Raw genomic sequence first — 72,089 nt, 5'->3', positions numbered from 1 at the left:
TTCATCTCCCTGCAGAGAGAGAAAATCTCTCTGAACCCCTGCATGTTGCCCCTAGTTTGTCCACAAGGGGGCGCCATTGCATCACAAATGAACCAGCTCGGTTTACACAGCTCCGCTGCGGCTCGGGTAGGAACACTCGCGAGTCACGGATTGGCTTGGCAAACTGTTTCGGCTCCCGAGTGGGTGATGCGTACAATAATGCAGGGCTACAGACTGCAGTTTGCAATAAAAGTGACTGCAATCCTCAGTGGGACCTCTCTATGGTGCTGGAGGCTCTGTCTCAAAATCCTTTTGAGCCTCTGGGAAGTATTTCCCTAAAGCTGCTATCTTTCAAGACAGCTTTGCTCTTGGCCTTGGCATCAGCCAAATGTGTCAGTGAGCTCCATGCACTCTCGGTTCATCCCTTGTGCACTAAATTCTCTCTTTGGAGATAAGGTTTCCCTTTAGCCTAATCCGGCCTTCATGCCGAAATGCTTCCCTGTGTTCACTTCAGAGGTGTTGGAGCTGTCCGCTTTTCACTCTTCACCTTTTTCCTCTGCGGAGGATCAGAGGCTAAATCCTCTGTGTCCTGTCTGTGCTTTACAGACATATATGACAAGGACCGGTGCTTTTCGGAAGAGCGACCAGCTCTTTATTTCATGGGCTCCTCCTCACAGAGGGAGTCCAATATCTAAGCAACGCCTCTCACATTGGCTTGTGAATGCTATAGCTTTGGCATATGAATCAAAGGGAGTGCAGCCCCCAGGGGACATCAGAGCGCATTCCACGAGGGGCATAGCCACCTCTTGGGCTTTGTTTAGGGGAGTGTCACTGCAGGACATCTGCTCCGCTGCCAGTTGGGCTTCTCATCATACCTTTGTGCGTTGCCGGCTGGATGTCACCAGAATCTCGGTAGCACATTCGGTTTTAGGGGTGGGGTCTTCTTAGCCCTTCCCTGCAGCCGCATTGGAAGTAAAGTATAAGGAGTGAATGGGCCGGCAGGTCATGCACATTCCTGTCACCAAGCTTGCATTTCCATTCCTTCCTGGGTGTATATATGCACATGTGTGTTGCTGGGGTTATTATCGTGTGTGTGCCACATACATGTTTCATGTCCTGCATGTGCACAGCAGTTTGTGTGTGCATCAGGATTCCAGGTTCATAATTATGGGATGTGTCAGGCACCGTCTCCCTGGGGCGACCATCCTTCTCTGGCTTTCAGGACCTCACTGTGAGTGTATTGGGCAATCGGGGAGCTGTCCATGTCTCTCCCATAGGTGGATCTCGAACACGAGATGATGAAAGAGAACAATAGGTTACTATCATAACCCCGGCTCTCTGAAACATAGAGTGGAGAGATCCACCAGCTTTGCCCAGCTTGCTGCACGAGAAGGGAATATACTTACTGGAGAATAGCAGCGCTTGCAGGCATTATATGCCCTCAGGTAAGGGGGTGGGGCCTTACCTGGCATTGGCTACGCGCTTCTGTCTGTCTAGCCAGACTTGGTGCAATTGGATGCTTCTGCAGAGGTCAGGTACAGATGCCCTTCCCATAGGTGGATCTCTCCACTCGATGTTTCAGAGAACCGGGGTTACGATAGTAACCTATTGTCATTTCAGCAGCGTAAATCTTCAGCCACACAACATCTCCATTAATTTGTGCGTACAGTAATTTAATATTTATATATTTTAAAGCACTGAATTGCAAAATCAACGATTCACGCTTCAAAAATTACATTTCAAGATCAATGCATACGCATCGTCAGGATTTGTAATCGATGCATCAAGAAATTGATGCATCAAGAGTGAATGGTTACACCCCAACATTGCATAATCACCTCTTTATCTCATATGGTTCAATAAAGGATTCAGTCTCTCTAAACCCCTTCTCTCTGAGAGCCTCCTCTGCTCTGATTGGTCAGATGGCCCAGTCTGTTGTGATTTGTCTACTCTGCTCTTATTGGTCAGATGACCCAGTCTGTTGTGATTGGTCTACTCTGCTCTGATTGGTCAGATGACCCAGTCTGTTGTGATTGGTCTACTCTGCTCTGATTGGTCAGATGACCCAGTCTGTTGTGATTGGTCTACTCTGCTCTGATTGGTCAGATGTCTCAGTCTGTTGTGATTGGTCTACTCTGCTATGATTGGTCAGATGGCCCAGTCTGTTGTGATTGGTCTACTCTGCTCTGATTGGTTAGATGGCCCAGTCTGTTGTGATTGTTTTATTCTGCTCTGATTGATCCTATCTTAGTGTATCAGGCTGACGGCAGGGAAACATCAAGGACAGTCCATATAAGTATTAAATAAATAAAAAATGAGAATGGAGTTCATGATTTGAAAGTGCAGAGAATATTGCATTATCTGCAACATGATTGCGTAACTATATAGGCTTATGTTATAAGCTTCAACATTTCTCAGCATTGTCAACATTCCCATTCATCATTAAAATGAATGAAAAGTATTGATTGTAGTATTCTTTTTTTTTTTGTCTGCTTACATTGCATCAAAGATTTCTTTTTGTGAAGTTAAGCATTATGACCAATCATACACATTTCTGTTGAGTGCATGAATGCAATGGCCAAACAGAGGCATTTAGATTAGTCACCAATGATAAAGAAATCCACTGAAAAAGCCTGATTTTGTTCAGAGCACTGAATTCAGCAAATTCTCTCATTATAAACAACAATGTACAGCAATTTCAGACTATTGACAACTGTGACCAGGTTGGGAGACCAGTCACCAGCAAACCATATTAGACTGGTTAAAGCAATTAAGACATTATTGCACAAAAAGGAATACTGTTATTATGCTTGTAATCATAGTAAATTGTAAAGTATACTGAGTAAATGTTGTGTCCAACTATAAAAGCACATGTGTGCTATTGCGCAAGAAGGGTGGTGTATGCTCACAGGCTTGAATCATTTGGACTGTGCAAAGAAAAACCTTGAAAACCTCCCAGAATGTCAAATAAGAAAAGTAACAATATCTCATCTGTGACTGTAAGAGCTAACAAAGAGCCTATCAGGAGACTGCCTGCCACCTGTTGCTGTTTGAAAGTGTTCAAACCATAATTGACTAGCTTTCATAATATTCAGAGTAAAGAAATGGTGCAAGGCATTTGTGTTGTTCTAAGTTGTTCAAGGAAGCATCTGTTAGAAACATTGACATCCCAACAGAGAGCTTAGATTTCCCCACTTTTCTGAATTTCTAACTGTTCCGTTTCGTGAGTGGAATCATAAAAAATGTTGATTTGTTCATCAATTGCATATTGACAATTTTCTCATTAATGTTTGTCTACATTTTCAATTGAACTTTCTCTATGAATAAATTAACAGATTATCATAAGGCCTCCATATTCTTTTTACCATACACATACACTTCAAGTCCATCTTCATCCGTCTTCCTCAACATCCCATAAGATAATATGACTACCTTATGTGGGTAATAATTTTTAACTGGAAACATTTTATCTGACTACTTACTGACATTGTAATAGTTGAACATAGGTAGCAAGGTGTCATTGATTCAATGTTGAAATTCCATCAGAACCATCATTTTTGTTGAGGTTGAAAATTCAGTGCTTAAATAATATTGGATCAATGTTGATAGTTCAATGCTTTTCAGTGTTGAAAAGACAAACATTGAATCAGCGTTGATTTTTGGTCAACTTCATTTCTCCACTGGTGGGGCTTAGACTAGGTTAAACAAGTTCATTTGGGCATTCAGTCATGTTATGTTCAACAAACAACATTAATATTAATCATATTAAATATCTTTAATATTAAATATCACAAATTTTAGTTGACGTGGTATGATAAATTTGAACATGGATTGTATTCTTATTTTACATGTATACATACTTTCATGGAAAATTAGGTAATGAATATTAGTAGTTATTATGATGTTACGGCATGTGTCAAAATGATTGATGACCCTATGATTGATGGTGACCTCTTGACCTCTTTTTGCCACGGACCACCCAAGTCATGCCCTGGTGATGACCTTGACCCCTCCATGCCAGTGTCATCTTTGACCTTGGGTATAATTGGAATAATTGCAATGTCTATGACCTCTTGAGTATTGTCACGTTTTGGGTTTGTTCATGTCATGTTTCCATGTCTGTCATGTGATTCCCTGTTAGTCATGTGATCCTGCCATGTGTTCCCTTGTCTGTGTCATGTTGTCATTGGTTCATTGTTTCATTGTTCACAGGTGTCCCTTGTCTTGTCATTAGTCTGTGTATTTAAGCCCTCATGTTTGCCATGCGTCTTTGTCAAGTATTGTTTCCTGTAGACCACTGCTGGGTTTGTTCATGTTCATGTCTTGATTTTTTAGTTTTCATGCCACGCCATGTTTTTGTTTCATGTTTGGTTTTGTTTATAATAAACTGCACTTGGGTTCTCATTTACACTTGCCTCCAGTGGATCCTTTACAAGTATAAAATATCCATTGATTAATTTTTGAACTTTGACATATTATAGTCAATCTTCATTAATATAGCGCTTTTAACAATGTAGATTGTTCCAAAGCGGCTTTACATTGATAATAGGAAATTAAAGTAACAGAGATTGATTTGGCTTTATAGCAGCTCTAGAATAAAGTTATTGTCCAGCTAAAGATAGTTTTGATTGATTCACTTCCGTCACAACGATCATTAGTTTAGGGGCAGTTTAGGGGCAGCTAACACAACACCGTTTTAGCACAAAACTTTTAAGTTCTTTCTGTGCAAACTTCAAAAACGCAAACCTGTGAGAATGCTGATGGTGTGTACATGTGTATTATGAGTTCAGTCTATAGGTATGCGCGTTTGAATTATTTTTGACCTATGACATGCAGCTCCCTCCGCATTCCAGCACAGGGGTATTTTATGGTGCTCCTCCGCAGCTCTATGTAGAAGTGAGAAAAATAGTTTTTTTTTAATAGTGAATTGAAGGAAACATTTTAACAGAACATAATTATGAGTCACACACACACACACACACACACACACACACACACACACACGTATATTTCACAACAGTTCACAGTAACTAAAGTTGAAAACCATTCTATTCTTTTAAAAGAATATAAATAAAATGATTATATCGCTCAATATAAAAATAAACACCTTTTCTAAATTTACTGATCCAATTATTTTAGTTTTAGATAAACAAAAATAAATTAAATCATCTAACATTTTCAGAGAGTTGAAGAAGTGCCTCTCACAGGAACATTTGACAGTCCCTGAGAGAGGAGAGGGTGTGTATAATTTACATGCGAGAGAGAGAGAGAGAGAGAGAGAGAGAGAGAGAGAGAGAGAGAGAGAGAGAGAGAGATGCAACAATGAAGACATTTACAGAAACTGTGATGCCTCAGACCAGGTGACGGATCTAGAAAAATATTTATGGGGTGGCGAGAGGGGGGCAGGAATTTTTGAGGGGTGGCAACATATGGCAGACGTATATATACTGAATTTAATCACAGTTATCACAGTTTGATGATAAATAGTACGTTTTAATAGTATGTAAAACTTACCCATGAAGATCTATGGACTGAGCTGTGCTAAAGTGAGCATAAATACAGAGTGGAAAATAAATAGGTCACGGCACTCAAACGGACATCGCTTTTATTATTTACTCAGTAATATACTTAGTAGTATATTGTTTACTGTATATACAAGAGAAGAAACATAAAACAACAACAATAACAACACTGCTTCATGTTCAGCAGGATTTACATCATTTACACCAGTGTCACATTTTAAACTTTGTTTCTCACATTTTGGTTATATAAAGGTTCTCAGTTGCCAAAACAAAGATTTAAAGTACAGATTCTGCTGAGGACATCATTTTAACAGCTTTGTAAATGAAGTTGTCATGCCTATAACAGCTGAATGCGGCGATTTCCATGTTGCTCAGCAAAACGCTTCACAAATGTATCTAGATCTAATGCCCTTGTGCGTTTTGATTCAATGCTGAGTACAGCCAAACTCGATAGTCTCTTTTCTGTCATAGTTGACCGCAAAAAAGTCTTTATGAGCCTGAGAGATTAAAAACTTTGTTCACAGGATGCACTGCTCACAGGTAAAACAACCTCTATTTTACACAACCTGAACAACTCATGGGTCCAAAAACTGAGTGAACTCCATTAGAGTGGTAGGACTCTCCCTTTCCCCCTATTGTCTGTCTAGTACTCTCCTCGTCTGATGTAACTCGTTTTTGAGATCCTCAATATTTGAATCATAACCTTCAGCCAATAACAGAACAGCCTCCTCCCTCAAAAAAGTTGGGCTTGACGGGTTTAGTGCCTGGACACCCTGCATAATGTTACAGTTTGTGTTAGAAAATCTTCTTCCTATTTCTCCAATCATGTTATCCAGAACTGGATAGTACACAAAGACACAAAAAGTGTGCTTGCTATCTGGAACTACATGCTGTCCCAAGGTGCAGAGGATGACAGTATCCTGAAGCATCTTCTGTCTTGGCCTCTTTGGTTTTCGCTGAGTTGTATCAATGTTACTTCGTTGACATAAATCAAGTGTTTCACTCCACATTTTGTCACGATCCACACAAGAACAGAAGAGAGGTAGATCCAATTTGCAGTATGTGGTTTTTAATGTAGGGTAATCCAATCTCATAACAGTCCAGGCAGGGGTCAAAACCAAGGTAGCAATCCAACAAACACAGGAACAAACAAACAGGACTAGGGAAGTGACAGTTCATCTGGCGGCCAGGGCGGAGACGACAGTTCATCGGGCGGCCAGGGCAGAGCAGACAGTCCATCGGGCGGCCAGGGCAGAGACTTTCCCTCGGGCGGCCAGGGCGGAGACTTTCCCTCGGGCGGCCAGGGTGGAGACTTTCCCTCGGGCGGCCACGGCGGAGACTTTCCCTCGGGCGGCCAGGGCGGAGACTTTCCCTCGGGCGGCCAGGGCGGAGACTCTCCCTCGGGTGGCCAGGGCGGAGACCTTCCTTCGGGCGGCCAAGGCACAGGAACAGGCACCACCGGCTCACAGACACCACCGACTCAGGAACTGGAACAGACACCACCGACTCAGGAACTGGAACAGACACCACCGGCTCAGGAACTGGAACAGACACAACCGGCTCAGGAACAGGAACAGACACCACCGGCTCAGGAACAGACACCACTGGCTCAGGAACTGGAACAGACACCACCGGCTCAGGAACAGACACCACCGACTCAGGAGCAGACACCACCGGCTCAGGAGCAGACACCACCAGCTCAGGAGCAGACACCACCAGCTCAGGAGCAGACACCACCAGCTCAGGAGCAGACACCACCAGCTCAGGAGCAGATACGGACACCTGTTCAGGAACAGAAACAAACACCGGCTTCAGCACAGTGTCCGGGGTTCCAACCGGACTGGAGGCTGCCATCTTGGTAGTGTGTGCAGCCCAGGCACGCCAGACAGCAACCAAATAAAAAGTGAAGACAGCCCTCTGGGCCGTGGCAGGGCTGACGGGTACAGCCTCCGGCACAGGAACAGTCTCTGCATCAACAGATGTGACGTGAACAGTTTCTTGATCGGCAGACGTGACGTGAACAGTCTCTGGATCGGCAGACGTGACGTGAACAGTCTCTGGATCGGCAGACGTGACGTGAACAGTCTCTGGATCGGCAGACGTGACTTGAACAGTCTCTGGATCGGCAGACGGGACTTGAACGGTCTCTGGATTGGCAGACTTGCTGTGTCTCTTCCACGCATGCAATACCGCCACTGCGTAAAAGAGAAAGACAGCCCTCCTGGCCGTGGCAGGACTGATGGTGGGCAGCTCCAAGACAGTCCTCTTGTCCGAAGACACAGGCTCTGCGGCGGCCATCTTGTCCGAAGACACAGGCTCGGCAGACATGACGTGAACAGGCTCGGCGGCAACCATCTTGTCCGCAGACACTGGATCCGGCTCGGCAGCGGCCATCTTGTCCGAAGACACAGGCTCGACGGCGGCCATCCTGTCCGAAGACACAGGCTCGGCAGACGTGCGTCTCTTACCCCTTCTCCGTCTGCGACGGTGAGACGGTGGCTCCAATTCGTCCCTCACCATCCCAGAGTCGAAGGGGGGCCATGGTGGAGAGTGGTGTTGGACTCCCTCTCGACCCACCACTCCTCTGCGACCTCCCCGGGTCCCACGAAAAATGACTAGATGGGTTCCCTCAAAACCCTCTCTCCTCTCCCGCTCGATGGCTGGGGAAAAGACATTAAAAAACATACCGCTGGATCCTTGTTGACGGAGTCCTGCTGTCACGATCCACACAAGAACAGAAGAGAGGTAGATCCAATTTGCAGTATGTGGCTTTTAATGTAGGGTAATCCAATCTCATAACAGTCCAGGCAGGGGTCAAAACCAAGGTAGCAATCCAACAAACACAAGAACAAACAAACAGGTCTAACGACAGTACTCAGAAGTGGCATGAAATACAAGGACTCCATGACACATACTAAAACAGACAGGGTTATATACACAGGGAAATGACAATGCTAATGGGGAACAGGCTGAGTGCAATGATCAGTGATAAGGGACAGCTGAGTGCAATGAAAAGACAAGGATCATGAGGGATGTAGTTCAAGAGTGTGATGGACACTGTGGGGAAGGAGGACATCTAGTGGTGACCCAAGGAACATAAACCAGACACTGTGACACATTTCCTCAAAAGAGGCTTACGGTACTGGACCAGTGTCTCTTTAAGTGCTTCAATAAGTTCAACAGCCTTAGCATAGTCTGTTTTAGACTGGAACATGTCTGATAAAAACTTGGAGTCACTCAGGACCTTTCTGAACAGAACAAGAGATCCAGCTAAATTCAGATCAATTTGAGCCAATATCCCTCTTGCTTCTACAGGTCTTTGTGGATGGTTCTCAGATGCGATCTCTTCAAGCACCTGTACTATTGCAGGCAAACTTTCCATAACATTGCGACATGCTATGTGCCAACAGGCCCAACGTGTATCACTTAGCCGTTGGAGTTGGTGCACCATCAAACAGCCTGCTGTACTTCCAGCCATTTGTTATGTACATAAGACCCAGACATGAATACATACAGTCGTTCCAATGATGAGAAGAAGTTTCCTGCATCTGCCACACTTTTTACAGCGTCTACTTTAACTAAGTTCAAGCAGTGTGCACTACAGTGAACATAGAAGGCATGTTTGGCTACTTCTTTTATTTCTGCTTGAACACCCGCATCACTGCTGCGCCATCGTAGCCCTGGCCTACAAGGTTTTTCTTGTACTCCAGCCCATGCTTATCAAGGAAGAATATAATCTTGTCACTTAAGGCGGCAGCATCCAGGCGTTCTGCCACTTCAAACTCCAGAAAGCTTTCATGAACCACACTGTTGTAAAAATATCTCAGAACAAATGACATTTGCTCTTCTTTCTGAACATCTTTAGTTTCATCAACAATAACTGAAAACTGCTTGCTCATTTTAACTTCCTGGATGATTTCTTCTTTGACCATTGCAGCCAAGCACAAGTGTATTTTGCATTTTTAGCTTGTTGTTCAAGTCTTTTTTTAATGATGGGGTTATGGTTACCCAGCAGGTCTAACATAAACAGAGTCGAGAGACTTCCTGTGACCCCGCTGTGCTATGTTTTCTGTGGCTGTTAGAACTGAAATTTCAGCTAATGTTTTAATGCAGTATTGATTTTCAGCCACCTGCTTCTATTTTGCTCATCTATTAGTCCAAACATTGAGGTTCTCTGTCCAGGCGAACATTTTACATGGCCTTCAGATCTGGCATGAGAACAGAAACCACTGTCTTTTATTGTAGCCTTTTTCCAGTTACAATAACCCTCGAATGAGGTGAAAACAGTCCTTGGAGAATCGGGGAGGGAAAAATGGCTACAAGCAAAACAGTAAGCTGCATCTTTCGATTGCGAGTATTCTAACCAGGAATGATATTTGTACCAGTCGCTGCGGAAGCTTCTCCTGGCTCCTCCCTGGAGGCTCTTAGGGAAACTCTCGCGCATTGGCTGCACTGGCACCTCACACCTGGACTTGGATACGTCTAGAAGATGGAGGGGAGGAAAGATTCATACTGAATTACATCTAAACTAATTATACAATATTACAACTAGTAAAAACATAATCAATTAGGAACTGTCATTGATTAGTTATAACCATCAAACTATGTTCACACACACTAACATTTTAGCCTGGGAGAGTATTTTTAGGTTCAATTGTTAATGTTTTTTATTTAATCTGAGCAATAGATCTAAAATACATTCTACACAAAATATAAAAACTCACCTCCCCATCTCATCACACTTTCACACTGACAACTTTCCCTAATTATTCATATTTAAGCAAACATGAATTTTTATATTTATTTGAAGTCTAAGCAATGTCTTAAATATTATAGCAAAATGTCCGTCTTTGTCATTTGTTATTCTTATTCATATATAACTTAGTATACAACAGCAACAATTTCCATACCATGTGGACCAGCTCGACTGGAGATCGTTGGTGATGGCTCAGGCTCTCTCCTTTCCGTTTCACTGTCTGAGCCCTGCACATTATCTTGTCTCTCGCTTTCTCCCTCCTCATCTTGGTGATGCTCTCCCTCCATATCTTCACAGCTGTGGTGTTCTCCCACCTCTTCCTGTCCCTGGTCGCCTTGGCCTTGTATTCTATCTGTGTCATGTTTCTGTTGCCCTTTTCTCTCCACCTCGTCTTCATCTTCTCTCTCTCCTTCCACCTCTTTTCTCTCTGCTTCCACCTCATCTTATCCGTCTACCTTGCTCAGTTCTTCATTTTCTATTTCTCTCGTCTTTCTCTTTGGTGAGAAAAAAACTACATATGCTACCTTTCCTCTTCATTTCTGTAAGATTCAAAGTAACTTTACAATGTTCTCCTTGACAGACGTTGAATCAATATTGGCTTTTGTAGCCTACTTTACACAGAACAAACGTCAGACCTAACTATAGGCCTATGTATAGTTAGCGAAATAACGTTCTTCAACCTGATTTTTATCATTTCAAAATCAGCATCGCAACTATGCTAGCACTGTGCTTTCATTATAATTTCATATCTTGATAGACAGTTAATCCGTTTTTACCTCTTTCCTCCTGTGTCTCCTTTCCTCGCGACTCCTGGCTCTCTCGCTTTGCGCCACTCTGTTTTCCAAACAAATCAGTCTCTTGCATAGACTGTAAAAAAAGATGGACAACGCCCCTTTGCTCTCTTCCATTGGTGAGAACTGAAGCCGCCAGTGTCCCGATATGGCGCTGACATCTTGGGACTTGAGTCTGCGCAGTAATGACCAAGAAGCAAAGCCGCTAAATCAACGACCCGCCCTCGCAGAATGCACTCTCCCTGCACTTTTTTAAGTGGCCTATGTCTGCTCCATTCCTCCGTTCTGCTCCAATTTGTATGTCTGTTGATTGCAGTACGACAAGAGGCTTCTTAAAATAAAGTAAATACAATCTCCTCAGTCTTCAACGATCCCGAAAAAAAGTCTGTTGGTGCTTCAGTGACTACTTCGCTCAGAGAACCTGTCAATCACAGCTGTCAATCATGACATTACACCACCGTTTTTATAGCATCGCGTAACTAACTAAAAACAAGCTTATTTTAAAAACAGACACTTGAACTTACATCAATCAGCGTGATAAAATCTACAGTAAATGACAGAAACCACCTTTGGAAAAAAGATATTTGAAGTGTAATTTAATTGTTTAGTTGGTCTCATGTCACGTTGAATAACACGTGGAGGCGGGGCTTATGACCTATACTAGGACCAGTCACTGGGGGGCGATCGAGACATTTTGGCTTCACTTTTCAGGGCTTGTGCGGCACGCTTGGTCTCCGCTCTGGCGTCATCTCGTGCTGGCTGTGCCACCCCGGTAGATCCGCCCTTACGAAAATTAAGTAAATAGTAAAACCATAGTTAATTTTCGTAAGGGCGGATCTACCGGGGTGGTATAGGGTGGCATTTGCCACCCTAAAAGAAAGCCTTGCCACCCCTGCTGCCACCCCACTTGGCAGCAACGAATTAAAAGTTATAGCCAATTTGACAATTTACGAGCGCGAATCTCCAATATCCGACAGCAGTGAATGCAGCCAGCTTGAGATGACGCCAGAGCAGCCCCTGCCTCAGGCTGTCCCCGTTGATGGGGTGCTTATAATGTCTTTCTGATCACCAACATGTCTTCGGAGAAAGAAGTTCCTTGACAATCATTACTGTTAGTTTCATGATATAGGGTGACAGACAAGATTTGCCTCTATGCATTATGTCCTAAAATGACTGTGTCTCCCCTGAATTTGCCTTTGTTTAGCATCTGCACTGCCTACAGGTGCAAAGCCTTTCTCACAAGGGATCAGTCATCATGCGTAAAAAATACTGATGCTTTAATGAAATTACTCCTGAGAAATTTCAGCAGTTTAAAATTACCCAATAGGTCTCTGTGCAGCTCTGTGAATCACATTGTAAAACGACTTCAGTGATTGTAACCTTGAATGCCCTTCATTTAGAAGATTACCATAATGATTTTGTTTAACGTTGACCTTAAGTATAATTTTTATTAAACAAATAAAATTTCAACATTGATTCAATGATAATTTGGTTGATGCTTGTTTCAGTGTTGGTCTGCGCCAAGTCAGAGTTTAATTTCAAATTCTCATAATATTCCATATTATTAATAACAACAATGGATGGATGGGTGGATGGACACACATGATCAATTATTGAATGATTTTAAATAAAATTATTTGTTAAAAATCACACACAAAAAAATGTAAGCTTCCACCACGGTATAAAAAGATTAAAAAAAAAAATATTTGTGGCTTTTTATCTCAAAATTCTGATTATTATTTAAACAATTGCGAACTTATATCTCATAAATCTCACTTTCTTCTCAGAATTGCGAGACAAAATTGAAGATACTGTATAACTTCAGCGAGAAAGAAAGTCAGAAATATGAAAGTATATAGTTCTTCAACTACAGGCACTTTTGGCCTTGTGAACTTGAGGGGAAAAAAGTGTTCAAATCAAAATTGTCACAGTCTAACAGTTAAATATAGTTTAATGATCCATAAGAGAACGCACTTACATTATATATACATATTTTCCGATCCGCACTGAACAAATGTAATTTCCATCACATGTAAATATTTGATTATTATTTAAAATTATTATGATATACATAATTTCTTAACAGTGTAAGACCACTTTCACACATAGTTTTACCAATTTATACCTATATTGCAATTATCGTAGATTTTTTGGATTAAGTAAATTAATTGTCATGAGGCCCAAACACAAAGCTTCACCACAACCTGAAATATAATATTGCATTGGTTAGATACATTTCAGAAAAATAACTACTTGTGTTATTACATTAAGTGGAACATTATCCCATAAACTATGCAGAAATTTTTAATGAGTGATTAGAATTTTGTACATATTTTTAAAAAAGTTATGAGGTGGTGGAAATGACTGGGTGTTGTGGAAATGACAATGAATGGACGTCCATGTAGAAAAACAGAAAACATTTATTTGAAACCCATTTAACAAATCATTAGTCATTAGTTGGTTTGGTTCCATAACTAGATGAACAGTTACAGTCTTACTGTAAACAACTTTAACCACAAATAGTCACATGAAAAATGTAAGTTACGCATAAATTGTAATTGTAAAATTTTAACATTCTAATTGGTTAGATGAACACTGTTCTGAAGAGAACATTTAAAAGACACCTTAAACTATACCATATCAATTATCATATAACATGAACTGTAAAGCACCTAGGTCATGAGGGCTGTGCGTGTATGAGAGAGAGAGAGAGAGAGAGAGAGAGAGAGAGAGAGAGAGAGAGAGTAAACATTGAGGTTAGTCCAGAGGGCAATTATGGTGACCAGACGGTGTGTGTGTGAGAGGTGAGAGATAATGTGCATGAAAGTGAAGTAGTGTGTGTGTGTGTGTGTGTGTGTGTGTGTGTGTGTGTGTGTGTGAGAGAGACAGTTTATGAGAGAGGGAGTGAGTGTGTGTGTGTGTGTGTGTGTGTGTGTGTGTGTGTGTGTGTGGTAATCATCACGTTGTGGGGACAAAATGTCATCAAGAAATGTCATCACGAAATCCTTGTTTGTGTGGGGACATTTTTTGGTCCCCATGAGGAAAACGGCTTATAAATAAAAAAAAGTGATGTTTTTTCGAAAATGTGAAATTGCAGAAAGTTTTCTGTGATGGGTAGGTTTAGGGGTAGGGTTAGTGTAAGGGAATAGAATATACAGTTTGTACAGTATAAAAATCATTATGTCTATGGAAAGTCCCCATAAAACATGAAAACACTACATGTGTGTGTGTGTGAGAGAGAGAGAGAGAGAGAGAGAGAGAGAGAGAGAGAGAGAGAGAGAGAGAGAGAGAGAGAGAGAGAGAGAGAGAGAGAGAGAGAGAGAGAGAGAGAGAGAGAGAGAGAATGTGATTCAAGGCCAAATCTTGCAGATTTCTTTCCAAACTTCCATCTTAATCTCCTTGTGCCGTTTTGTCACTGGTACGGGCTCAGGGATGGATGAGGCCTATTATATCCATGGGTTGGTACCAGATGACAATGACATCATCTCTCAGTGGCCAATAAAAGCGATTGATCCCAATACCGGTCATTGTTTTTACTTGAGCACCACTGTATAACTCAACATCCTGAATAATAAATACATTATCGTAGTACATTTCAGTAAATAAAATATTCATATGTAGCCACTCAATCTATGAATTGCACCTTGTAAGCATAAATGTCATTTCCACCTCGCCTTTGTCATTTCCACCCAAGAAGGTAATGTGGTGGAAATGACAGTGGTGGAAATGACAATCCTACAGTATTTTGTAAAAAAATCCAAGTATTACAGATTAGCTATTAATTGGTAACTAGCTAGCATTGCATGCATGCAAAATACATGTATTTGTGTTAAAAAAAAATCAATTTATTTACAAACTCATTTGATGTTACGCCATGTTTGGAAATGACATACAATAAAAATATTTTCATTTCAAGCAATATTTACCTTGAGTTTTCTTTTTGCTGAAGTTGCTGAAGAAATTTAAAATCTCTTCCATGTCAGACATGTGCTGTGATGTCATTGTTCATCTCCATAGAAACTACCCAAACAATCTTTCAAAAAAACTTTTTAAAGGGACGTTGTGGTGGAAATGACGGCAATACTGTGGGACATATACATTTTGTATATAAAATCACATTAATAGTTGTCTGACCTTAAATACCTCAATTATGTTTTGATTAATTCTTTTACTGATACTTTATTCAGTCATATATATATATATATATATATATATATATATATATATATATATATATATATATATATATATATATATACATATATATATATAGATAAATCATTTTTTTACACTTCTTTTTCATTATCGAAGATCAGAAGTCTGGGTGTGGACAAGCACAAAACAGCAATATCTGCATGTATAATGATGTTTAAAAAGGTGAAAAAAAATCATCGTAGACTACCGGTAAAAAGTCCCTAAAGTACTTTTTATTGTAAATTTAACTATGAAAGTGTGAATTTTTCAAAATTAAATGTTTTTTATAAAACATGATCAAAGGAGTCAGGACATGAAAGTGCCCATAGTCTAAGAATTGCCCATAGACGCAATTACCTTTTTTTTTTTTTTTTTTTTACAGGCAGAAAACCTACTGTAGTAAACGACTAAATTAACTGGGTCATTATTTTGAGAAGAAAAGAGTTGACTTCATCTCTGGTCAAACTGAATTCTGGCACATTCTGGCTCGTGAATGTGTGTTCAGCGGAAGGGGAAATAGTTCCTATCCTGCACAACTACTCGCCGACATAGTTCATTATTTTTATTTTACCACTTGTGATATGCACTCATTTCATGCTAAACAATTATTACAATCACCACTTTGAAATAAACATTTAGTATCGTTACCATTAAATGAGGGTATTTGTAACTATCCTCGAGTATTTACGTCAGTATCTGTATTATTATTTGAAGATCCATCCGCCAACCCCAGTTGAAAACACACACACACACACACACACACACAAAATCAGATACTCAAACGCGTCAGCTGCTGTCCGAATGAACGTGAGCCTGTCTTAAACTTAAAATCAATCTGCTAATTCTTTGGTGAGGATCAAACAAGACTTTACTCTGGAAAATCCTCGATAGTTGTTCGCGTGGTGACTGAAAATGATGGCTAGGCTTCATTCTGGCGCTGACTCGCGCCCTCAAAGTTGCTCAAACAGCGATGAGGACGGAACAAATCAATGTATCGTTGTCAAGCTGGAAAATGAAGATCCAGAAACTGAGATGGATCTGAGTATATTCGCTCCTGTCGAGTCCGATAACTCAGAAGATGATGATGATGATGATGAACTCTCGTGCTCATCCAGAGCTTCTACCTGGAGCAGAAGAAACATCCGAGAGCGAGGTTTGGCTTGTTTGAACTACATCTGAATATTTAAAATCTTTTATCTCTCTGTCTGCCTATCTATCAAATTTAAAGACATTATAATACTAAGTTTTAAAGAAAACAATTGCATTATACTTATATATCTTAACTTTTCTGAGCCATTTTGCAGTAGTGTTCTGTTGATTTGTTTAGTAACATAACGTTAGATGTATGAAGTGTAGTTCATAACATTAACTATGTCAAACATTATTTTTTAACAACCACAAAGTGACACTTACTATTCAACACTATATTGTTTTATCACTTAGAACCCAGCACATTTCTTTTAAATGTTTTGCTCAAACTTTGCTTTATATAGCCTAAATGTAATTTGGTTTATTTTTTGTATCTAATGCAGAGTAACATTAAGTGTCTGTATCCAACTTTGGGTCAGTTATATATTTTCCTCACTTTCTGTCTCAGAAAACCAGGAGGATTCTGCACCCCCTGAAAAACAGTCTTGCAGGAGGAGTTTAAATGGACAGCATGAGAGCCGACAAACCTTTCTGGATGAGCAGAGCCCAAAAAAGAGTCCTGACTGTAGTGCCGCACACGGGGTATTGTCCCACACCCCTCCTTCTCTCTATCGTGAAAAGTTTAGCAGTTAATAAATGAAAAATAACTAAGCCAGATGCTCATTACTTTCTTAGGGATAGTTATGAAATTGTTTTCATAATTTTTGGGTAATTCAGATCCTATGGAATCACATGGTGATTGAAAAAAAAAATAGGAGATTATTAAATTATATAATTAAAAATTATATTTAATGCCTTTGCATTCACTCCCAAAATGTCTTTTTGGGACTTTGCTTTCCCAAAAACAGCAGTCTTTTTCTGTTGTTTTAAAGTGATAGTTCACCCAAAAATGAACATTCTGTCATTAATTACTCACCCTCATGTCGTTCCAACCCCGTAAGATCCTCGTTCATCTCCGGAACACAAATGAAGTTCTTTTTGATGAAATCCGAGAGGTTTAAGAACCAGCCATGGGCAGAAACGTCATTGCAACTTTCAAGGCCCAGAAAGGTAGTGAAGACATCGTCAAAATAGTCCATGTGACTCCAGTGGTTCAACCTTAATGTTATGAAGCGATTATCTTTTGTGTGCAAAATAACTTCATTTGTGTTCCTAAGATGAATAAAGGTCTTATGTGTTTGGAACGACATGAGGGTGAGTTATTAATGACAGAAACTTTATTTTTGGGAGAACCTTTAATATAAGAACCTAAAGGAGAAAATAAAAACAATAAAATTTGGAATTGTTGATATTACTTGATGATAGTATTTCCATGTCAACTAGCAGCAGCAGGATCATTTAATCGACTAGTCTCGCACGTCCCTAGTAGAGAGAGCGAGTGCACATGGTTGTCAGATTGCTTTTTATTCAACAGAAAACAGAGAATTTGGTAAAGTTTGTTATTTTTTACAAAACTACATTTTAGTGTCATCTTTTTTAATCAATGATATTCCACGTTGATATAGTCAGTTATTGTTCAATGATATTGGTGTCGTCTCATCATCATCTCGTCTTAGTTATGGAAAAGAAAGGTCATCGACGCACTTTTTTTTTTGTCATAGATTTCATTAATTTAATTTCATGAAAGAAATTTGAATGGGTTTGGAACAACATGAGGATGAGTAAACATACTTTAACTTGGAGTATCAGATACATTTTTATTGCTCATGCCAGTGATGATCATTCTCTTCCAAAGGACATGAACGTAGGACTCCCTTCTGAGGAGAACACATTTTACCAAGCTGTGCCTCCGTGTGATTCGGCCAGAGGTCCTGTAGAGATGTCTGGACTGAACATGGCAATCAGCCCTTTAGCTGCCATGGAGCCTCCAGTATTTCCAAATGCACCAGAACAGGTTTGTTGTGTCTCATAACTGTTCATGTTGACACTACTTACTTAAGTTCATACAAGTACCCATTCTATGCATTAATTATCCAATTCACCAATAAATGGTTACTCCGATCAAGGTCAGTTTCCTTTTTCATTAACGTCCGAATTGTTTTCTAAACCAGAGCAAATCTGCTGTCGGGGAGGACCAGCAGAATATACTGCTTGAGGTCCTGAACTATTGTAGGGTAAGAACTTCTGTTTCAGCTTTATTACGCATTCAGATGTCTGATCAGAATCAAGGTCTTTTTAATACATCTGATCTGTTTGTTCGCTGTTTGTTGTCTTTCAGTTCCTGCATGCAGCAGTGCTGAGGCTTGAACAGAAGATTGACATACAGATGGCAAATGAGGTGCTGTAGACCTTTTAACCTCAGTGATCCAGGGTTTGACAATAAGGATGACCAAGGGCCAGCTGAAAGAACTGCCACTTGCCCAGTTTATGCTGTCAATTATGTTAGTGCATGCATGTTAGACCAGAGGTCTTCAACCCTGCTCCTGCTCACCCACTGTCCTGAAGAGTTCAGTTCCGACCCTAATCGAAGGGTCTGTTTACACCTGGTCACTTCATGCGTTTTCACTGATCGGATAGCTATCTGATTTATTAAAACATTTCCATTTACACTTGGCCGCATAAATGTGTCTCCGCAAAACGGATATTAATCTGATATTCAATTCCTGTTCTGATAAAGTTCACATCAACGTAAGCTATCGATATGAGCTGCATTTTATTTATCATCAGCTAATTTCAAGATCAGAGACAATGGGAGAGAGAGTGGCATCAGCCCTGGAAAGATAATTTATAGGGATGCACCGATGTGAAAATTGTGGCCGATACCGATAACCGATATTAATATTGCTGTTATGGCCGATACCGATATTTACCGATGTCGATATCTCTGTATAGAAAACAAATTTTAATGATTATCAAATAAAGAGCTATTTTCCAAAACACTTTTTTTTTTTTTTACTTTAGAAATGACTGATATTGGGCACCTTTACCTGTATGCAAAATATGTCACACATAGGACACACATGCATTATATTGCATTGCATATAATGTGTGCTGGTCAACTTGTCTAAAATTATGAAACCCTTAGAAAACAGGAAAAAAAAAAACAGGAACATTGTGTACAATTAAGATAGGCTACTTAATTTATTATTCCAATATCCAAATATGATACTAAATAGCACAGGGAAAAGGGCTTCTATTTGTGACGTGCTGTCTTTGCCTTTGAACATTGCACATTTTAAACAGGACACGCATTAGCTGAATAAATGTTAGCCAATACAAACATATTTATAGAAAACAGTTGACAATGATTAGACAGGAGTCCAATAATAGCATAACGAATCACTTATTCTAAAAATAATAACAAGTAGGCTATAAGACGAATCCGACATATGGGCTGTGTTAACAGTAAAACGTCCGTCATTTAACGAATTTTAAAAACACGGATCGGATGGATAATACAAAATGCTTTCTGACATTTTGAAAGAAAAAAAAACAAGCAAGAACAAAATTTAAACTTAGCCCGTCAATTTTTCATTTTACAATTATCTTCTCTCTCTCTCTGTGTGCGCGCGTCCGTGTTTGTGAGGGACAGCTCGCGCAGCACTGATACATCGGTAGCCTACTTTTTAATCCATAAGTAACGAACGCGCTAGTTTTCATACAAAATAAATATGTAACATAATTAGGTAGGCTACTTTAGTTATTATCAACACAATAACGTAACACATGAAGGTACGTTTCTCAACACAGAATGAATAATAAACGCCTGTTTCTCCACTCGCGCTTATCAGTAATCCACAAATCACACGTGCGGTCACTTTTGAGAAAAAATCAAATTCGAACGGGTATCAAATATCAAGCAATATTCAAATATCTACGAGTCAAAAAACGATCAATCAAAAATGTGTCATGAGGGAAAAATCATAAGTCGCACTGAACTGCGTTAACAATGTTACTGACGGGACAGTTCTCTGTAACGCACGTCCAAAGACTGCTTTAAAACTTTCACAGAGACCTCAAACAGAAAGCACAAAGACTGTCTTTAAATTTAATTTCGTTTTGTATTAATTGTATCTTAATTTTGATCAATGTTTCATCAAAAATAAACAAAGTAAATATTAGAAAATATTTTATCAGGACATGGAGGCGAAAGCGCGTGAACTGAAGCGCGTCTCAAATGAACCGAAACCTACCTGCCTCACAGACCTGAGACATAGCCTATATAGAAAGCTTGAAACATCTATTTTTAAACAGAACAATTCAAAATGAAAGAAAACAGACTGTTCTCTGCTTATGTCATCTGTATGAAATGTGTATTTCTCTCAGGCGCGTTCACTGCACGAGTCAGCATCAGTAACTTAATCTTCAACTTCACACGTCAAATATCGGCCTGTTCACATCGGCCCTATTTTGACATCGGACCGATACCGATGTGAAAAAAAAATGACCATATCGGCCGATATTATATCGGCGGCCGATATATCGTGCACCCCTAATAATTTAGTCTCACTACTTCTAAGAGATACTCTACTGGTCTGCAGTAGTGCTGTTATAACTGGCTATAACATGTCACATAGCCTATAACACGCTCTCACAAGTTTATTTTTTATCATTTTGGGAGGAGTAAAATGGACATATGTGGTTTCAACAACCAGATACCTTTACACTTGTCCTGAAGGAAGTGGTTTAAATCCGTCACGGAAGCGTTTCGGAGTCACGATCGGATTGATATCCGATCAGAGAAAACGCATGAAGTGACCAGGTGTAAAAAGCCTCAAACACTCCTGAACCAGCTCTTCAGGATGGCTTGACCATCACAGAGAGGTGTGCTGAAGCAGGCTGGGAATATATTTTGCCGGACAGTGGATCCCCAGGAGCAGGGTTGAAGACCTTTGTGTTAGAGGGTTTTACATCTGCTGTGCTGTCGCACAATATGAGCCCTTAAAAAGCTTTTGATTACTTAAAACTAAAATATAAGATGTGTGTTGTGATATAATTCTTATATTTAGCTAAATAAATCACATTTTAGTTTAAAAAGATGATGCTATAAATGTTAAATTTTTGCTCCAGGCCCTGTAAAAGCGTCACCAGAGAAAATTAAAATCTGAACTTCTGCAGCGACTAGGCCAGCAGAAAGAAACATCTGATTGTCAAGCCCTGAGACTAACTGACCATGATATTTTACCGATGCACTCAATGACAGTATGCCTGTACAGACCTTTTATATGTGATTTTTGAAAATAGATCATCTTTTCTCTTTTCTTAAAGCCGTCTTATGTAAGGAGCTCAGCGAGGCTGAAGAATGCTTCAAAGGTTTGTCTGTAAACCATATACCACTATGTATTGTTGTTGATGCGTCACTCTTATGCACAGAACTGTTGAGGGATTTCATTTGGTCTCACCTAAATCAATTGTGCAGAAACAAATCTGAGTCCTGCATAGGGTGGGCGATATGGCAAACAATCATATCATATGATTTTTTTTTTTCAGGAAAATCACGATTTTATCACGATTCTTTCTCATGTTGGTTTTACTATTTTCGCAAGTGACTGAGCATTACAGCCAAACTAATGTCCCTATTTTAAAAACAAAGCCTTGGGTAACAAAATATAAAATAAAAAAGAATGCAGACATTTAGGCCAAAGTGGCAAAGATAAAAATCTTTGTTATTATAAAATAAGAACAAAGATACACATTACACAAACACAACTTAATATAAATGAAATAGACAGTGCTTTATTTTTTTCAGCTACAGTAGGTGTATTTAATAGTAGCATTGAAGAAAGTAATTAAATTAACAAATATGAAAATAAAACTACATAGACTTATGAATTATACATTGATTCTTATTAAAGCTACTATTAATGTTCTCAGTCAAGAGCAGTGAGTGATTTTCTCATTGTGTTTTGTTGTTTTATTAACATTAAAGGCGTAGTTCCCCCAAAAATGAAAATTGTCATTATTTACTCACTCTAATGTTGTTCCAAACCTGTATTAATTTCTTTCTTGGTCTGAACACAAAATAATATATTATGTTACAGTGTGGGTAACCAAACAGCTGCATAGTAGGAAAAAATGGGGACCAGCAACTGTTTGGTTACCCACATTCTTCAAAATAACTTATTTTCTACAGAAGAAAAACTTATTCGGGTTTAAAACATCTTGAGAGAGTAAATGACGACAATTTTCATTTTTGGGGGAACTACGCCTTTAAGGACAAGCGGCAGCATGTTTACTGTAGGCTACTGTCACTTTATAACCGGCATGCATATAAAATACACACATATAAAATACATGCACCAGATTTTCTCAATGTTTGCTTTCACTTTAGACAAAACCAACTGTGTTTATGTAAACCTTGTGAGTATTTGACCGTATTAGCGCAATAAGACTCGAAAAATATAACTTCGTCCAGTAACCAGGTACTGTTTGACATGCACGGATGACGGATGCACTTACATGACGGATGTAAGCACTCAGAAAAGCGCACGTTAGAACAGCATCAGAACGCAAATGAAATGTTTAACCGGCAAGGCATTAAAGCACATGCAAATAATGAACTTTTGTGAATTGCAGTGTCCCGTACCTCTGCATTAACGTGTGATGAGTATGTACGTCGTGTTGTACAGTATGTTGAGATGGAGGCGCCAGAAGTGAACTGATTGAATGCACTTTAACACGATATTACGGTATTTCTTCAAAAGCAGATCGTGGAGACATTTTAATCGTCCACGATCAAAAATCATGATATCGCACACCCCTAGTCCTGCACAATTTCCTGATCGTTTATTGTGGTCCTTAAGACCTAGATTAGCTGGTTCATGGGTGTTTAATTAGTATTAAAGCTAAAATCTGCAGGACAGTGGAGTAATTAGACACCGCGATCAAGAGATTGAGGACTATACCATAATTTAGTGTTTAAAAGAGAACAAATATAGTGGTTGTGATAGGTTAAGAACTGCCTGGTGATTTAAGTTGCTGACTAAAACTAGGAGACACAATAGACTTCCTTCTAGTTCATGTGAGCTCAGTGCAGGGACAAGTCATAAAATATAATTTGTGATCAGTTATGTTTTTCTTTTCTCTTCTTTTAATGCTTTCGTTTTGTATTACTTTGGAGTAGTATTACAATAATATGCTCTTTTTGTGTCGGACATTTAACTTTCCTTCAATAGGCAAAACAAAACACTTCATTTTACAGAGGTAGCAAATGCATCGATTGCTGGAACAGATCTAATAAATTATAATAATAATAATAAAAAAAAAGTAAAACCACCAATCTCATCAGGTTCGTTACACCATATCCTCTTTACATGGCAAATATTTACCCCTCCAGCTATAAATGTCCAAGTTTTCAAGTAACCTATGTGACATTTTTCATATGCTGCCACCTTCCCCACTTCTGTAACTCTTTTAAGGAAAGACTGCAACCCTGCTGATCACCAGTCTCTCGCAGTAAAGGCTGGAATACACTACACTTTTACAGTCGGAACAGATTTTGGTCACACACACAATGCAGCTAAATTCAGTTGTGTTTTAGTGCTTAATCCTGTTCTTAACACACAAGTTCAGTAATTTACGGCAGTGACAACCACATTCTACTTCTGAATCAACTTCCAAAACTGCAGGTATTGACAACCGCATATACAAAACTTCTACATGTGTACGAAACTGAACTGAACAACTAGTTGTTAATAACTAGTTGTTAATGACTTGTTTTAATGCGTATCAGAGATTTTTCTCTCTTCTGTATGTGCAGTACAAGAAATCACAGGGAAAGATGCAAGAGCCTTGACTCATGTGTCATAAACTATTGACTGGCTCTGATTTTTGGCGACTGACTGCAATTTCGAGACAAAAATCTGTGCAAAAGTCATGTAGTGTATTCTATTTTTTATTTGGATCCGTTCGCTCGTCTCAACATTAAAGCGTAAAAAAAGATGGATCTCCTAGTAGCAAAAAAAGCACAATCCTGATACTTTTTAATATAATCATCAACCAAAATTCCTGTATTTTATAGCAGGACCTTAAAGCATATATCCGGTCTCCATCCTCCCTCACATTGGCAAAATTCAGACCATGTCTGGATAACCTGATTGGTTATTCAAAAGGACTGTTTTTAGGATACCCACCAAGAGTGTTTTTGTCATTAATTTTAGCTGATAATGTGTCCCACATCTCTCAGAGACCGGCATCTCCACCTGTTGAAGACGGGCAGCTGTCCGGTCCTTTGGCCCAGCGTCTTGGTCCACCAGTCCAGACAAACCCGTGGTGGATCCCTCCGTGGAAGCGAGGGCCGGACAGGACAGGTCTCCAGCAAGCTCACAACAACAGCCTTCAGTCGGCCAAACCTCCTGGTGCGGGACGAGGCAGGGGCAGGGGCAGGGGACGCGGGCGTGGACGTGGGCGTCGGGGGCGCAATAATGGATCCCAGCGCCTATCTGAAACTCCTGATCCTGCTTTACTCGTGTTAAAGCCATTCGGAGATGAGACAATGGATGATCCACAGCCATCCCAGATAGTGAAGAAAAGCTCTTTGTGCAACACAGGCCCAAAGCATCAGCAGCAAAGAGAGAAAGTCTTGGCCCCGGTGGAGGAGGAGAAAGTTAAATTGGAGAAGATGCCCAACAACAAAGAGGCCACACTTCAAGTTCAGGAGGACCACAAAGGTAGGATATGGAGTTGACAGTATGATGCGATTACTTGGTGGGCAGTGTGTCATGATAGGGTATTGAGGTCAATGACAAATAACACAGTTTGAGATGATAAAAGGGAATACTCTTTTTAAAATTAAATTTTAAGGCCAAGTTCTTAGAAATGTCATATTAGAAGTCATGTTGGCTTATGCTAAAAAAAAAATCAATTTAGTATTGATTTAGCTTTAATGATATAGCTGGCCTTCACTGATAATTCGCAGTTAAAACACAAGTAGTTGACAGAGCTTTTCTTCCGTATTGTGACATATATCCAAGTGTAATGGATTATCAGAATAAAATGTAGAACTAAACATTTCAAACTAAACTGCCTGTGTGAAAGCACATTAAATGTTAAGCAAACTGTGAAAGCCGATTAACACCATTCACTCCAAACTTCTGCAAACTGATCTCTATATTTAGATCTATTAGATGAGATCTATATTATAGATGAATGTGTCAAATTTAACTCCCTTTCCAATGGCATCACTTGTGTATCGTCTAGAACAGGGGTTCTCAAACCTTTTGGGGCCAGGGACCCCTTATAGGGTAGAATATTTTCCAAGGCCCCCCTCATGAGTATTACAGTGAATAAACCCAACGTTAATGTGGGTGCGAGTAATGAACACAATATGCTCGTTTTACTGGCAAAAATCGGTAAATATGAATGTAAATGTAAATATGCACTTTTCAATAATATATCATTTTCCGGAAAATAAGTTGCACCTGAGTAATCACACCGGGTCAAACGTAAGTTGTTTAGAAACATAAATTGCAACGGTGTATCAGTCGCTTTTTATTATTACGTTCAAAAATACTTGTAGCACAGACATGAAAAAATGTCTATAAAAACTTAAGTGTCTACTTTTTGGACATTAAATGCACTATACAAGTCATTTTGGAATGTAAGTCGCAGCACGTTTTAGATGATATAAAAATGCTAAATATAGTCTGGGAAATATGGTAGTTCTACAGCAGATTATTTTGCGAACCCCCTGGCTATCATTGGCTGGTCTAGAAGTTTTCCACTTGTAAATATCACTTCGCTCGATCATTCGCATGCTCAGAATCAGTAATAACGATATTTCCGACTTGACTGCAAGGGCTCATAACCTTGCCATGTTGAGAACTTTTATTGTAAGTCGCACTACACACTAAATTAAAATGTATGCCAAACTGTTGCCTATACTCAAATTTTTTACTTGAATATAAAATTTTAAAAAAATGGAGAGAACATTAAATTTTTTTACTTCAATAACTTCAGTTTAAGTGCCAATCTTGTTAGAAATTGATTAGTGAATGGTCTTTTTTTCCTCAGTAATGATCGGGAGCGCCTTGCGGAAAGTGTGGATCCCATTGTCCGTGTACAAGTTGGCGTTTAAGGAGGTGGAGCCGCAGAGGGCCGTGGAGCCTGTGCTTCACGCTCTCTTCCCCATCAGCATCCTGTCCTGCAGTGCGGTCACAGGCAACCCCGCTAAGGGCATCCAGCAACTCGACCCAAACAAAATTGAAGCCCTTCGAGGTAAATGCAGTCCCTTCTTGCTTTGTTTTTCTCCATGAAATGCTCAGAAATGAGATGCTTAACCAGAAATAACTGTTTATCAACTTCACAGATTCAAATTAAATTTTAATCTATAGATTGTATTTTTTTATGTGCAAAGTCATGTTGTGCGCAATAAGTATTTAGCCAAAGATATTAAGTTGGCATGGCAAAAAAATTATTTGTAATTTGTAATTTAAAAAATATATTGACTTTTGATGCGTTGATGCATAAACGTTTAAAGGGGGGGTGAAATGCTCATTTTCACTCAATCTCCTGTTAATCTTGAGTACCTATAGAGTAATATTGCATCCTTCATATCTCCAAAAAGTCTTTTGTTTTATTATATTTTTAATTGCAAGATTGGCTGTACCGAGTCTTTCCGGAAAAAACGAGCGGCTGGGGGCGGGCCGTGTGGGCGGAGCTAAAGCTGTGCTAACGCGCCGAGCTAACAACACACAGAGACATTTGTTCAACAGTTTTACTCACCGTTCCAGCGCACGACCGCGAACCTTTATCATTGTGACTGCTCGATCCTTAAGCATTAGACGATCTGGGCTTTGTTTATAAAACAATCATCGTCGAAATGCAGGGAACAACAGTCTATCACAACTCCGTTTATGCTCAGGAAAAACAAACTCCATCCACGGGTCCCTTAACGCCGGGTTCTTTGGGAATCTGTGCAGGGTTGTCTTGCCCTGGCAACCAAAAACACACTTCTTTGGTGACATTGGCTTCCCAAAAGCCGGGCAGGGCGCTTTGATGGCGAACTGCTTTCACTCTCTTGCTCTGGTCTACGAGTGCGCGCGCGCCCGCGATCTTACCGGAGAAGTGCCCTTAGGACCCATATAAAGAAATTCCGCCCTCTCTTACGTCAGACAGAGCCATACTCGAAAAAAACTTTCCGAAACTTGTGACAAACCGGAAGGACAATTTTTAGAACAAAAATACTCCTTCAAACGTACAACTTAACTTTTGAAACTTTGACCATGTTTAGCATGGGAATCCAACTCTTTAACAGTGTAAAAAACTCAGTATGCATGAAACAGTAATTCACCCCCCCCTTTAAGGAATAATTTGTGAATCAAGTTTTTTTCCAGGAGAGTTTATTTCCAAACTTAAATTTGTGCACCATTAGCATTTCTAAATGGAAATGAAAAATATATACACTTTGTGTGTTTAGAGTTCCTGGCTGAGATGTACCCACAGTTTGACATCGGCGTGAGGGGTGTGTCATGGGCACAGTGTCTTGGAGTGATCAACAACATCACCAAAAACCTCAAGAAAACAGCTGAAAAAACATCATATCTACCAAAGGAGGTGCGTTTCTCAATCATGCCAGCTAGTTCTCTGCTAGGACTTGTTTAACCTACATAATATACTCTTTCATTCAGTAGTTTAAGGGGCAAAACACGTTTTAACCAGAGCTTCTGTGCTTTATTTCAGGTTGAAGGAGACACAAAAAATGACCCTTCATACTCCCGAGGGTTTGTTTTGTAACCCAGACACACACATACTTCATTTCAATAAATCATCTGAACTCTTGAACTCTACAACTTTAGTTCAGAACTGAAGTGCAACAGCAGTATTTCTCTTTTATATAACTGCTATGTTTCTAAGGAAAGAGAAGTTTTGAATACATAATATATTAACATTTGTTTTATTCTTAATAAATCCATATATTAACAATTTTTTTGTCATACACCTGTATAATTTTTTTATATTGCCAAATAAAGTTTTTTTTTTTTCAGATCTGTTGAAAATTATATTAAAGTAACAACCAGTATAAATCACAACTGAAATTAAATACTAGTCACACATTCTATAAAAACCACCAGTAACAGCAACTAGCTAGACTTGTCTTGACACAAGTCACTCTTCACAAACACCTCTGCAAATTAATATTTCACTTCAATGTTATTGAGCAGTTTTTAACTGCGCTAGCGTATCCCTCTCTTTATGCCCATCTTGCGCTCGTATCGAAACTTGCGGATGGTGCTGTTTATAGCTCCAACGCAAACCTTCCAGTCGCTTCCATCTTCCTCCAGCTTCATCCAGGGAAAACGCTCCACCAAGTGCTCTGAAGAAGAGAAGAGTGAAAGAAGCTGTGAAGAAGCTGGTGCCCAATCGTTTACCGTTTTGAAAAAGCAGCTAACTACAGGGTGGGCCATTTATATGGATACACCGTAATAACATGGGAATGGTTGGTGATATTAAAGTCCTGTTTGTGGCACATTAGTATATGTGATGGTCACCACCCATCTTGAGGAGTTTGCCCCCTCACATATACTAATGTGCCACAAACAGGACTTTAATATCACCAACCATTCCCATGTTATTACGGTGTATCCATATAAATGGCCCACCCTGTACATTGCCGATTATCAGACATCTCACCTCTTAGTGCAGAGATCTTGTTGTGGTCGAGAGCCTGAATGCCGCGCCGCACCCCCCCGTAAACATTACTGCGTACCAGCACATCCTCTGGGAAGATGAATTTAATGAGATACCGCGCGATAAGCTCAGGACGTGTGCGCAGATGTGCTGCAGACAAGGCAAACCCAGGAACCTTCACATCCCGATGAGGCGGGCCCAGATACACTGCTCAGAAGAACACACGAAAATGAGGAATCAGACTTGAGTGGCTACATTTACATGGTCACTTTTTCTTTCAATCGGATTTAAATCATTCCGATTGATTGAATGCTTGTTTGTCACAAGCTTCAAATCTGATTTGAATGCCGTTGGTGCAGACTAACCATCGTCTTGCCATAAAAGCATACTTAATATGTATCTCTTTTGTGTCCTGATTAGTAGATGATGAGCATATGAATCTTTGTGCCGTGCTGCTTATATTTATTAAGCATTAAAAACGCCCCTTTTAACCCTAAAACAAGGCATCTGTGGATGAGTCTGAAGCAAGGCCTGATGGGACGACATTGTCCTGCTCCACTTCTCAGACGATGAGTGGAAGGAGAAGTTTAGAATAACACGACTGTCATTTATGACACTTCATTCAACAACAACAGTTTGTTCTACGCATCATACATTATTGCACCATTTCTACGTTATTGCACATGTGCAGAATTTGTACAGGTTCGATTTTCCATCCGATCAAGTGTTGACATGGCCCTATTGAAGGTATTAGAAACGGTTTAAGCCACCCCTTACAACCTGAATAAAATTTCAATCGGATCTGGCCAATTCAATCCGACTGATGTGGTTACGTGCAGGGACGGAGTGAATTTCGAGATGGGACAACGTTCCAGTTCAAATTGGTTATATTTTTTAGGGAAATAATAGGGATTTTATTCATTCAATAGCCTACGAACGTGATCCAAATTCAGCAACAGAACATAGCGCAATAAAAAATATGTATATATATATATATATATAATAATAAAAAAAAATAAGCAGCATATTCTATGATTGGTCGTGCAATGTCGACTTTCGTGATTGGCTGCAACCTGCCGATATTATGGCCAATATTCATGCTTCTCTATCAGTACACAGAGGATCATCAGAGCAAACCACTTCAGGTAAATTAAGTGGGATGAACTGAGATTTGTCTGAAAATCTGAACAGAAACCGTTCCTTTAACAGATTTAATATGGATAAAGCTACGTTTGCGTATCTGAAATTATCCACGTTTAGCTGGATGTAATGTAATGTCTAGCCTGAAAAGAGCCTGCATTTCCATTAATAAGACGTTATAAGAACGCAATCTGGATTCAAACACCCATGTGATCTTGTTCCTAAATGACAATGATTCAACTGTCTATAAAACCTTTGACAAGTACGATCACAGTTAACATTCAGATCTGTGTTGGCGCTGCTGCTGATCCAGAAACAGTGTCATGTTTAGGTGTGAAACAGCTTCACAAACAGTCTTTTTAACTTCACAGTATCATTATTTCGATGTCATTGTGAATCCGATTTATTTCATTTGCATGTTATGGGGTGGTTTTTAAACCTTTAAACCTCTCTAATCCGAGAGGATATCTAAACACTTGATCGGATTGAAAATCGAACCTGTACAAATTCTGCACATGTGCAATAACGTAGAAATGGTGCAATAATGTATGATGCGTAGAACAAACTGTTGTTGTTGAATGAAGTGTCATAAATGACAGTCGTGTCATTCTAAACTTCTCCTTCCACTCATCGTCTGTGAAGTGGAGCAGGACAATGTCGTCCCATCAGGCCTTGCTTCAGACTCATCCACAGACACCTTGTTTTAGGCTTAAAAAGAGCATTTTTACTGCTTGATAAATATGAGCAGGCTTCAGCCTCATGTGCTCGTCGTTTCCTAAATTTGGACCCGACATAGATAAATAACTCTCCTCTTTAGAACAAAGAAAAGCAATGTAGGAGACTAGTTAGTATGCTATGCGCAAACAATTTATTTTTTGAATTTTTTGCCATTTCAGAACAAAAAACAACATTTGAAATGCTGTGCGATGTGATTGGTCCATTGGTTGGTCCAGTTATCCAATCACATCTGATTCTGAGGCAAGGTTATGTGAGTTTTTTTTGTTGAGCATTGAGGGATTTATTTGGTAAATATGTTTCCATTGTAGTTTATGCACATATATAGCCTGGATGCCAGCCGAACTTAGCCCCGCCCACAACATTTGAGGTCTGGAAGTTCGTTCTGGACTCAATCCATTGTGGAGAAACTATGCTCGAACCAGAGCTGTTCGGACCAATCAAATTGTCAGGGCGGGCTTTATACGATGATGGACAGATGATCAACAGTAACGTAATCATCCACGTCACCAAAGAGCGCTTGGGTTGAATTCTTTTACAACAAAGATGGCTGCCGCTGGTGAATTGAGATTATTTTAAAGAAAGATGAATGAAAAACATACATCACTTTCTCCATTGCTCTGATTGGTTGTAGGTCTATCCAATTGAGTGCAGAGGCATTTTATTTCCTGGTTCTGTTGAAACATGCCCCATAATCACAGCCCAGTGGAGCAGTATCAGACTCACATTCTGACTAGAATCTGAGTATGACGACGTTAGGCTAGCGGATATTTTATCGGATAAAAAATCTCTATAGAATTTGTGCATCTTGGCATTTCCAGGTTTTTTCTTTTTAATGCGATATCCCAACATTTGCATAAAAATAGACAGATGGAAACATAGCTACCGTATTAACAGACGTAATTGAAACATTGATCTCTTGACCCCAAAGCACAGCCCTAATAGGAACTATATCTGAGTGACAGATGTGATGTTTCAGTCCGCACTGACCGCCGTTAGATTCCCAGTCAGCAGGCATGTCGTATTCTTCTGTGATGTGGCTCATCAGAACTTCCTGCTGTTTCTGCTCAGTGTCGCTGTCCGACAGTTCAACATCAATCTCTGCAGCCGCTTCACACGCAACCGCCTTAGGTGCCGATTCTGATGTCACTGATCCACTGTTCTCAGGTTTTACACTTTCTTCAATCTTTAGCTGTGAACAAAACATTAACTTACTAACAAACATACCACTCCAAGAAAGATCTAGTCATCTGTGTGAGTTGACTACTCGTTCACCATTTCTTTGTCACTTTTTATGCAGTTAATTTAAATAATCCTGCAGTGCGGCAAATTAATTTTAAAAGTACTTTCAACTAATGAGGTAATTTAAAACCAACATTTTTAAAACTAATTTTACAAAAATATTTGGTTTAATTTAGTTGAATTATAGCATCTCAGGTACAAATATCAGCATAAAATTACTTGATCATAAAACGCTTAAAACAGGCAAAAAAAAAAAAAAAAAATATATATATATATATATATATATATATATATGTATATATTAGTGGTGGGCCGTTATCGGCGTTAACGCAGCGAGACTCTTATCGCGCGATAAAAAAAATATCGCCGTTAATCTATTCTCCAAGTTGGGTTGGGAGCTGGCTCAAGCTACACAAGCTATGATGACGCAATCTACCCGCGGCCACGAGGCATCGCATCATAATCGTCTTAAGTAAACACGCCTGAAAGTGAAAGCTGGTGTAAAAGATCGGTGCTGGTGCAACATCCATTATTTGGACTTGGTTCGGATTTAAGCCGTCCGACGTAGACTGTGTGGTGTAACAGTTCGGTAAGTTAACACACGACTAATCCGTTCTACCACCTCAAATTCAAAACGAAACATATCACTGAATACCAGCGGCCGTGTATTATTCCCAATATATCTGAGTGGTGTAGAACAATATCTCTGTCTGCGCCCGATTTAAAGAATCGTTGTTGTGTTTCTTTTTAACTGAAAAGACATCAGTTAGAATATTCTAATTTTAAATTTGGGGTTTCATAAGCTCCAAGCCATAATAAACATTAGACCTACTTAAGTCTCTGCAGCTAGTGTACTTAAATTTTATTTATCTGCAAAATTGTTGTATACTTACAGTTTTGCACAATGTATGTTCTCAAAACTACATATACCCTTAAAAAACAAAAAAAAAACAAAAAACAAAAAAAAAAACATTTAGCAGTTGTTTAGCAGGGTCTGTGTAACCTGTTCTGAAATGGTTTTATAATAATATCGTTATCGCAAGAGGCTGCAATGTATCAATATGGATTTTAGGCCATATCGCCCATCCCTAATTGATAGCCTATAGTTGATAATAACATAGGCCTACCTAATGTTAACTACGGACGGTAACAGTACAGTAGTAACTTTTTACAGTCTATGAGTAGAACAGCTTTCTCAAGCAGTTTGTGATGCATTTTGGAAACAGGAGATGAGCCACCTGGCTTGAGAAACCCGTTCTCAAAGACTTAAGGCCCGTTCACACCAAGGACGATAACTATAAAGATAACGATAAAGATATAATTCTAAAAATCGTTCTCCATATTAAAGAATAACAGAGTTCACACCACAACTATAACGCAGGCGCGGAGCTGTGGGCGGGCCTGGACGGGCCTGGGCCCGCCCACATTGACAGCTGGCCCGCCCAATCAGAAATAAAAAAATAAATAAAATACTACTCTGTATTGTTAAATATGGATACTACTTTATGTGGTGTATTTCATCTATAACATGTTATGTTAAAACAGTAAAATTATAAGTAAGCCTGATAACTATTTAATATTTAAGTGTGTTGGTGACTTGTTTTCATTGGTCAATGCAACATCGTAGCGCGCTCTATTGTAATCTGGCGCGAACCATCTATGACGCGAACAACCAACGGTTATAACGTTCGCTAGAAGTGTACGGAATCTTGATTTTTCTTAGTATGGCCAAACAAGTTACTCTCACTCATTTTTTAAAAAAACCTCGTATTGAGATTAATAATTATTTGGAGGACCAATCTGTGGATCGTAATGGAACAACCACTGGCTCTGAGAATGGAGCGGAGATTAACTCCGAACCGACGACCTCCACTGATGCTAACCGGCAAGCAGATCTGCCTATGGCTAATCGACGATCACTGCTACACTTAATTGCACCGTCGGATCTGTCAGCTCTGGGGGAACCTGCTACCCAACCTCATCTACAGGCATTCCCGAGTACCATAATTGATGGGAAATATCGAAGCTTCAACGCCAAGTGGTATGAAAGGTTCAACTGGATTGAATATAGCCAGTCGAAAGACCTGATTTTTTGTAAAGCCTGTCGGCATTTTCCTGAACAGCACACTGAGGGGACTTTTACTAAAGAGGGTTTCAAAAATTGGAAACGTATCGGCCAGGTCTGTGAGAAGCATCAGTCTAGCAAGCTACATGCTTCTGCACTTGTAAAATTACTCTCCTACAAACAAAGTCATGCGCAACAAGGCAGCGGTACTGTATTAAATCAGATGCACGGAGATTCCATTTCGTTCATTGAACGTAATCGACAGCACGTCAAAGTTGTGCTGGATGTTGTCATGCAGTGTGCCAAAATGGAGATACCCCTGAGAGGGCACCGGGAAACTCAGGAAGCGTTAAACAAGGGGAATTTTTTGGAGCTATTCGAGTTTATATCGAAGTACGACCCAGAAATAAAAAAAAAAACTTGTTGAACTGCCACGAAATGCTACACTCATGTCCCACCACATTCAGGACGAGCTGCTTGAGGCTGCCGCTTCACTTCTACTCAGGAAGATAAAAACGGAGATGCAAGAACAGCCTAGGCCCACATATTTTGCCATACTTGCAGATGAGTTTAAAGATGTTTCGAAACGCGAGCTAGTTGCTGTCTGTGTTCGATTTATCCATAGTGGGACAATCAAAGAACGAGCGCTGGGCTTTGTCAAAACAGCTGACCTGTCTGCTCAAGGAATATCGCAGAGGATCCTTGAAATTCTAGAACCACTTGGTTTGGACCCTTCTCTCTGTGTCGGGTTCTGTTTTGATGGGGCATCGGTCATGTCTGGGCACAGAGGAGGCGTTCAATCTATCTTGAAAGAGACATTTCCCAAAGCTGTGTATGTACACTGTAATTCCCACAGACTGAATTTAGTGCTTTGTGCTGCTGCGGAATCATCTGGACACGTCAGTACTTTTTTCACTGTCATCAATCAGATACACAACTTCTTCACTGGGGCCCAGAGGCACGCTCAGTTTGTGGAACTTCAGAAGGAAATGCATCCAGAACGCCCATGTAAGGAACTGGAAAGGTCATGTGACACCAGGTGGAGCTCTAAATCAGGATCTGTTCATAAAGTTTTAGAAATGCTAGACGTGTTACTTGAGACTCTTGCTGAGTATTCTGAGACAAGTGGACAGACAAAACTAGATGCAGATAACCTATTACAACAGATGCAAACAAAAAAGTTCATTTTCATGCTTGTTGTGTTTTGCAAGTTGTTTCAGTGCAGCGATTTTGCCACAAAGGGGCTGCAAAGTCCAGCAATCTGCGTGACAGACTGCATCTCCTTAATTGAAACATTGAAAGCCACCCTTGCCACTTTTCGAGATGATTCAGATGGTGACTTTGACAAAGTTCTCAGATTGACAGAGGAGTTGATGGATAAATACGAGATAGCATGCTGGGATCTGATAATGTCTCGTGAGCGAAAGCTGCCTGCAAAGTTTAGTCAGTCTATTGTCACCACAACATTGGGAAAAACATCCGCTATCAAAAATAATGGTGATCTGAGAGCACTCTGGAACTGTATTCTGGATAACGAGATGGCTGAATTGAACAGCCGATTTAAAGACGACACCTACGGAATAATGCGAGCTTCAGCTGCCCTCATCCCAGGATCCACCACTTTTGGCACACAAGAACTGATCAAATCTCCTTGCAGCTTGTATGGGATAACAGTCTGTGATGCGGAATTTGCCTTTTTTACCCAATTCATCAAGGGCAAAGCTGACAAAGACAAAATGCCCTCACTAATTGAATTGTTGGATGCCTGCGCTGCTGATATTTTCCCCGGAATGAACCGTCTGTTAAGGGCCATCATCACACTACCCATGACGTCCTGCAGTGTTGAAAGACTTTTCTCCGCTACTCACAGGATCAACACTCGCTTGAGAGCATCAATGGTGACTGAACGCTTGAACAATTTGACCCTGTTATCCTTTGAAAGAGAACTGACAGAAACACTGGATTATGACGAGATCATAAGCATCTTTAATTCAAAACCCAGGCGACTCCGCCTTGTGTAGCCGGGTAAGGTATAGGCCATGGTTTTCTTTACATGTAGGCCGTGGCTTGATAGCAGGATGAGACTATTAAGTAGGCTACTTTGAGCCTCTGAGCTCAAATAATGTTGCTTTTTTAGAAAGCTAAACGTGTAGTGGGGGTTGACCTCAGCCTCTTGTTCAGGGCCTAAATATTCGTTCAGTTAACATGTCATTACTTTAAATGTTCAATGAATAGAGTGTTATGTTGTGGTTGTTTTTTTGTTATTTTGTTAGAGCTACGTGCTCTCTAATTGATCTTCCCTATGCACTATCACAATGTTGCCTTTTTGTGAATTATATGTTCCTGGCTCGGTAGCCATAGCCTATGTTATATAGGCTTATGTATTTAGCTCAGTTTTGACAGTAGATTAAATTTAAATTACAAAATAAGTAGGCTAATAAACATTTTTTTTTACCATTATAAAGCAGTTTGAATGTTTCATTGCGTTACAGTATGATTCTAATGAGAAAAGAATTCCCGAGCAGCTTTCAGCTATAATCACTTTGAGAACTTTTCTTGCAAGCACCCTGAACTAGACAAGTGGAAAACGTTTTTTGAATAACACCATGTTATAACCTTAATTTTTTTTTTCGTTTTGAATTATTTCGTTTAAAGACATTTCAAGCTTTGTGCATTTGATGTATTTCTCATGTCTGTGTGAGGCATACACTGAGTTTCGTTAAGTTAGGATGAGATGCGCTCCAGTTAACGTGCAATGCAAGTGACCGCGCAGGCGCCTCCATGATTATTGTCTGTTATATTTGCTTGTTTTTATATCTGCAATTGGTTGATGAAAAATTTATTAAAATTAAGATACAATTTATACAAAACGAAATTCACTTTAAAGAAAGTCTTTCTACAAAACAAACCTATGAAGTGGTCATAATCATGTCTGACCATGTCATATTGCGCCTCTTATAATGCTGTTCAGTGTTCACTTTTCATAACCATAGATTAAATAAATAAAAACGTATATTATAATATTGAACATATATATTAACCTAAATACGTTTTCTTTAATGGCTACAGCACCTTGTAACGTCAGAGGACTCAAGGTTTCAGCGTTTCCCGAAACCTTCTTATTTAGGCTACACTTTTTTTTTTTTTTTACTGAAATGCTGGAAAGTATTTACAAGAACAATATTTCATTGCAGCTTCACCACAACAAAAAAAAAATGGGAATTATTAATTAATTAATAAAAACAAATTTAATTAACATTTAATTAATTTAATTTAATTAAAAAGCGCTTTTAAAGGTCAGTGAAAGCATAGGCTACTGTCAGTCAAGTCCTATTCAGACGCTAATATTGTTTCTCATGGGCTCATACGGTATTTTAAACATTTACAGCAGTAAGTCGGTGATTTTAGTGCCATCCGAATCCATAATATCAGTGTCTTTTCTCACCCAACCCGCAATAAAAATCCCTGTCCAAATTAGTACCTACTGTTTTTTGACAAACAGGTCGTGTGGTGATTTAATTGCCGTCTGAATCCACATCTCTGAGTTTACAAGAAGAAATTCAAAATACACTGTTAAAATCCTTTTTGATCACTGCCGAGCACCATACGTAAGATGTACACTTTTATTATTATTGAAATGCTGTAAAGTATTTACAAGAACAAAATTTCATCGCAGCTCCACCTCAGCGAACAAAAATGGGAAAGAGACGAAAGCACATACAAATTGGGTTTATTGGGTTATTATGGGTTATTATGGCAGCAATATATGATACAATTTAAAAATATGTAGGCTAGGCTATTATAGTTTGGATTATTTTTTATAATATCCCATGAGTCCTAATAAATGAAATTTCAACTATTTCTGAAGCGCTTCTTTTATAAAGAACACCGCTTTCTTACATAAAAAGCCCCTGCACGAGAGAATAATTGATTCTCGAGCCATCGATATCAACCAATTCAGCACCATCGCCACGGACAGCACCCGGTAACATCGCACATAAGAAGATATATCTTAAGCAGCTTCCTAAAGATTTCTTCCTATAAGATTATATTATATATTTATTTCTGTAAATAAATATATAATATAATGCCCAGCAACGGCTCAGGACCGTGTTTACATTTATGTGTCTCAAATCGTAGTTAATGTATATACGGACTTTACCATGTGCTGCAATATACATTTAGTTTTATATTTATTTACAGAAATCAGAAAATTGCTGATGTTATCGGATTTTCAGGTGAGCGTTGTCCTAGACGTGGCGCGGCGCGGCGCTGAGCTGCGCGTCCGGTGTGTGGCCCCCTTTAGAGTCTTCGCGCTAAGAAACAACCGTTATCGGGAAACCCAGCCTTGATTTCGGAACACCCATAAATTCAGGCCCACCTCGACTTAATCTAGGCCCACCCATCTGTCACGTTCTGCATCCGCCACTGCTATAACGATAAAGATATGAGGAACGATATCGTTGGGATCACTTTCAGAACGATTTTTTTTCAGCTGTCAAACGAAACGATAAAACACTGACAGTCAATCAGAATCCATTCTAATTTAAAGGTCTCGCGCATTTAAAATGGGGCGCGCGAGCGCGTGCTTAGAATAAAAAGACCGTTATCGTTCGTTGGTGTGGACGCATATATAGTTATCTTTGTCGTTATCTTTATAGCGTGCTTGGTGTGAACGGGCCTTTACTTTTATAGTCATTATTTGGGTAGCACACATATTCTGAATGCCTTCAGTAGAATTCAAATGAGCCATTTTAATCTAGATTAATCTAGATTAATTTCAAAATTAATCTAGATTAATCTAGATTAAAAAAAATTAATCTATGCCCACCTCTAATATCAGGGTGTCCGCGGGGTTGTAAAAAGTATTAAAAGGTAGTAAATGAAATTAGCCAAAATTAAGGCCATTAAAAAGTATTAAAAAGTAATAAATGTCATCTGTCGAGGTATTAAATTTTCGAACCCCTATCCAGCTAGGCCTATGAGTTTCAATTTGTGTTAAGTGCAGGCGTTTCTTCTAAAATTCGCGTGGATTTATTTACAGGTTGCGAGTAGAACCTGAGCGATATCATGTGACATGGTTTTTGTTCGCGCGCGCGCTGAAACAAACTGGGTAAGTTACCCGGCTGGCTTGCTGCCAAACCTGTTCGCGAGTTCGCTTCTATTTCAGTCATTTAAGAGACATCGGGGTTTTTACTGCATTTATTTTTTTTTGGCGGCCGCCAAAGCGCATTTTTGTCCCGCAAAAGCCTTATTTGATCGGTGAGTAGCCTAATGTAGATGACTGCTGCGCTGACAGGGTGCATGACATGTTAACTGAAAGAATGAGCAGAGAGAAAGAGCCCCGGTCGCGCGCGCGCGCACTCTCTCCTCTCTTGCTCTCTCGCCCTCGCTCACATTAATCATAATCTATTGACACACGATGGTAAAAGGTCGGAAGACCGAAGTTTCACGTGGCGCATTCGGATATTTATTTCTTGCATTACCGCTGGGTGTGAATTGTGCTAAAATACACTGCCTTATGTTCTCTGAAAAGCGTTCCGCCCATTCAGCTGACATAAACCACATTTTCAATAAACAAACAAAACTATCCAGTAATGAAATGTTTTCTGTGTTTGACACAAAACTTGTGCGATGTCCTAACTGCCGGGATAGTCACACAACACGTAGACGTCCGCTAATGACACATCGCATAATTCACGAACTAATGACTCCTTTGAACCGATTCACTTTAATGAATGGTTAAAATAACTGATCTGTCCGACACTGAACTCACGAGACGTCTGAATCGGTGTGTAACAGATCGGTAACATTTTATATGGTTCCATTTATTAAACTCTAGTCAACTACATTAACATTAACTATTAATAAGTTAGACTGCAGACTGCACTTCTACAGCATTAATTAATCTATCTTAATGCTAATTTCACCATTTACTAGTAGCCTACATTATTGAAATCAAAAGTTGTATTTGTTAACATTAGTTAATGCACTGTTAAGTAACATGAACAAACAATTCATGTATTCATGTATGTATACTACTAGTATTTTCAGGTTATTTATATCATAATGTGTAGAAACATTACCAAAAAAAAAAAAAATCATTTAGTTTAGACTGGAGTGAGGTGAAACCAGAAAAAAAAGTGCAAAGCAAGTTATCTAATAGCTATTTTTTTATCTGGCAGCTAATTTTATTCAATTGTACAGTTTATGGTAGAAAATTACACTATTAGTTAAAATAAACTTTTTAATGCTATACTTTTTTATTCTACTTTTTGATATTGATATGATTATAGACCAAAATAATTATTAGGTCTAGCAAAGAAGGATTTTATCTTACAAAGCTATGAAATCAAGTGGTAAAATCACAGCTTAAAAAAAAAAAAGAGGGCAAGAAAGGATCGGCCACAAATCTCTATCTGTCTCTGTGTTGGTTTTTGAGTCCAGGGTTGAAGTTAAGTTATAATCACCGAAATGTTTTATTATTTTTGGAAAGATATTTCATTACTTTATACTGCTACAGTTGCATCTTGAAGTTGTGCTGGTATTAAAAAATATTGTGAAGGTATTAAAAAAGGTATTAAAAGGTATTAAATTCAACTTAAGAATTTCTGTATATACCCTGAATATATATATATATATATATATATATATATATATATATATATATATATATATATATATATATATATATATATAAGTGCAGACAAAAATCAAAAGGGTCCAAGGACATATGGGAAAAGCAGTAGTAATAACGTCATAGAAATACTGCAGATATATTGTTTTTAAATGGTTTTAATAGTAAAAAAAAAAAAAAAAATGAAGGTTGCCACATTCTGAGAGATTCTGATATTGGTGAAAAGTTGTCATTAGGGATGCACTGAAATTTCATCTACCAAAATTTTTAGGCCGAACCAGCTATTTTCAGTTTTGGATTTTAATTCCAATCAGCAAAGTTTCTTAAATCTAAAATCTTTTAGCCTGTGCTGTTTTCTGTTGATGTGTGAACAAAACTTAAACACTAAACATTTGTAGCATGCCTGCCATCCAATAATCGCAAAAAACTTTGTTTCTTTCAGGGAACTACACTAACCTTTTCCACTGGTGGCACTTGCGCTACTAACTTTTTCAGTTACTGGCGCAAAACATGATTTGGTCGCACAAATTGTTTATAGTAAGCCGCTCTGAATAATAATGAACAATAATGAAACTGTATTGCATACAGATGTGCTTTTTATTTTACTTGCCATCTTTTAAAGCACATGCATGCCTTCTTGTTTCTGTTTTCTTTAAAATTGGTTGGGATAGATTTACTGCAATAGAAAATACAGTACACAACAAAGTGCAAAATGGATTTCAACATGCTATGGTTGGCACAGATGGGCAGACTCCTGAACTCTTAAGTAGTGATGCACCGATGTGAAAATTGTGGCAGATACCGATAATAACCGATATTAATATTGCTGTTATGGCCGATATCTCTGTATAGAAAACAATTTTTTTTTTTTTTTTACTTTAGAAATGACTTGTGTTGGGCACCTTTACCTGTGTGCAAAATATGTCACACATAGGACACATATGCATTATATTGCATTGCATTCCATATAATGTGTGCTGGTCTAAAATTAAGAAACCCCTAGAAAACAGTAAAAAAAACAAAGGAAAACAAAAACAAAACAACAACAAAAAAAACAGGTGCACAATAAAGATAGGCTACTTAATTTATTATTCCAATAACCAAATATGACACTAAATAGCACAGGGAGAAGGGCTTCTATTTGTGACGTGCTGTCTTTACATTTGAACATTGCACATTTTAAACAGGACAGGCATTAGCTGCATAAATGTTAGCCATACAAACATATTTATAGAAAACAGTTGACAATTAATAGAAAGGAGTCCAATAATAGCATAACGAATCACTTATTCTAAAAATAATATCAAGTAGTAGGCTAAGTTTGACGAATCCGACATATAACGAGGGCTGTGTTGTAAAACGTCCGTCATTTAACGAATTTTAAAAACATGGATGGATAATACAATATGCTTTCCGACATTTTGACAGAAAAAAACCCAGGCAAGAACAAAATTTAAACTATAGCCCGTCAATTTTCATTTTACAATTATCTTCTCTCTGTGTGTGTGTGCGCGTGAGTCGCGCAGATACAATGGTATTTTAATCTAAGTAACGGTCACGGGGCTGAAGCCAACTTGATGTGTTGAATGCTCAGAGCACGTTATAAAACGTATTCTTAAAATACACATTTCTGTTTTAATAAATGCTCGTAGTAAATCATAGCACATTGCCTAAAACATAGGTACAAAAATAATCAGTGATACATTTGCGACCCATTAAAAATTTTGGTCGCAATGGCATTTCAAAAGGTCGCATATGCGACCATTTTGGTCGCAGTGTAGTTCCCTGTCTTTTAACAAGAAACAAAGTCTCAACTTTAAAATTGTCTCTTCCTCTTTACCACTAGTTACAGCAAAACCATAAACATGAATGACCATCAGAAGGAATGATGAAAGATACAGTACAACTTACTGAAAATAACCCTGTCTCATGTAATCGCTCAATCAGTGTTTTAAACAGGGAAAGACTAACGTTACAGTGTTCGTTTTTGCTGATGTTAGAGAAGAGTTACTGTCATTCTCACCTTCCGTGTCTTGTCCATGAACCGATAGTAGCGGGCCATTGAGTTTATCACAGACAGACAAACTTTCCAGTCTTTGCCCTTCTCTCGAAGATCAAATTTTGGGTATCTCTTTACCGCCCACTCTGTGGAAATACACACCACTGTTAAAACGAGTGACTTTCATGCTGCTCAGTAAACTGCAACAGATATTGATATATGAAGCTGAGCAAGTCATGTAGAGCATTAATCAAAATCTCTACATTGTGCTTTGTGGGTGGGTGGGTGGGTGGGTGGGTGGGTGGGGGGGCAGAGAAATGCCTTAGGAAAGTGTTGTTAGAGAAGTTAGTTCTGAGAAAATCTTAAAGGCACAATATATACGATTTTTGGATTAAAATATCCCGAAACAGTGTTATATATTTTGTTGATTTGTGTACTTCCATTATCCCAAATGTTTCTAATAATGTTTAAATCCAGAGAAATAAGCAGTTTTAATAAGCGTCGCCTATCAATGGCATCATACCCGCATTACCCTCCATTTGTAGAAACCATGGAAACACCAAAAATGCTTTAATATATTGTGTTTTATAAGACAGGTGAGCAACTGTTTGGATACATTAATCGACAGAAAATTGTTAACAAAACAGTTCTTGATTTACGGCGAGTACCATGTTTTACCATAACTAGTATAGATCTAGCTCACTGCAACAAGTGTCTTATATAGTAACCGCCGAGCAAACACAAAGAGTAGCATTATAACATAACTTTCAACACACTCATGTATCTATTATGATAAAACAGCGCTGCGTTCCCTCTCATATGCATGGCCGGAAGAAGCGGAAACGTCTGTGGGATAATAAAAGCTCCACTGATCTCGAACCGTGTGTCGCGCTCGTCTCTCATTAGCAATCGCTCCAAGCTGCCTCGTGCCTCGTGGGAAAAAAAAATACTATGGAAGTAAATGGACACATCAACTGTTTGGTTACAGACATTTTTCAAAATATCTTTTGTGTTTCAGCAAAAAAAATAAATTCATACAGGTTTGAAACAACTTGAGGGTGAGTCTATGATGACAGAATTTTCATTTTTGGGTGAACTATCCCTTTAAATGTAATTTAAAAAAAGACATCACACAGAGACAGTGATGTAGTGAATTGTCAGACACCTTTGCCAAAAAAAAATCTTTCAAAAAAGCACCTAGCAACAAATCTAGCAACTTTTTGGACTTCTGGTCACTATATATAATATTTGTTATATATATCTGTTGTCTGACAGAAAATATGTAAATGAGAACGACTTTGTTGGACATCTGACTATATGTTTTATTAAAATACAGTGTGTGAGCACAGATTAGGAGAGAAAACAGATGTAAATGACCTACAATTAGCACATAACGTCATCTAGCGACATTTCGCAACTTTTTGAGCCGGCTTTTGCAACTTACCACTGAAAATAGTAGGCAACACAGCATAGAGAAGGCCATTCATGAGATATAGATCCAGCTCACCTCTGATGGCATTGACCTTGTTTGGGTCGAGTCTCTTTAGGCGTCTGGTTGGGTTTCCATTTGTGCTGCTTTGAGAAAGTTCCTCCACTGTGAAAATGTTTCGTGTGAGGTACCGCACCGCCGCACCAGGACGTGCCATTTTACCAGCCCTCTGTAGGATGCAGTTTGACAGGAACACCTTCCTATCGGAGCTACCCAGACAACCTAGAGGAGTAGAAACAGACACAAATGGCAGCATTAAATCATTGGCACTAACTCGTTCAATTTAGTGTGGTTCAAATGCCAATAAAAAAATGCCAATGGGGTAAGAAAACACACTTTATTTACACCTAAGGTGCCCCTATTGTGCTATTTTAAAGGTTCCTAATTTTGGTTCCAACAATGGTTTACATGCATCCAAGGTCAAAAACACCTATTGAAAACCATTGGCTGCCATTATGCGAAGTAGTTACAAACCTAGATAGGTGAGACTGGAATTACTGACGACTGGTTTTAGGCGGAATGGTTTTTTTTTTTTTTTTTTTTTTGTCACTCCATTTATCATGTCCTTTGAAACTTTGCAGACTTATTACATTAAAAAACAGCGATATTACACACTACAGAAAGGTAATGGAAAAAGCATAATGGGGCACTTTAAAAATATTCTCTGAAAGCAAGTTGTAGCATATTACAAAACAGTGCTTCCAAAGTAAATTTTAAGAGCGTTAAGATATTTTTCTGGAAAAGGACTCTCTTACTCGTCTTATAAAGGTCTGTAGTTGACGCTGGGCTGATTTCAGCTGGACTCTTCACTCGCTCCAGATGTTGCGGCATTAGACTCATTTTATTGGTGCTGAGAGGTTCTTGTGTTGTTTGGGTTGGCGCTGTGGCCCGGGCCTGGTTCTGGATGATGAGTCGTGGAGGGCTGGGCACCTCTGGGCCGGGGGAGAGGGCAGGAGGTTTCCAGCTCTCCACAGATGGAAGGGGTGACGTAGAGGAGATATGAACGAGACGGGGCATCGGCGCTTCAGAGCTGATCATGGCTTCAGACTTGGCCTGGCAGCGGTCTCTGTAGCTGGATGACAAATGTGGCCGCTAAGATGAGAGGGAGAAAGTTCATTTACAGTCAAGACTGCATATGGGTCTTTCTTCAACTACAGACACTTTTATGTCTCCAGTGTTTTTTATTAAAACCAACAGATTATTATTTTATTTATTTTGACAAAGACGAATGTGAAAATACAGAGCTGTTGATTATTGTCTGCATTATTATTATTATTATTATTATTATTATTATATATATTTAAGCAAACCTGTATGACATGATTCTTCTTAAAAAAAAAATGTTAATCACCTCGTGTTAATTGGGAGTTCTTTTGAAAATTCATGTCACACTGCAGGATTATAAAAATGAACTGAAATGAACAAAAACTAAAAGGTGATTAGAAATGGTGAAAATTGTTTTAGGACTTATGAAGTGGTGTTTGCTAGGCAAAGGGTTAGTTTTATGCAAGTTCGTGCTGTTTATGGTTTTCAAGCAACATCACAACTTGCCACATTAACAAAATATTCAACTGATATGGTTATGGATGATTTTACAAAATTAGTTTCACTGTTTTCAGTAAAATCAGGTGTTGCTTGTATAATATTTATGAATAATCATGTTGCTGTTTGCATGCAATGTTGGTTTACATTCATATAGAAAATTATCAAATTAAAATATTTAATTCACTCAATTATAAAAAAATATATAAAATAATATAAAATGCCACATTTATTTAACATATATATATATATATATATATATATATATATACAAAAAGGTTTAACTAAAGACCCCTGCTGTTTGGATTTCAATAGGTGAATGCTTAAGTCTATGATTGGATCATTATTGCAATGATTATTATGTTTCTATCATGTTATATGTTTGGCAACAGTTCCTCTAAAATTATTTTTCATGCTTCCTCCACACCATTCTTTCAGTTTGAGCCTGATGAATCTTGACATTGTGAATCTTGAGTGTATAGCTGTTACTGTAATACACTCAATATTTATATTTGTGATATATGAGTGAAGTGTGTTATTTCTACCTGAGAGAGGACAGCTGGATTCTGGATGCTTGCTACTTTCGCCTTGAGCATCTCAAACTTCTCATCGAGTTTCAGAATGGCTCCATATGTAACCTGCACAAAGACACCTGAATGTCATTCTGACTTTTTAAAGACAACTCAACGTTTAACATTAACAATCTTTGTTAAATCCGTAGTAAAAAAAAACAAAACAAGATGCAGAATTGACCCTTCGCTGAGCTCTGCCCTCCTTGACTACTATTCCTTGCAACAGAACGTCTCAGAGGAGCGAATACGAGATTCCTGTTAATGAGCAATTTCAGTACAATGTGCTCATAGAAACTATTGATTGGATGTGATGCGGGCCAGCATGAATTCCTGATATTGAAAAAGCATTTTATCAGGAGGAAAAAAAAATTGAGACAAGAAATGGGGAAAAAAAAACTCATTTGAAAGTAATAACAATAGTGAGTGAACAAAACTGCTCTTAAAATGTCTACAGGCCAATTCACTCTGCACCGACAGACTCCAGATTACAGCATGTCACTTCTCAGACGCTGAATCAGCACGTTCAGCTCGGACAGACACCAACACACTCCGACAAAACCTAGCGTAGTGTCTGTTACGGTCTGTCAATGCACTGTGAATTGGCCTTACAACACACAACAGAGAGGATTGGTCAGAAACGTTTTAAGGGCGGGGCTGCCTCATCAGTACCTGACAGTATGCAAGAATCTCTCCCAGAGTTCTTTGCAAATCAGCTCCATATATCTCAGTCGAAATGACGCTCTCTGCCTTCATGCACAAGAACAACAACAAAAAAGGCTTTGAAAGAAAAGTTAGGCAAAAACAAGAACAACTTATTGAAGCCATTATTCATTATAGGAATGAAGTATGTTTTTAAAGAGCCATCACCTCATGCGAATCACATGGTATTTCATGTGTGATTTCATTAATGAGAACTTCATCATCCGCCTCGGACACCTAGCAGAACACATAACAGGATAGGACCATTTCATGTCTGCATTTGCCCCATCAAATGACCAACAGACATGAATCCACATATTACAAATTCTTGCCTGTTATTAGAGTTTAAAAAAGAAAACAATCCAAATCAAGGCAACATTTTGTGAACAAAATAAATAAATACGCATGGAACTGCCATGGATGGTTTACTTACCATCCTGAGCAGCCCTGTTGTATTCCTCTCCGATAAGTATGAAAATGTACAGTGTGATACTCTACCATACTGTCACTGAGGGGACTGGGGCCTCTGGATCTCATCATCACTGCCGTCCCGTCGTTGTCCATGCTCTCCAGACTGTCCTCTTCCACCTCATCCTGCAAACCGCACAACACACTTCTCCCCCTGTTAACTGGAGGCAGAAAACATGTGGATTATTTCACTGTGCCAAAGTTGTAGTTACTTATAAATGCTTGAAAATTTTCATTTGTGGCATAACCTAGTTGTGCTAATTACAAACAAATGAGAGGTTAGACTTCTTTTGTATACACATACACTGCCGTTCAAAGGTTTGGAGTCATGATAAGTGTTTCATGAGCAGTAAATCAGCATTAGAATGAATCATGTGACACTAAAGACTGAAAATTCAGCTTTGCTTCACAGGAATAAATTATATTTTAAAATATATTACAATAGAAAACAGTTATTTTAAATTGTAATAACATTTTACAATATTACTGTTCTTCTAATGCAGTCTTGGTGAGCATAAGAGCATCTTTCCATGGGGAAAAAGTTATCCATGAAAGTGACGTAAACTTTTGCACACTTTATGCTATGAATTAATATTATGAATTAAGTGCCTGAATGGTGTTACAACGATACCAACTCTACTAAAAGATAAAGTTACCATGGTTGTACCTTATTATTTTTTAAGGTAAGGTACATTTTAGTATATGGAACATAAACACAATAATATTAGTGCCTTGCTATTTTTGAAGTATAGTACCATGGTAATTACCATGTACCATGGTATTAATATATAAATTATTCGATTTCGTAGTATATATTGTTATCACCATCTGATAATATTACTGTAAGTTACTTCGATGATAGCATCACAGAACGCCATAGCCAATACAATAGAATAAAAAAGACTTGGTTTTAAACATGTGGACATAGTTGAAATATATTTTAGTACCATGTTAATACCATTTCTAAGTGGTATTTGGTGTTAAACGGATATTACAGAACGTTAAAACGGCTAATGTTCGTTACTTCCGTTCTCAGTTCATTTCGCAGTAAACGAGGAACGGTGTGTTGAATAAACGCACAGCGAATATGAAGCTACTTCTGTTTTTAGAGCCAGCAAAACACGATGAAGCGATAAACAAAAAACACAGTTGTGTGTATTGTTCTGTGTCAGTCACTCACATTTAAAGCGTTCAATGTGTATTATTGTTGTAAAGAGATGCACTTGTACCGTGAACAGACATGCTCGGTCCGCCGCTTGTCACTCGCGTAGTGTTTATCGTACAGCTTTATTGTAATTTATCACCTATTACTTGAGCTTGTTGTTGATATTTGAACGGTTTACTACTAGTGTTAGGCTGTTGTTATTGAACGGGATTTTTAATTACATTCAAACCACGCCCGTTCTGCAATGTCATTCCTCTGTGCGCATGTCTGAACGCAGCGTGGCGTTCACTTACAAAGCGTTCCCTTCCTACGCCCCTCCTGTCCTGAGTCTGACTGAAGAGAAACAAGCTGGGCAGCGCGTTGGTGCCCTGGCGTTTTGAGAGACGAATTCACTGTGTATTTCGGTTAAATGGCTGTTAAACTTAAGTGTCATTAGTTAGACAGGTACAAACGATCGTCTAGACCGGTGGCTGAAACCATAGATATAATAAATACCGGTGTAAATAGTATGTATTATGTCTATGGCTGAAACGGCACATGAATGCGCTTAGAGCACCTTATTCACGTGGTATTTGTTGCTCTTCTCAGCGCTAGGCAGGGTGGAGCAATCACAGTTGACGATGATGACTAGATTAGATATGACATTTTCTAAATCATTTTATACAGAATTCATTGGGTAACTTAGATTTCCAGTTTAATGTCATATTGCATATATATATATATATATATATATATATATATATATATATATATATATATATATATATATATATATATATATATGTCATTATATATATATATATGTCATTATATATATATATATGTCATTATATATATATATATATATATATATATATATATATATATATATATATATATATATATATATATATTTTTTTTTACATTACAATGCGTTAAATGTCTAAATATATCCAGCCAAAAAATAAATAAATAAAAATAAAACACAAACAACAGATCTGAATGCGACCCAATGGAGGATTGATTTTCTGAGCCACTGAGCTCTGCAGGCAACAGCCTTTTTTAAATCGGACGTCTATTTAGAGTAGACCATAGACGATTTAGACATTGTATTGTATTTTTGTGGTAACTTACTTGCAGCACTATTGCCAGTAAGTTACTGTAAGTTCCCCATTACAGTAGCTTACCTGTAAACGTGTTTTATGGTATGATGCCCATACCGCAATTTCATTTTACACTAAGGCGCCTTACAGCAATTTCATTTTACAGTAAGACGCCCTTACTGCAACTTATTTTTACAGTATAATACAGTAATTTTAATTTACTTTAAACTATTTTATTATTTATATTTTACATGAATGCTATTGAATTGCATAAATTTCCCCCAAATATGACTTGAGTCCATGTACATCAGCATATTTTTTATTCACTGTCACAATTATATATCCATTTTATTTATTTATTGTGATGCAACATTAGGCAAGGCAGATTTATTTATACAGCACATTTCATACACTATGGCAATTCAAAGTGTTTTGCACAGAAAGGAATTAAAATAATAACAAAATAAAAGCAAGGAATATTAAAAAAAGTTATAAAAGGAATTAAAAGAGATATACGATACAGTTATAAAATGATTTAAAAGAGTAAAAAGATGATACATAGATAAACTTCTCATCTGGCAAAACACCGATGTATCATATTTTTCACAACCCCCAGTTTTACTCTGAGATTTTCCCATGGTGATTAAACTGTCTGTGGTGTTCTTTCGGCGCCTTAGAAACCTATTGGACGTCTCTGATGAAAACTAAAAAAAAAAGTTACCATGGTTGTACCTTATTTTTTTAAGATACCTTTTAGTATATGGAACATAAACACAATAATATTAGTGCCTTACTATTTTGAAGTATACTGGAGTACCATGGTAATTACTATGTACCATGGTATTAATATAGAAATCATTCGGTTTCATAGTAGGGCTGTGATGGTATAAGTTTTTTACCAAGTGTTTATTTGAGCAATTCCGTCAAAGAAACAACACACTAAAGCCTGTAAAGCATTTAATATCAGTAAATAATGGTAACTTAAATAATATAATAAAGTGCAGGGGGAGCTGCCGCTTGACCAGTCACCGTTATATGCGCCTGTCACTTGACCAGTCACTGATATACCTGTATGCGCCTGCCTTGCGACCTTACACAATATGTCAGATGTTTTTTTTTTTTAAACCAAATGCAGCGTGTATCTCCTGTAGCCAGCGGGAGCCAGAACGGTACGCATAATAGGTCAACATTCACCATTAAACAAATGCTTTTTCAGACACTCCGACTGATGCACATGATCAAGTAGACATGCATCCTGTTTCCTTCTCTTATTTATCCAACTTATTTGCCCCCTTACCCTATATTTTTCTTTGCACCAGTCTTGATTAAAAAGTTCGTCGAGACAAACTTTAAGTTGGCTTGAGAAAGCCGGACCAGAAAGTTTGAAGAAGTTTGAAGTTTAAAGTAGTTTAAAGTTTAAATTAGTTTGAAGTTTAAATTAGTCTAAAGTTTAAATTAGTTTGAAGTTTAAAGAAGTGTAAAGTAGTTTTTGAAGTTTAAAGTAGTTTAAAGTTTAAATTAGTTTGAAGTAGATCGGTAGATGAGTTTGTTAGTTTAAATTTTACACACAGACGCTCACTAACTCTCACTCTCTCTCACACACACACACACACACACTTATGCACATACACCCACACTCATGCACATACACCCACACTCATGCACACACTCACTCACTCACTCACACACACACACACACACACACACACACACACACACACACACACACACACACACACACACACACACACACACACACACACACACACACACACACACACACACACACACACACACACACACACACACACACACACACACACACACACACTCACACACGCACACATGCACACAGACACACAGACATGCTCACTAGATCTCTCACTGTTTTACAGCTGCCTGTCATCCAGGAATGGTGCAGGGGAACAAACTGCCTGTCACAGAACATAACAGTCAAGGTTAGTAAATTGAATATTTAAAAATCACATTGTGGTTTATAAAAATATTGTTTAAATACCTTTTTAAGTACTAGTTTGGTGAACCATTTGTAAAGCTTTATAAACCATTTCTTTAAATGTTTGTGTTATTCGACAACATTGAAACAGCATTAGTTATTATTATTTTTATTTATTATTATTTTATTGTATACAGGGCTCAGACGCCTTTGGCAAAGAAAAAACACAGCAACTCTAGCAAAAATATGATTGAAAGGTAGGTAATGAAAGTTTGAAAATGGTTATAAAACTGACTACAAATTGTGACATTGAAGCAAACTCAAAAGGCTTTGCTGTAATAAATAAGTAACTATTAGTTCTGCAAAGTTACTTTTAGACTAATATTCAACAAACGTGACAAAGATAACAAGGGAGGGGGGAGAGAAAAAAAGTCCTGACAGTAGCACAATGTGTGTGGCACAGCAACAGGAGGCATCCCTTTCTCATCAAAACCATTCTGGATCAAAATCTTTGGATGCTCTGTAAAAAATGTTAGAGTTTAATTATTTAAGGGTTTATAAAACACATAGAATAGACAAAGCTATAGAGCGAATACTAAAATCAGGAAAAAGGCATTTTAACACACTTACGCCAAATGTCCCTTTGTTTGCAAAACGGTTTCTGCCTGGAACCTGTGGAAGCCCTCTGTCTTTTTTAGGATTAAAAGGGTTACCTTTGAAAGACCCAGAGGGGAAATAGAGGACGACCATTTACAATGCATTTAATTTGATTTACGAATTACCCATGAAGCGAGTCATAAGCAAACAAAATTCTCAAAAAATTTACCTCAGGAGTTAGTACTTCCAAAATGTAGGATGTATTGCTTAACTCTGTCATGTCAATCTTTATGACTTTTTGAGTTCTATTAATGATCCCCTCTGTCTGTTGGCAAAAGGCATTGTATTCAACGTTGTTACAGTATATTTGTTTTATCTGAAGTGTAGCTTATTTCCAAATGCTAGTAAATAATTGTTTAAATTTGTTGTTTTTCCTACAAAAGTTACTTGTTTGTTTGTTTATTATAAAATTGTTTTACCTGTTGTTCATCAAAAAGAGAAATTCTTTCATTAAGTTTCATCTTCAGCTTATAGGGGCAAATGTTGGATGTTTATGCAAAAACATCCTGTTTGATCTTATTGTGCCACTTGTCAAGCCGCTGTGTAGTTCCTACAATGTGAAGAAATGGTTAATTCAAAATAAGTGTTATCTAAACTTCTCGGGGGGAAAAATCATACAGTATCTCTTTGAAACAATAAGTGAAAGTGAAAGTGAAAGTGACACGTGACGGCCAAGTATGGTAACCCATACTTGGAATTTGACCTCTGCATTTAACCCATCCAAGTTAATGCACACACATTAGGAGCAGAGTAGTGAGTAGTTAACACACACACACTGCAAACGTGGATACACACCCAGAGCAGCGGGCAGCCTTTGTGTGGCGCCCGGGGAGCGATTAGGGGTTAGGTACCTTGCTCAAGGGCACCTCAGTCATTTCCCACCGGTTCTGGAATCGAACCAGCAACCTTTGGGTTACCAGTCTAACTCCCTAACCACTAGGCCATGACTGCCCATAACTCTGTGGTGTAACAAATATATATTATTTTTCTAATTGTTAACTGGCAAAAAATTCCAACAGATATGCATGTAAATGTCACAAAGCTTGGATATGCAGATAAGCACCTTACACAGTCACATTCATTCAGTTATTGGTGTGATGAAGTATTCATGTTATTTACCATAATGTCCTGATCTGTCACTACGTTCACCACCAATCCCTGCTTCAACATTGATAGAGTTCTGTAAAAAGAAATGGGATGGTTACAAAAGCATTCAATAGATTTTTAATGTAGTGAGTGAAGTTTGTTTGAAAATTTAAACTGCATGCTTCTTAGAAGGATATGACTTTTCAATGTCACATCCACAGCTGAATGGCATTGCTGGATTTATGCCAGCACAGTCATAGTGCAGCCACTGATTACAAATGTCACAATGAACCCATTGCAGTGTCTTGACATCTGGATGCATGGTTCTGCAGAAGAAACAAGATGCACATTTAAATAACTGCTCAATCTATATAGTATAACATGGTAAAATGCAGTATGGTCACTTACTTGGTCCAGGTTTTTTTAAATACACAAACACCAATCTCCTGGGCCAAACATCTGTTTTCAGCCTCAGAAGTTCTCATCTTTGGTGTGAAGTCCTAAGAACAGTCCTGAGACAAAACAATGACACTGACAGATTTTAATATATGTCAGTGCAAGTTATTTTTAGTTAAGACAGCTTTAGATTCTTACCTGTTCTGCCACATTATCAGTTCACATACTGTATCACATACTCTGATGTGTTCCAACGCATTCTCATCCTAGGGCGTCATATACTGACGCTTTTGACATTTCGTCTACATCGAACGCACATGGCACCCTTTAGCGTCAATATGACACGCACAGAGCTTTGTTCTGTTATGGGTAGGTTTAGGTCTGGTGTAGGGTTAGGGTTAGACCGCTAGGAGGCGCCTTCTGGCCCATATCTATCTGCGTCTCATATTGACGCTAAAGGGTGCTGTTGTGTTGGGTTCTTAGAATAATAATAAAGACATAGCTGGATGGATTCACATGGTATGCTTTATTCTTCACTGGCAAAAAACTACCCCCCATGTACAACCCTGTCATTGCCCTATACTGCCGTCTAGTGCCCTGGCAGTGTAACAATATTATAGATCACACCACATCTCCCCTTCTGAAAAGCATTAGACTGTGACCTATATAGTTATCACCAGATTGCATAAAACTCTTTACTCACTTTTGTATCCTTTAGAAACATGACTCAACTATAACACATTTCTTTACAGTACTTATTTAACACTTGTCTTTCCTGTAACTCTTAGTGAGACCGAATTACACTACAGAACATGAACTCTTATAACACTTAAACTACTTAACCTCCTTGTTTCGTCCCCAAAACATTTGCATACTTTCTTTTCTTATTCTTTTTTTTTTCTTATTTGTTTTGATTAAGTTCTCACAGATTCAGTCTATCTGGCTTTGTGATAGCCCTGCCAGATCTGGTTCTCACAGTTTGGGGAGTGTTCTTAGGCCCCTCCGAAGACACCTGTTCAGTGTCTGACGAAGTATCCTGCAGGTCAACCCCTGCAGCATGCTCTTGTATGTTACAGCTGTTGTCCGCTGACATGGGCATAAGGTGGCGGCGATTCCTCCTTAAAGTGCCCTGTGGCCCACTGACCAGGTAAGATCTAGGTGTTTCATGTGCGGCTGTCACAGTACCTGTTGATCTTGTATCTGTGATCCACACTTGATCTCCTGGTGACAGGTCAGAGAGATTTCTCACTCTGTGTCTGCGGTCGTAGTTGCTTGCATCCATCCATCTCTTCTCCCTTTCTTTGTACTGCACCGTCCGAAGGTCTGGAACAGCTGGCTCCAACACCGCCGGGAAAGCCGGCACAGTGGTGCGTAGGCGGCGCCCCATAAGCAGCTGGGCTGGACTGAAGCCGTTGCTCAAAGGAGTGCTCCTGTAAGCCAGCAGTGCACGGTAAGGGTCAGTTGCTTTTTTCAGCAGATTTTTGATGGTTTGGACAGCACGCTCGGCCTCGCCGTTGCTTTGAGGGTATCTTGGGCTGCTCGTTACATGCTCAAATTCGTATTCAGTGGCAAAGGCCGACATGTGAGCCCCCGCAAACTGAGGCCCATTGTCTGTGACTAGAATTTCCGGTATGCCATGCCTGGCGAAAATTGACTTGAGGTGCAATACCACATCCACACTCCTTGTCGGGCTCAGCTGGGCCACCTCCACGTACCGGGAAAAATAGTCCACAACAAGCAAGTAGTCTTTGTTTTTCAAAGTAAACAAATCAGCCCCTAGCTTCTGCCATGGCCTATCAGGTAGTTTGGAAGGCATAAGAGGTTCAGTCACATTTGAACGTTCTTTAACGCACGCCGTGCATTTTAACACCAGCTCTCCTATTTGGCTGCTTAGCCCCGGCCACCAAACGGATTGCTTAGCTCGTTCACGGCATTTGACTATTCCCTGGTGTCCTTCATGAATTTTCTCCAGCACTCTATTCCTCATTACCGAAGGGATAATTAGCCTAGTGCCCCGCAATAACAGTCCATTGTGAGTGCTGAGAACAGCCCTTTCAGTCCAGTAGGGTCTTACTAGCACATCCAGTCTACTGCGATCTGGCCAGCCCTCGATGCAGTACTTCATCACTTCAGCACACACGCTGTCTGCACTCAGCTGTTTCCGCAGCTCGGACAGGTAAGCCTCGCTTGCTGGTAAGTGTTCCATTACAGAGTCCACATATATGTTTGTTTCCTCCATTAAGCCATCTCCATCAGTCACACCATCCTTCAGTGGCGCCCGTGACAGTGTGTCTGCTGTAGTAAGGCTTTTTCCTGAGACGTGCATGATTGTGTACCTGTATCGCATGAGTCTCATCCTGAATCTTTGTATTCTAGGTGGGAGAGAATCCAGCGCTTGTCCACCCAGCAGGCTCACGAGGGGTTTGTGGTCTGTCTCCAGCTCAAAATGGAGACCGATGATGAAGTCACTGAATCTTTCACATGCCCAAGTCAAGGCCAGTGCTTCCTTTTCCACTTGCGCATAGCGCTGCTCCGTGCTAGTGAGCGCCCTGGACGCATATGCCACCGGCGCCCAGGTCCCCTTGCATTTCTGCAGAAGTACACTGCCTAGCCCATATGACGAGGCATCGGCTGAGATTTTCAGTTCTTTGTTTGGGTCATACAACTGCAGGACCGGAGTGGACGCTAACTCTTGCTTGAGGCTGGTGAATGCCTTCTGCTGTTCGGGCCCCCAATACCACAGGTTCCGTTTTGACAGCAGGTCTCTGAGAGCTTTATCCTTTTCAGCCAGGTTGGGCACAAACTTGCCTAGTTGATTCACCATGCCCAGAAAGCTCCTGAGCTCGCTGATGTTGTGTGGCGGATCCATCTCTCGTACAGCACGTGTCTTTTCTGGATCTGGGCTTATTCCATGTGCTGAGATGATGTATCCGAGAAACTTCACCTTGGTTTTGCTGAACTCACACTTGGCTGTGTTTAATGTGATGCCAGCCGCCTGTGCCCTCTGCAGGACCGCATGCACCCGTGTGTCGTGCTCTGCCTGTGTAGAACCCCATACAAGGACATCATCCATGTGGCAGACGACTCCTTCCAAGCCTTCTGTCACTTCCGTTACCATCCGGTTTTGAAAATGTTCTGGAGCGGAGGCAATACCAAATGGTAAGCGGTTAAAGAAGAAGCGCCCAAATGGGGTGATAAAAGTGGTGTAATGGGCACAGTCCTTTGATAATGGGATCTGCCAAAACCCCATGTTGGCGTCCAGTTTCGTGAATAGCTTAGCTCCAGACAGCATGCCTAGCGTCTGGTCCACCGATGGGAGGATAAACTTTTCCCTGCACACAGCTTCGTTGAGGGGAGAGAGGTCAACACAGATCCGGATTTCATCCTTAGATTTTTTTGGTGCGACCACCATGCCAGAGCACCACTCTGTTGGCTGCTCAATCCGGCTGATGACTCCTAGCTGCTCCATGCGCTGGAGTTCCTGCTTTACTTTTCCCATTAAGGGCAGTGGGACACGACGAGGCACTTTCAAAGACACAGGCTTGGCATCTGGTCTGAGCTTAATTGTGTACTGCTGCTGTACTAAACCTAACCCACCGCACAGCTTTGGATAATGTTGTTTTACAGAGTCCAAGTCAATACTATCTACTCTGGCTACCAGTCTGAGGTTAACTGAGGCGGGTCTACTCAGCAGAGCTGTGTTCAAGTGTTTCACTACATAAATATCCTCTGTGGTGTGTTTATCACCACTTTTCAGTATTTCTCTGGCTACACCCACTACAGAGAGAGGTACACGGCCTGGCCCAAACAGTGCTTTATTACCTGGAGTGAGGTTGTATGAGGTGCCGCTGCATATCTGTCTGTACACCTGTTCCGGTATGACAGTAACGTCGGCTCCCGTATCAATCTTGAACCTCACATTAGTGTGCCTTACTTGTAGGTCTACAGACCATGCATCTTCTCCTGCATCAATGGTTCCCAGGAATAAGTCGCCATCTTCCGTGACAGCACTCACATTTTTGGTAGACTTGCACACTTTACCATAATGCCCTCTCTTACCACAGTTGTGGCAGTCTGCATTCTTTGCTGGGCACTGGAACTTAGCATGCTGCTTTCCACATTTAGGGCAGGACTTATGCTCTGCTCCAGACTGTCCTTCATGCTTGTCTTTGTACTGTTTAGCTGGCTGTCTTTTATTTTTCCATTCATGCTGTTTTGCTTTCCTAGTGTGTACGGCATCCACTGTAGTTTTAAAAGCATGTGCAGCATCTCCTCTCAGATCTGTTTGTTGCCGTTTAATGTCCTCTGCTTGTCTGACCATATTAATGGCTTTTGCCAGATCCAGCCTGCTCTCCATCTGCATTTTCTGTGAAAGCACATTGTCTCTGATGCCTACTACGATCCTGTCTCTCAACAGTTCATCGCGCAGTGCCCCGTACTCACAATCTTCAGCCAGTGAATATAAAGCAGTTGTAAACGAGTCTGCAGATTCAGACGGCCCCTGTGCTCGCTGGTTAAATTTAGCCCTTTGGTAAATCACGTTTTTCTTCGGCACGAAAAAGTTTGTGAAGCCGTCCCTGACGGAGCTGTACACCAGTTTCTGTTCGGCGGTTAAAGTCAGCCCTTTTAAAACGTCATCTGCCTCGTCTCCCATGCAATATATTAGCGTGTTTACCTGGTTAGCATCTGTTGACTTGTCCAGGTCGCTAGCCACTCTGAAGCGCTCAAACCGTCTTATCCATTTTTCCCAGTCTTGTGGCTTTGAAAAGTCGAAGGATTCCGGCGGGTTTATTGAGAACGTTGCACATACTTTAGCAGGAGGCTGTGGAGGGTCATTCTGTTCATGCCCGGCAGCTTGCTGTCCTCGTTGCGATTGCGACATGCTTGCTAACCTTGCTTAACTTTAACTTCTCCACTTCTCTGTTTCCTTCCTCCGCTTCTCATATAATGTCCGCTATCCTTTCCCTCACAGTAGCTCCACTTCTGACACCATGTTGTGTTGGGTTCTTAGAATAATAATAAAAGACATAGCTGGATGGATTCACATGGTATGCTTTATTCTTCACTGGCAAAAAACTACCCCCCATGTACAACCCTGTCATTGCCCTATACTGCCGTCTAGTGCCCTGGCAGTGTAACAATATTATAGATCACACCACAGGTGCCATGTGTGTTCGATGTAGACGAAATGTCAAAAGCGTCAGTGTATGACGCCTTGGGATGAGAACGGGCTGTGTGTTCTGTTTTTCCATTTCCTTCATGAAGGAGCTATTGAGTTTTTCATTGTGGAGGTGAAAATAGAGACGCAGTGAGAACATGTAGTGGGTGTCCTTCATTTGGCACAGTGAGTAGCGACTTGAGGAAAGCTCTCTGTTTATTTGTAGACACTTCCAAGACAGTTGCATGCCTTCACCAGGTCTTCTCATTTGTGCTGTAGAGAAATTACAATCTATTATTATTGTTTATGGGAAAAAAAGTTAATCGAAATTAGTGGTGGGCCGTTATCGGCGTTAACGCGCTGCGTTAACGCGAGACTCTTATCACGCGATAAAAAAAATATCGCCGTTAATCTATTCTCCAAGTTGGGTTCGGAGCTGGCTCAAGCTACACAAGCTATGATGACGCAATCTACCCGCGGCCGCGAGGAACACCCGGCTGCAACGCATCATATTCGTCGTCATCTTAAGTAAACACTGTAACACAGCTGAAAGTGAAAACTGGTGAAAAAGATCGGTGCAACGAGCAGCAGCAAACTATATAGACAGAGTGTGTGAGGTAACAGTTCGGTAAGTTAAAACGTGACTTATCCGTTCTACCACCTCAAATTCAAAACGAAACATATCACTGAATACCAGCGCGCGCGTATTATTCCCAATATATCTGAGTGGTGTAGAACATAATCTCTGTCTGCGCCCGATTTTAAGAATCGTTGTTGTGTTTCTTTTTAACTGAAAAGACATCAGTTAGACAATATTCCAGTTTTAAATTTGGGGTTTCATAAGCTCCAAGCCATAATAAACATTAGACCTACTTAAGTCTCTGCAGCTAGTGTACTTACATTTTATTTATCTGCAAAATTATGTTGTATACTTACAGTTTTGCACAATGTATGTTCTCAAAACTACATACACCCTTTAAAAAAAATACATTTAGCAGTTGTTTAGCAGGGTCTGTGTAACCTGTTCTGAAATGGTTTTATTATAATATCGTTATCGCAAGAGGCTGCAATGTATATCACAATATGGATTTTAGGCAACATCGCTAGTAGTTGATAATAACATAGGCCTACCTAATGTTGCCTACGGACGGTAACAGTACAGTAGTAACCTTTTACAGTGAGTAGAACAGCTTTCTCAAGCAGTTTGGGATGCATTTTGGAAACAGGAGATGAGCCCCTGGTCTAATGCGCCACCTGACTTGAGAAACACGTTCTCAAAGACTTACTTTTATAGTCATTATTTGGGTAGCACACATATTCTGAATGCCTTCGGCAGAATTCAAATGAGCCATTTTAATCTAGATTAATCTAGATTAATTTCAAAATTAATCTAGATTAATCTAGATTAAAAAAAATAATCTATGCCCACCTCTAATTGAAATACATGGTGTTACAATACACTACAAGAAGGCAATCAGGTAATATTACTTTTCTCAGAAGGATTATGATGATGAAAAAAAAACAAGGATTATCAAAGAACATTCACAGGTGAGGAATTCAGGTAACAACATAAAATTGTTGTCCATCCATATTTAAAAAAATCAATGGGCCAAATTATATATACTGCATATAAAAACTTAAGGCAGGTAGGTTTTTATGGTCAGTATAAATGTAACAGTCTCACTTTATATTAGGTGGCCTTAACTACTTAAGTACTTGCATCCAAAAACTAAGCACAATATACGTACAGTATTATGTTCATATTGTATTGCAAAACATTTTTGCTGCTATTGAGGTGGGATATGGGTAAAGTTAGGACAGGTTTGGTGATATGTTTAGGTTTAAGAGTGGGTTAAGGTGTAATGGATGGGTCAACAGTGTAATTATAGATGTAATTACATGCTGGTATTTTTTTAAAGGGGTCATATAATGGTACATGCACTTTTACAAGTTGATTGCACTGAAATGTCTGTTGGCAGTGCCTGTACACAACCATCCTATCATGATAAAAATCCATCCAGTGGTTTTGTTTTAATCTCCTTATATGTTTTCCCCTGTCTCAAATCAAGCCGTTCGATATTGTGACGTCACAATATCCAACGCCCCTCCCGCGATTGTTGAGTGACAGCAGAAATGTCTGTTGGCAGTGCCTGTACACAACCATCCTATCATGATAAAATTCCATCCAGTGGTTTTGTTTTAATCTCCTTATATGTTTTCCCCTGTCTCAAATCAAGCCGTTCGATATTGTGACGTCACAATATCCAACGCCCCTCCCGCGATTGTTGAGTGACAGCAGTGTTTCAACACAAGACCCGCCCTGAGCGAGCTGTGACAGCTGGTCATAGTAGTCCACCATTGTTGATATGCTGGAGCAGAAGGGCGTCTAAGCGATTGTGGTGTTCTGTTCTTAGATGTAATAAGGAACACAGCAGTCATTTGGATTTTCCTAAATCCGAGCCGTTGAAGATGCAGTGGCTGAGTTTTGTTTTTGAAGCGATATGCCCAAAGGATTGACGCAGGGATTGCCTCACTGGGATTCCCCACGATCGTCTGTGCTTTCATGTTTGTGCGAATCATTTCACACCAGACAGCTTTACAAACGAGAAAAAACGGATCGGTACCAACGTGTTCCTGCTGAACCTCCAGAAGATGTGAGTGTAATGTTTTATTAACCTTTATATTAGTATTTATATTAATCTTTGCAAAATTTGCAAACCTTGCTGCAGGCTTCACGATGAATGTGTCTAAGGTTTACACTCAGGGTACATTACGGCATGTTTTCTATGTACGACGCTCTCAATATAATTCATAATCCCACGTTTATAATGAACAACACGTGGTTATTGTGTTAGAAACGGTGTGCGCACAGAACAGAGGGGCGGGGTGAGCAAAGCTCATTATCATTTAAAGACACATGCACTGAAACGGCGTGCTGAAAACAGCTGTTTTTGACCAGGTAAAATTAGTGTTTTCTTACAATACTAATGATAATTTTTAATTAAAGTATATTACAAACTTTTAATTTAGACCCTAAAGAATCATATTAGCTTGTACAAAAATGGCATTATATGACCCCTTTAAAATGTAAGTACAATCTAAAAACATTATGTAAACAATAACTGCATTGTATCAAATTATTAATTTAAATGTAAGTACATAGTAGTTAAGGCCACCTGATGTAAAGTGAGACCAATGTAATGGTACACCCTCTCAATATCTTGAATAATAATCAACAGTCTTTCACATGTTAAAGTAGGGTCTTTAACTACACATTTCTCTCAACAGGGACGAAGAGGAAGATTACACAGTAAGACTGTGGAGGATTGAGAAGGAAATCATATCAGGTAAGTATAATTCACAGGACGATCACTTAGCTCAAAGATGATGAATACAATTCAGGTATGCTAATCACAGGTTACAAAAGTTATTTACAAAGACAGCTGAGAGGAAGGGACCAGAATACCTTCAGTAAGGCCAGCCAGAATAAATGTGCATGTGGGGTTTCAGTTTGAGTTCAAAGAAGGTAGTTAGCTGCAAGTGCGTCTAATACTCCGGTGAGTATGAGCGGGTGAGCCCAGTGCACTCGTAATACATGGCATGCTGTGAATTCTGTGAAACTAGAAATATCTTACCGATCTTGAGTCCAGTATTTGCAAAATCTGGTCTTCATCAACTTCCCGGCTTTCACGGCATGCAGAGTTCATCCTTTCACTTTGAGAGAGACCTTTGTTAATTTCAGTTTTAGGAACCTTGTCATCAACTCTGGTGTGTTTCCCAATCCAAGGTGCAAATGCTGAATATGTCAGTGGACTTGTGAAAGGGTTGTTAGATGACTCTGAGGAACATACGTTTTTAGATCAACATCAGTTAATTTTGCCACTGCAGCTACAAGACTACAATAAATATAGTTTTACCCTGCATTTTTTCAAATGTAACGTATTGTTAAGATACATTATTAGGGCCCAAGCCCTGAAAGGGCGAAGGCCCTATTGTTTTCGGTAGGATTATTATTATTATTATTATTATTATTATTATTATTATTATTATTATTATTTTGTCAACCTTTCGGCCACTTTTGGGGCCCTTAACATGCTCGAAAACTCTTGAAATTTTGCACACAGGTCAGAACCCGCGGCCATCAGGGCCGGACTGAAGCTGGTACCCGGGCGTGGCAGGGGGGCTCGACAGCGCCCCCTGGAACGGGATCCGAACACTTGTCCATAAATCAGACACGCTTGCATGTAATAATATGAAACTTGGTACACATATAGAACTCATCGGGCCGAACAACTTTCGTGCTCTAAGTTTTACGCCAGCCCAACAGGAAGTCGGCTATTTAGGGTTGTTTGGAAACGCATGCTGTGGAATTTAATGTACTCCTCCTAGGGAATTCATCGATTCGCCTCCAAACTCGGTGTGCATGAAGTCAAGACATTGAGGATGCTAAATTGCGGACGGATTTTTGATATCTCGAATGGTTTGGCCGTGGCGAGGAAACGAATTTATGGCGAAAAAATGAAACAGGAAGTGTGTTATAACTTCTGCATACATTAACTGATCTTGATGAAACTTCAGCAGTGTGTTCGTTGTAAGAGGCCGATCGCACAGATGTGACTATTGTGAGTCAAAGTTATAGCGCCACCAACAGGCAGCAGGGAGTACATCACTATTAAAATGCTTTGAAATCACTGTCTTATTTTTACCAGATTTGCTTCAAACTTTATGTGTACAATGTAGACACACGGCAGATGTAAACCTGTGAAAGGATTATTGATATCTTAGATACTGTTGCCGTGGCAACGCATCAAACTTTAATATTCTTTTTTTATGCTTTTGAGACTCTTAACATACTTGAAATTGCATGAAACTCGACAGGCACATCACATTTATTATCCAGTAGACATGTGCAAAGTTTCAGAAACGGGCGTGGTGAGGGGCTCAGTAGCGCCACCTTTAGTCATAAGTGGGGGGGTTAGTTTTATCAACAGCAACAAAACTTGGTATGTGTATTGTTCTCATCAAGACGGACAACTTTCTAATTTACATGAACCATCTCTGACCAACAGGAAGAGAGATATTTTGGTTTGAATGTGGATTTTCTGAAGAATTTTCTCTCCCTCTCTCTGTGTCTGTGTGTGTGTGAGGGGAGGGGGGGATTTGACTATTGCTTTTATATTGTTAATCAAGGTTTCAGGGGCTTTTGGGGTCCTTAACGTGCTCAAAAACTCTTGAAACTTTGCACACAGGTCAGAACCCACGGCCATCAAGGCCGGGCTGAAGCTGGTACCCGGGCGTGGCTGGGGGGCTCAACAGCGCCCCCTTGAACGGGGTTCTAAAACTTGATCCATATATCAAACACGCTTGCATGAATTAATATGAAACTCGGTACACATATAGATCTCATCGGGCCGAACAACTTTACCCCGGTCAAGTTTTACGCCAGCCCAACAGGAAGTCGGCTATTATGGGTTGTTTGGAAAACGCTTGCTGTGGAATGTGAAATACTCCTCCTAGAAAATTCACCGTGTCCCCTTCAAACTCGGTGTGCATGTAGTCAAGACATTGAGGATGCTAAATTGCGGACGGATTTTTGATATCTCGAACGGTTTGGCTGTGGCGAGGAATCGAATTTATGGCGAGAAAAGAGAAACACGGAAGTGGAATAACTTCTGCATACATTAACTGATCTTGATGAAACTTCAGCAGTGTGTTCGTGGTAAGAGGCCGATCAGATGGATGTAGCTATTGTGAGTCAAAGTTATAGCGCCACCAACTGGCAGCAGGAAGTGTGTCACTTTCAACATGCTTTTGACAAAAGTGGGGGGGTTAGTTTTAACTACAGTAAAGAAAAAATAGTTTGTATATTGTTCTCATCAAGCCGGACAACTTTCTAATTTACATTCAATAGCTCTGGCCATCAGGAAGTCAGATATTTTGGTCTGAATGTGGATTTTTTTGCAAAATCAGCCTCTGAATTTTTAGCCACTCCTCTTAAACTATTTATTTTATTCGTACCAAACTTTTTCAACATGATGAAACTACATTAAATATGCTAAATTGTGAATGGATAATAAATATCTCAAACGGTTTTGCTATGGCGAGGGATTAAATAATGTCCAAAAAGGAAACACTAAAAATCTTCTAAAAATGTAATTATATACCATTTATTTCTATATAAAAGTATACAAATATCACAATTAAACCCATTTTATTCTGTTTTTGCAATTCAAGAAGAATGAAAAAGTTAAAACAGGCTATTTAGTGCTATTTGGTTCAACAAAAAAGCAAACATAGGGCTATACTGCCCTCTTGTGTCCAAAAGGACATCAAAATATTATATAAAACTTTTTACCAGGTAGGCCAATATTGTATTTAAATATACATGTATTAGGTATGTGTCTGAGGATATTTTCCCACCGGTTAATCGACGTGTGACACGAGTGGGTGCTTTTAAATCGCTAATATAATAGTGTAAGAAAAATAATGATAATGTTGCACACACAAATCACACACATGTGGGAAAGAATGATGCTTTTAAACAACACTAAACCGCCATTAGGTGTCGCCAGGCATCCATATTAATAAGCGAGTCATTGATTCATTCGTTCAAACGATTTGTTCGAATGAGTCGATCATGATTAAGACAGATGTTTATGGATTGATCATTCAATCTTTGAGTCAACCGATTCGTTAAAAATGCTGAATCGTTCAGTTATGAGAAAACACGTGATGCGTGATGGTTCTGCCGTGATCTTTGTTTATTTTCGCTGCTGAAACAGAACAAAAACAGTCAACATTGCATCTAAAATGTAAGTGACTTAATTGTAACTGTTTATTAACCTGTTGTATGAAATCTAGGGGTGGGAGAAAAAATTTATTCTTAGATGCATCGCGATGCGGACGTGGACGATTCTGAATCGATTCACAAATGTCAAAAAATCGATTCTCTAAAAAAATATTTTTCTGATAACGTAATATTGACGGAAGGCAAAAGGCGGAACTCTAAGCGGACGTGCGTGCAGTCTGTGGCGCGCACATAACAGAGAAGTTTCTTCTGCTCACCAAGGCTGCATTTATTTGATTAAAAATACAAACAAAAACAGTAATATTGTAAAATATTATTCCAATTTAAAACAGCTGCTTTCTATTTTAATATATTTTAAACTGTTATTTATTCCTGTGATCAAAGCTGAGTTTTCAGCATCATTACTCCAGTCGTCACTGTCACATGATCCTTCAGAAATTATTCTAATATGATGATTGATACTCAAGAAACATTCATTATTATTTTAAATGTCAAAAACAGTTGTGTACAGTCTTTGATGAATAGAAAGTTAAAAAGAACAGCATTTATCTGAAATCTAAAGCTTTTGTAACGTTAAACACTACCGCTCAAAAGTTTTGGGTTAGTAATAATTAAAATTTTATTTTTGGGGTAAATAAATACAATAAATCAGTACTTTTATTTATGAAGGATGAGTTAAACTGATCAACAGTTACAGTAAAGACATTTATAATGTTAAAAATATATATATTTGAAATATATGCTGTTCTTTTGAACTTTACATTCATCAAAGCATTTTGAAAAAAAAAATCTGTACACAACTGTTTTCAACATTGAAAATAATAATGAATATTTATTGAGCATCAATCATCATATTAGTATGATTTCTGAAGGATCATGTGACACTGAAGACTGGAGTAATGATGCTGAAAACTCAACTTTGATCACAGAAATGAATTACTATGTAAAATATTTAAAAATTGAAAACAGCTGTTTTAAATTGGAATAATATTTCACAATATTACTGTTTTTGTTTGTATTTTTAATCAATAAATGCAGCCTTGGTGAGCAGAAGAGACTTCTCCTAAAAACATTAAAAATCTTACTGACCCCAAACTTTTGAACAATAATATATATATATATATATATATATATACATATATATATATATATATATATATATATATATATATATATATATATATATATATATATATATATATATATATATATATATATACATATATATGTATGTGTGTGTATGTATGTATGTATGTATGTATGTATGTATATATATATATATATATATATATATATATATATATATATATATATATATATATATATATATATATATATATATATATAAATATATATATATGTATATATATATATAAATATAGCTGCGAGCAGCGATGGAGGGCCAAAGCCGGCGGTACCGCCACCCCGGTGCCTTTAGGTAACTAAAGGCACCGGGGTTGCGGTGCCACCGGCTTGGGCCCGTAATCGCTGCTCGCAGCTATATTTATATATATATATATATATAAATATATATATATATATATATATATTTATATTTATCATTAAATCCGTTAGTAGAATTAAACAGGGTATTTTCATGGCTACCATCACAAAATCCAGTGGCAATGATCTCCTGGGGTGTCCTGGGGGCCAATGTTCTCTATGTCTTTTTTTTTAATTAAGATTTTTTTAACTCACCTGGTAAATTGAATGCAACTTTCCAGTTCTGCTATGACAATGGATGGGTGGTGGGTGGTGGGTGGTGGGTGGTGTCCACATCGGTAACAATTCTGTACGAGTACTGTCTTAACGCACAGAAATGGTAGAATGCCTTTCTTAGAGTATTGACTGGCAAGGCAGATCGGGAATGGGATTCGATTGTTCTGAACAGGCGACCCACAGCGATGTGATTCTGTGGAAAGTGAATATAATAAACGTTGTAATAATTTAATTAACAGTTTTCATAATCACCTGTTAAATATCTTGAAACATGCCCTCTAATTATTTAAATGTTTGTGCATACTTACCGAAATAGCAGCTGTCAGAAAAGAGCATAAGGGGATTGATAGGAAAACTCTGTTATTGTAGTTGTGAAACCCACTCTTATATTCCTGAAACCGGACCAGGTTTCTGCAGATAGGATACTCCTTTGCATAGACAGAAACACCTAGATGAAAAATAAATCAATTCATTTTGATGCAATTTGTTTATGTACATCCTTTATAAGAACAGAAAGTTATCCATCATGTAAACAATTAGAGAACTCATCTTACCTTTAAATTGTTTAAATTAAGGGCTGGGGGAATTAACGCGTTAATCTTTGCGATTAATTTGAAATGTTTAACGCGTAAAAAAAAAAAACGCAATTAACGCAGCACTTGCGTGCCTCGTTTTAATGATTTCCTGTTGCGGCTGCTATTGAAAAGACCGAAATATGCCGTCCCGCCTCTCCGTGTTCGGCGATTAGGTTTCATTCTCACGCAGCTTTCATGAGCGGGTCTTTTCCGCTCCGTGTGTGCGCCGCGCTCTGTGTTCCGTGTGTGTGTGTGTGTCGGTCCAGCGGTGAGCTCTCCGTTCCGTGTATGTGTGTGTGTCGGTCCAGCGGTGAGCTCTCCGTTCCGTGTATGTGTGTGTGTGAGTGTGTCGGCGGCTCTGTCGTTAATGGCCCAGTGGCGCGCTCGCCGTTCCGTGTGTGTGTGTGTGTGTGTGTGTGTCGTCGGCTCTGTCGTTAACGGCCCAACCGCTTCAATCATGTACCGAGCACTGGAAAAGTAAAGTCCACTCAAATAACGTTAAATTTCTCAGTAGACTTCTGTTTGCTGAGCTGGTATAGCCATGCTGGGCAACAATGGTAAAATTACCTGCTCTGATCACATGCTCTGGTAATATAGCTTTGTAGGACTATATTTTGATAATTAGTTAAAAAAAAAAATAATAATAATAATAATCTGTTAAATTGATTATGTTGATTGATTATTGAAAAAGAATAATATATTGATATATTGATGTTTAACATTTTAATATAGGGCTATTTCTGTTCCTTTTTTCCCCTGTGTTGTTTAATTAGGTGATTCTAAGTTAAAAGGAATAGTTCACTTTAAAATTAAAATTCTGTCATCATATACTTACCCTCATGTTGTTTCAAACCTGTATGAATTTCTTTCTTCTGCTGAACAGAAAGGAAGATATTTAGAAGAATGTCAGTAACCAGACAGTTTCTGGGTCCCATTGTCTTCCATAGTAGGATAAATATATACTATGGAAGTCAATGGTACCAGAAACTGTCTGGCTACTGACATTCTTCTAAATATCTTCCTTTGTGTTCAGCAGAAGAAAGAAATTCATACAGGTTTGAAACAACATGAGGGTGAGTATATGATGGCAGAATTTTCATTTTAAAGTGAACTATTCCTTTAAATATTGATGATTACAAGCTTGGGGGAAACGTAATTAATTGCAATTAATTACAGAAATTGTGCAAATAATTAGTTAATTTTTTTTAACCGATTCCCAGCCCTAGTTTAAATATTCCGTAATTATGTTTTATTAAAGTTTGGGAGGAGCACGTTCAGAAAATTAAACCTAATTAAACACACGTGGAGCACATTCAGTCAATCAAACCTAATTAGACACGAGTGGACCACACTCTGTTAATCAAACTAATCAACGAGGTAAGAGGTGTATATATATATATATATATATATATATATATATATATATATATATATATATATATATATATATATATATATATATATATATATATATATATATATATATATATATATATATATATATATATATACTGCAAACTTACCTCCGTTCGTTGACAGATTAACAGCATATTGGTTCGCCCTTTTTGCTATCATGTCGCAACTCCAGCTCTTCTCCAGTCTAACCTCTCTCCGGATCATCAGCCGCAATCTGCCGACCCTAGGACCACTCTGTCACAGAGCTACCCTCTGCTCTTGTGACCCCTTGTTAGCCCTTCCAACAAACACAATGTACACACATTTGGTTTGTAAAAGACTCTTTATTTACCTTGAAGTACCAGCAACAGGAGAGATGGATTAGCCACAAAAATATATACCTACAACTATACTGTTGTGTTTCAGACTGGCCACCTGAGCACTTACTCAGAGGACATTTAAAGTTTGCTACAAACTGTTGATTATCGCATGGATCAGCATATATGGTGGCGGCCATCTTGATTTGAGTAAAAGACTGGAATGGACTTTTCTAATGCTTTTTATACCTGTACTGTGTTGCATCATGGGGAGTGGGAGATACCAAGTATGGTGGGAAAAGAGGGGGAATTGGTTTGATGTTATTGATGTTTATTTCCTCTAATTACTATTGAAGTTTATTTATTGAAGCTTGTACTGTTATTTAAATTTGTGTGGTGAAGGAACTGGTTACTTGATCACATACTATTGTTACTTGGAATGTATTACATGTTTATGGTCTTAATTACTTTCCCATGTGATTATGGCTGAGAAATGGTTGTACCCAGGTGTATAAATTCTCACAGAATTGAGTGATCAGGAGGGCTAAGACTGTTGGTACGGAATGCAGTATCTGCTGAGTACTCTGATTGAAGGAACAGACCTGATACAAGGTTCTTGTGTTTTTATATTGAAGTTTTTTTTCCTTTTTGAATTTTTCATGCCTTGGCACCTGTGAGCACCCTGCACTTTGCTGGCTTGGGAGAACCTAAAATAAATACTTTAATGGCATTTAACAACCTCCATGCGTTATTCTGAAGAACAGTGAATGGTCCTTGTGACACACTCCTTCTCCGTCCGACATCGCAACTGAGCCCCAGGCTTCTTATAAAGCGGAACTGTATGCCCTCTATGTATCCTTGCAATCAGCCAACCTCTCTCCGAAGTCCACGTCAGCCCGCAAAGTGGCCAATATTGTGGCAAATTCAAAGTTTTTTTGGTTCAGGTCTCAAAGAAGTTCTCAGAGTCGAAGTTCCAGGTCAGAAGAATTAACTTTATTGACAAGCAACAAAGTGAAACGCCAGCTGGCCATCTGGACACCTGAGGTTACAATGGCCAGTGTTCATGTCTTAAACTTTTTCTTATCACTAGGTGCCTAATGGGCACCCTCATATCTATCTCTTCTTCTTTGTCACTCCTTGTGGCCTTGCCACCATTAAAAACATCTCCCCCTAGACCTTCTTCTATTGGTGAAACATCTCAAAAACATATTTTTCTTCCAGCGCATCCCAACACCTGCATCCATTATCTTACTGTACGTTCACACCGCCACTGGCGAGAGCGGCAAAATTCGGCAAAAACCCTGCCAACGACGCCAGAGAAAGATTCGGGGACGCTCTGATGCTCTGACGTAGATCGAAGGTGTGATCTTTTTAAACCAATGTTTACAAAATTGCGTTCTCTGGAATTCTCTCAGGCGCAGGACTTCTACATTCTGATTGGTTGCCACCGAACCGCGTCATAGCTTATTACCATAAAGTTGACCTCATAAAGTTGACTTCAACTCTCCTCGCCGCTCTCACTTTCCAAGACGCGCCGCGCCGCCCTCGCCGGAGCTCGCCGCCGGCTCTCATTGAAAATGAATGACTTCCGGCCACTTTGACGCTCTCGGCGGCGGCGGTGTGAACGCACAGTTATCCTTGTGACCCATTTTCTGCTTGGCATTACAGCATTCTCCAACATAATCCCCCCTTTGGGACTAACTTTAGTCCCACCTTCACTTTTGTCCCAGAATGTATCTTCATGAATAAACCTCTCTCTGTTATCTATCAATCATGGCCAATATAGACCATCCATCTTTCTTATCAATAGGCTTTCATCACAAAGGTACACTCTGGAGGAATAGTGAGACCAAACATCTCCACCCCCCTTTGACTGGAGTTGAGTAAAAGATCTCACCTTCCTGTTGGATCATCTCTCTAAAGGGATAGATTACTTTAAACATTTGATTTCCAATATAATCAACATATCTCAGTGTACAGACTTGAAGATAGGATTGTCCCACGGTGCCAAAGGAACTGCACAGGCGCTTCTGGTGGCCTGGAGTGCTATCTGGGTTGCTCCATCGTTGCCAGAGGTGCCCTGGTCCTGCCTAGGGCGCTATCTGGTGTTGGAGCAGACAGCAGGTTTTTAAACCACCAGTTGAGTCTGCCCTTGCTGGTCCGGCAATTGGTGACCGCACTTGTAATTAATTTATCTTTTTACCCCGTGGGAACATCTACCAGTAGTCTAA

At 39.1% G+C, this 72,089-nt stretch overlaps 2 protein-coding genes across 6 annotated transcripts; one reads left to right on the top strand and one right to left on the bottom strand.

Moving 5' to 3' along the window:
- Positions 1 to 15,784: 15,784 nt before the first annotated feature.
- Positions 15,785 to 28,351, top strand: LOC308703792 (uncharacterized protein). Of its 2 annotated transcripts, XM_081387708.1 has the most exons (10): positions 15,785 to 16,395; positions 16,840 to 16,973; positions 18,127 to 18,285; positions 18,443 to 18,505; positions 18,610 to 18,669; positions 21,600 to 21,644; positions 24,517 to 25,000; positions 26,343 to 26,546; positions 27,748 to 27,884; positions 28,011 to 28,351. In XM_081387708.1, exons 1-10 carry the CDS (start codon positions 16,155 to 16,157, stop codon positions 28,062 to 28,064), a joined length of 1,581 nt encoding a protein of 526 aa, XP_081243834.1. In that variant the 5' UTR covers positions 15,785 to 16,154; the 3' UTR covers positions 28,065 to 28,351. The 2 variants fall into 2 exon arrangements, with proteins under 2 accessions (XP_081243834.1, XP_081243835.1); XM_081387709.1 differs by lacking the exon at positions 21,600 to 21,644 and having other exon boundaries at positions 16,040 to 16,395; positions 28,011 to 28,315.
- LOC308703790 (BEN domain-containing protein 2) lies at positions 27,661 to 48,980 on the bottom strand. Of its 4 annotated transcripts, none has more exons than XM_081387704.1 (11): positions 48,776 to 48,980; positions 47,512 to 47,707; positions 47,247 to 47,315; positions 47,049 to 47,126; positions 46,353 to 46,445; positions 45,021 to 45,357; positions 44,284 to 44,487; positions 42,801 to 42,922; positions 31,824 to 32,025; positions 28,962 to 29,165; positions 27,661 to 28,644 (listed from the first exon to the last, which is right to left on the bottom strand). In XM_081387704.1, exons 2-11 carry the CDS (start codon positions 47,512 to 47,514, stop codon positions 28,505 to 28,507), a joined length of 1,452 nt encoding a protein of 483 aa, XP_081243830.1. In that variant the 5' UTR covers positions 47,515 to 47,707; positions 48,776 to 48,980; the 3' UTR covers positions 27,661 to 28,504. The 4 variants fall into 4 exon arrangements, with proteins under 4 accessions (XP_081243830.1, XP_081243828.1, XP_081243831.1 ...); XM_081387702.1 differs by having other exon boundaries at positions 47,577 to 47,707; positions 48,776 to 48,976; XM_081387705.1 differs by having other exon boundaries at positions 48,727 to 48,957.
- Positions 48,981 to 72,089: the final 23,109 nt, after the last annotated feature.

This window comes from Scardinius erythrophthalmus, assembly GCF_964197995.2.
Source record: "Scardinius erythrophthalmus genome assembly, chromosome: 15".
Classification (NCBI taxonomy): domain Eukaryota; kingdom Metazoa; phylum Chordata; class Actinopteri; order Cypriniformes; family Leuciscidae; genus Scardinius; species Scardinius erythrophthalmus.
Note: the sequence above shows the minus strand (reverse complement) of the source record. Positions and strands in the feature narration are given on the sequence as shown.

Bases quoted from the DNA above. Each gene is read 5' to 3' on its own strand.
- LOC308703792 (XM_081387708.1), top strand. From the start codon at position 16,155: ATGATGGCTAGGCTTCATTCTGGCGCTGACTCGCGCCCTCAAAGTTGC. The intron at 16,396-16,839 runs GTTTGGCTTGTT...TTTCTGTCTCAG, and splicing joins AAGAAACATCCGAGAGCGAG to AAAACCAGGAGGATTCTGCA. The intron at 18,670-21,599 runs GTGCTGTAGACC...CTTTTCTTAAAG, and splicing joins ACATACAGATGGCAAATGAG to CCGTCTTATGTAAGGAGCTC.
- LOC308703790 (XM_081387702.1), bottom strand. The intron at 47,316-47,576 runs GTAGAGTATCAC...GTGTTCTGCTAG, and splicing joins GTCCCCTCAGTGACAGTATG to GTGTCCGAGGCGGATGATGA. The intron at 29,166-31,823 runs GTCAGTGCGGAC...TCTTCTGAGCAG, and splicing joins TGACTGGGAATCTAACGGCG to TGTATCTGGGCCCGCCTCAT.